General features: G+C 38.7%; 2 protein-coding genes across 2 annotated transcripts; both read right to left on the bottom strand.

Moving 5' to 3' along the window:
• Window positions 1–33,627: 33,627 nt before the first annotated feature.
• On the bottom strand, window positions 33,628–46,199 carry LOC139697236 (glutamate--cysteine ligase regulatory subunit-like). The gene is made up of 4 exons (XM_071595908.1): window positions 46,179–46,199; window positions 36,950–37,143; window positions 34,490–34,601; window positions 33,628–33,857 (listed from the first exon to the last, which is right to left on the bottom strand). Exons 2-4 carry the CDS (start codon window positions 37,052–37,054, stop codon window positions 33,700–33,702), a joined length of 375 nt encoding a protein of 124 aa, XP_071452009.1. The 5' UTR covers window positions 37,055–37,143; window positions 46,179–46,199; the 3' UTR covers window positions 33,628–33,699.
• Window positions 46,200–53,562: 7,363 nt separating this feature from the next.
• LOC139697233 (glutamate--cysteine ligase regulatory subunit-like) lies at window positions 53,563–62,001 on the bottom strand. The gene is made up of 5 exons (XM_071595904.1): window positions 61,953–62,001; window positions 59,416–59,606; window positions 56,691–56,802; window positions 53,928–54,059; window positions 53,563–53,675 (listed from the first exon to the last, which is right to left on the bottom strand). The coding sequence occupies exons 1-5, from the start codon at window positions 61,999–62,001 to the stop codon at window positions 53,563–53,565; spliced, it is 597 nt and encodes a 198-aa protein (XP_071452005.1).
• Window positions 62,002–72,089: the final 10,088 nt, after the last annotated feature.

Below are 72,089 nucleotides of genomic sequence, written 5' to 3'. Positions count from 1 at the left end.
AGCTTTCTTTTGACGGGGTGATGATGGGGTGTGCCACTCCGCACTTTGTCTCTTCGACTCCGGGTCGTACTCAAAGATCCACGTCTCGTCACCCGAAACAACGTTCTCTAAAAAATGTGGATCATTTTTGCAGTGATCCGCAAGTTGTGTCGCGATTTCCAAACGATTGAGTCTTTGATCATCACTGAGCACTTTCGGCACCAACTTTGCACAAATTTTTCGCATCTGTAATTGCTCCCTAATAATCTCGTGCACTATTGTTTTTGGCACATTACACTGCTCTGCTATCATCCGAACACTAAGACGACGATCAGAGTTCAGTACATCGCGAACTTTTCGCACATTTTCGTCGGTGAGTGTCGTTGATGGGCGTCCAGGCCGTGGCTCGTCGTCGACCTCTTCTCTGCCCTCCACGAACATCTTGTGCCACCAAAAGATCATGTTTCTGGACATGGCTGACTCCCCGTAAGCCTGGTTAATCATACCGACAGTTTCGGTAGACGATTTCCCAAGCTTTACCGCAAATTTGATGGAATAACGCTGCTCCAAAAACTTCGGCATCGCGTTCCGTGACGTGGGCCGAGCGTGGAGGTTCGCGTTAACAGAGCTCCTCACTACACCACAGCTCAGAGCCGACTGCCTTTTTCAGCATCGCTTGCCAACATACCCCCCTCCAATCGCAGCCCGTCAGAGCGGTGTTGGGCGCGCCTGGAGCGGCGGGAAAAAATCAGTACACTTATTTTCCGGACGAACCCTGTATTAGCTGTCATATACCATCATCTTTCATATGAAGTTGGTTCTGATTAAAAAAATGGAAGTCTTAAAATTTATGCTAGCAGCTAGAAGTGGGGGAGAGGAAAGAGAGTACCATGAATTAAAATTATTATTTCTGATGTTTTTATGCAAAGTAAATGAAAGTTGTACGAAGTGCATTGTGTATATTGAAGTGTTACATTGGCATTATCACACTCATGAAATAAATCTAATATAGTATGAAATAAGCTTCAGAATATAAAACAGGGTAGAAGGTTGAAGAAATACAATATAGAAGCATTAACCAGGATGAGAAAGAAGGCCTACTCGTATGCAGTGAAAAAATTTAGTGTGAGGGCAGGAAGACGAGTGAAGTGGGGTTATATTAAAAAACTAGAGATACTGAAAGTCTATAACAAAGCCATGGGAACTGTGAATGGAAAAGTGACTACGAAACTTGGGGTTACAAGTTAATTCAAAGAACTGTGGGAGATGCTGCAACAGTATATTTTAATGGAGTTATCCCCTAATATGCATTAAAATCCAGAATTTTAAAAGTGTAAAAATCATTTGCCTCGTTTGGAAAGGAGGGTCCCGGTCAAGGTGAATGATTTTTGCAAGTTAAAACTTCTTTATTGGTTACCAATAAGATGATTTGAATGAATAAGAGAAGGAAATGGGAGAATGTTAACACATAATTAGGTACAAGGATATTAGGGATGACTAAGAAACTAATGGAAGCACAGTATTTGATGCAGTGTTAGGTTATGGAGGGTTAACGGGGAATGGATGATGTACGTGTGCTCTGTAGGATGGTGAGAAGGGAAAATCTATACAAATCATCAAAGTTAATGCAGGAAAATTAATTTAACAAGGAAAGAATCAAGATATGTTGAAAGAATACGTAAAAAATTAACATGATTACGATACTTAGATGAATGAGTTCAGGCATAGGGGAATATAACACAGATTAAGATAGCTTAGGCCCAGGATTACTGGATTGTGGGATAAAAGGGGCCTTAATGGAAATGAAATGGAATTAGATCATTAGGATATATAAAATCCTTGTTGTAATCAAGGGTTTGAGAGGAAGACTTTTTAAGGATTATTTCTCAATATTTTTGAGGGAGGAATTTGGCTGGATGATTTCATCAGATTTTATTTTCAATCCCAAAAAAAGGGAATGGCAGCTACCAATATGTGAGGATTATAGAATGCTTGATTTCACAGGCAGCTAAGGTAGTTCTTGGGATCACCAGTAAATGGATGGGGAGGAGGGCAAATGGTTAATTTAAGGATGACAAGTTTAGGTTCAGGAAGGGGTGAGGTTCAGACATAGGGGATTACTGGAAGGAATGTTGGAGGCTGCAATAGAGGAGAGAATGCTAGGCAAATGAGAAAGGGTTTGAAATGAGATAAGGCAATTGGATGGAATTAAAGGAAGGAATTATATCAAATTAATGAGAGGCTAAATGTTGTGCTGGATGGCAAGTTGCGTTTTGTTAGAGAGGGAAAGGAATTATCGTTGTACTGTTGCACAGCCTGTCCATATAAAACCCACCTTAATGAATAGGTTATTTATAATCATATCAATGACAATGCTTAACTCATTCTGGAAAGCATCTGAACAGCGACATTAAATGCCATAGAGTTTATATGCAATGCACAAACATCTCATTGAAATCAATGCTATATTGATGGGGTTTTCAAGAATGTAAGGGCATGATTTCCTACTTATTAGAAATTCCAAAGGCAAATATTGCCTTTTTTAAATTTTCAATTGTTCATTTAATAATAGGCAAATATTGCGTAATGACTAAGGACTGGGACAGTCAACAAATGACCTTGGCAGGTAATTGATGATTTCAGGCATAACTTTAAGGAATTGATTCATATCAGAAATGAAAAAATAGTAACTTTGTGATTCCAAAGAAAATTTATTTCGATACAACCCAGGTTTTCACGTTCAACGTCATCTGCACCTGAAGGTGATGTTGAACGTTGAAACCCAGGTCGTATCAGACTAAATTTTCTGTGGAATCACAAAGTAACTATTATTTCTTTTACAATTGGCAGGTAATAGTTAAGTAATAGTAAAGTTAGCATATGCATACATAATGCCAAGAAAAAACAAATTTTAAAATTAATTAATGCACTTCTTTTTTTTTAAACAAACTGCACACCAACAATAGTATCCATCTTAACTGACTGAAAAGAAGTTTCATTTTGAAACAATTGCATTGCAGGTACTGAAATGAGAAATGAAGGGGTGTATGTATTTCAAGTATAGGAAAATATTTCATGATACAGAGGATTTTGTGAATTTTGAAAAACCATTTCCATCCATGGTAGGATCTTTTAACATTACGAGTCGTAATACTTTCTTGTCTACCATTTACAGTAAGCCTTGAAATGACAGACTTAAAACTCTGATGCTTCTCCACCTCACCAGCCAAGACAATCAGACACCTCACACTATAATATACCTTTCTTAAATTCTGCATATATTCTACCTCCGTTTTGTCCAACCTGCTCATCCATTTTCTCTCCTTGCCTTTCTTGCCAAACATTCTCCCCTCATCGGCTTTCGACATCCTCTCTTCAAACAAAATGCTCTGCATCCCCTTCTTCCAGGACTTTCATTAAATATCCTTTCCATCCATTTTTCTGTTTGTTCCTTTTCCACATCCACATTTCTAAAGCCTTAAAATCTATTCCTATTGCCTTTCTTCAATAACCAAGTTTCATTTGCCATACATTTGTTTTGCCAAATTGCCAAAATTACATTCCAAATGTGAGTTTTCACTATTTTTTCTTAACATGCTAAATCTTCCCGTCAACAACTCCCACCTCCTTGCAAAAACTTATTTGTTTGAAAAATTTCTTTTAAATACCAAGATGGTCAAAGTAGTAGTACTTTGACCATCTTGGTATGTAACAATATCTAAGAGTGTCCATTATCTCACGCCACTCAGATGTAAGTGGTAATATTAATAAGCATCAACCTGGTCAATAGGTGCTCATCATCTGTATTCCTGAGTAGATGATCAACCCCCATGAGATACCATTTTTCCCTATGTAATCCTTACTCCTTAATCACACTCCTCTCTCCCCACATCACAATCATTGGCATTCGACTACCCATCTACCCAATCTTGCCATTCATAATTTTCAATCCAGTCTCTGAATTCCCTGAACACATCTCTTTTAATTTATGTACAACCCTAATAACTCTGTGATTCTTGTTGGGATGAATAAATTCCTAAGTATGTTGTCATGTTATTAAATAAAAATTATAAATGTAAAAGGTTTCAACAGGAAATGAAAAACTTTATTAGTTTTAAGTGCATTTTAATTGTCAGAAAATATTGGCTAATTGTTGAAGCTTCACTGAACCAGCATTAATGTGAACCATAAAAAAAAACCATAAACACAGTAATCAACCCGAAGGTCGGTTTAATAGGTGATGCTAGAGATCACCCAGTAAGCCCTATACGGCGTGTGAAAATTCACACATCTGGCTAGGGGTGCCGGTTATGGTTTCCCAGGAAGATCTGGTGCCCGAAAAGTCACTTTAGGCTGCAGGTGCCCAGAGTGCCTTGCCAGGGAATCGAACCCGAGACCCTCAGGTCAGCAGTCCAACGCTCTACCCACTGGACTACCACGACCCACTAATGTGAACCATTAAGCCCAAAAAATTGATACACGAGCAAATCAGTGCACAAATAACTTACCATTTATTCATTTTCCCTTGAAATTCTTAATAAGATTTACTCAATTTCTTCTGAGTCTTCATTGCCCCTAGTCTTGTCAAAGGTTCTTTACAATTTTAGTGGTTGACTAAATTGCTAACCTCCCAAAATAATTTTAATTAGGTCAAAAATATTTTTTTTTTACGACTTCATTCAAATTTTTTCACATGCATGATTGGGACATGCTATTCAAGGAAATGGAAATTGTAGCCCTCCCTCAGAAGCAATTAATTCTTTTCTCCTATGCTTGTTCATAAATTGGATTCTCATTAGCGTGACCTTGTTAAAACAATGAAGCACTTTCCATTCATACTTTGCTGTTAGCACATAATCCAATCCGTAATATTTCATGAATCTGTTGCTTCAAACCCTCTGTTGACCGCTTTTATGATTATTCTTCCTCACCCAAGTTTCACTTCTTAACAATGTTCGGAACAGTATACTTAAATTAAATATACTACTTAAATTAAATATACTGCCCATTTTGAAACCTAAGAAAACTTAAATTTACCCCATATGTTTTGTGCCGGAAAATTCACAAATAAGTTTTTCAACGCATTTGTGCCAGCATTTATAGAAACACATAACAATTAATATTCATTGATAAATGCGGGGACTGCTAAGCTGTCAGAGAATTCTCAGAGGGTTTACAGAGAAACGTTAGGGCAATGACTTATCAAGAAGGGGAAATAGAGAGGGAAGTATTAACTCCAAAGAAAAATTTAGAGAATATTTGATATCACATTTGTTTGATTGTTTCTTTCTCCCATAGCTTGTAATGTTGACCAAATCACTGAAGTAAGGGCCTTCCTTGAACAATTATTTGGATTGAATATTCTCCACTTTTATCCCTTTCCAAAGACCACTAAATGTTAATGTGCAAGTTCCAAGAACTGGTTGACAGAAGTCATTAAACCTGATGATACCATAACTTTTATATTAATTTCCAATTCATGCAAGATAAAGAAGCGGCACATTGTCAAAAAAAATCAAAAAACAGGCTTGAGCCCACTTGTGCTTTACCAAACATTACTTAACTGCCCATTGAAAATATTTTTACCATTTAGCCAGGTTAAAACAGTTTACCTTAATGGGTGTAAACCTATACCTCAATCCTTATCTTTTTATCTAATAAGTTTTTGTTCTTAAATTCTTATTCCTTCCAAACCACTTTCGCTCCAGATCCTGCTTTAAGATAACCTTACAATGGCAATTCCCATTTTCAGCCCCTTTCAAAGCCCCAGCATTAGTATTTGATCTCAAACAGAAAGATGTCTTGAATGCTTATAAATTCACCTCTTCTTTTTCCATTCATAAATATGAAGACATTTGATCTTAAGCAAGGTTTTCCTAAAAAATAATCCCTTTAAAATTTTCTTATATTCATATATGTATATGGGGCTAGCATTGGTTCAACCTTTTTCTCAGTGGCAAACCTACAGTGTGCGTTCCGAAAGTAATGCAATTGAATTTTCTGCGCTGCTCCCATTGGTCAGAATGGGATCAAACCACTTGGAGTAGGTGGGGAGTGGTGGGAGCTTTGCCCCAAAACCAATCTCAGTGCCCTCAAAGCTTTAGCAGCAGAAGAACGTCAGTTATTGTAAATGTCTGCACGTCGACCGTGTCACAAAAAATCTACGATCTAGCAACGAATCTACAATCGAGCAACATTATGCGATCAATACATTTTGAGCTAAACTAAAAAACTCTTGAGGAGACTAACAAAATCATTCATGTGACTTACGGGAACTCTGCTCTGTCCTACTCACAAGTTTTGAGGTAGTTAAAGGCCTTTAAGGAGGGCCGGGAAGAAGTTCATGGCGAACAACGCTCCGGGTGGCCGTCAACCAGCAAAACCGAAAACAATGTGGCTCATGTTTGACAATTGTTTACCTCTGACAGTGGATTGAGTATCAAGATGGTTGCTAATGAACTGAACTTGTTGTCCACTCTAGCATTTAGCATTATTACTGAAGATTTAGCAATGAGGAAAGTGTGTGCTAAGCTTGTGCCCAAGGTATTGTCAGACGACCAAAAGACCAACCGAGCAGAAATTTCTATAGAACTTTTGCTATGTATTGAAAAGTAAAAAAAGTAAGGAGTACTAGGATACAATGAAAAACTATATGAGCAAGGACAAGGAGAATGGTGCAATAGAAGGAAAAAAGGCATCTCAATAAAATAACTCAAAATCTGAAAACAAACTATTTCAATAGTGAATATACAGAAAGCATAAGGTGATCAGAAGACAAATGAGATAAGAAAGTAGAAGAACTTAAACATAGAATTAGGTGGAAGAAATAACTCACAGTTAAAAAATGAAACAGGTGGGAAAAGAATGGGTCGGAAGTAGCATGGTAAAGCACACAGAGCTAGAATTTGGAGTATACAAATCAGGAAGGAAGATACCAGTTAATTCTATCAACTTAAGTTGAATCCCATATTTACACTACTGGACTTAACATTTTCCTGATATTTACAACAGTTTTATCAAGTCCCATCAAATTTCCTAAAATTCCTGCATACGTGTGTGTGGAATCCCATATTTATACAATTTTAATTTCACGAAAGAAGTCGCATTCTAAAACAGTTACTTTTGGGCATCAGCCTTTATTTTTTAAACTTTTTTTGACTTTTTCACACAAATGCATTTAAAAATCTGAGAGGAAACAGTAATGTGAACATTTTTATGAAAAATTTAAATAGAGCAAGGCGCACTTGCATGCACCATAGTGACTGAAATTTGAATTACTTAAATTCGTAACCTATCGGCAAAAGGAGTTTGCTATGTAATTTATACATTGGAAAAACACTTGCGGGAGACTATTCATTTCTCACGCAAGTGAAAATTCTTCTTAACTCACAATTTACTTTTTTCTGGGGTCCCTGGGAGAGTAAGTAAGGGGTTCTACTGTTAAAATATTAAATAACTCAGGAAAGGCTGGAGAGAGAGAAAGAAGGGATATGGTAAAGGTGCAGACCATTAAATTTAAACAAAGCATTGTATAAGTGAGGATAATTTAGCACTAGGTTTATTTTACAGTGAGATATCAAGGTCATGAGGATAGATAAAATCTACATAGGGCTACTTAAGGGTTTAGAAAAATATATAAGGCAGAATTTTTATGGACTTATCCATAGCATTTATAAAGGAGGAAGATTCACTAGACCAAAAAAGAGACATTTCAGGCATGATACGGTGGAAAATCATAATTTAAAAAAAATTGGCAATATTTTCCACAAAATAAAATTCATTAATGCAACCAGTTTCAATTTATCTACATCATCGTCAGGTAACAATCATCACTCGGTGTCCACTATACAGGGTCGCACCCAAAAGTGGTAGGACTGATTTTCTCTGGCGCGATTTTCTCTGGTGGAGGGGGTCTGCCTGGCAGGGTAAGGTGGAGGGGGCTCTTAGCAACAGACCGACACCAATCTCAGTCGCCTGCGGCCTGTCGTTGAGTGAGGGCACCGTTTTTAGTGAAGCAAGTTTTTTGTCCACGTCGAAAAACAAAATGAATCTGAATTTAGAGCAACGTTATTCCGTGAAGTTTTGTGCGAAACTCGGGAAGACGGCTACTGAGACCCTCGATATGATCAAGCAGGCTTATGGGGACACTGCCTTAAGCCGTTACACAGTATTTGAGTGGCACAAGTTGTTTACTGAGGGTAGGGAGCTCGTTGAAGACGACCATCGTTCCGGACGGCCGTCGACGGCAAGAACCGACACAAATGTGGACAGAGTCAGGACACTGCTGAACACAGACCGATGCTTAACCAGTGAAGAAACTGCAGACCAGTTGGGTCTGTCTGCATCCAACGTCCAACGCATTATTGAACAGGATTTGGCCATGCGCAAGGTGTGCGCCAAGATGGTGCCGAAAATTCTGCCATGGCGCGCTCGTCATCAGACAGCTCCTGGCCAAATACGGCGTTGTCACATTGCCGCACCCGCCCTATTCTCCCAATCTGGCACCACCAGACTTCTTCTTCTTCTCCCTGATGAAAAGACAGCTCAAGGGACGACGTTTTGACTCGATAAAGGCCGTTCAAGAGGCTTCGACGAGGGTCATCAATGGCATCCCCAAAGAAAATTTCCAGCGGGCGTACGGGGAATGGGAGCAACGTTATACTAAGTGTGTAGCAGCTCAAGGAGCATACTTTGAAGATTATTAAGTCGATGTAAGTATATCGTCAAGAAAATTCTTGTAAAAAAATCAGTGCTACCACTTGTGGGTGCGACACTGTATATGCTTAAAAGCAAGTAAGGAGAAGGTAGGGGGAGAGGGGGAAAAATGGATGGCAGCATGGGTGACTACATACGTGAGTGGGGGAAGGGAAAAGGGTGGGGTGGGGAAGATAAAGCAAACAGTTGCGAAGTCCGTTTAAGTCCAGAGAGAACGAGGTAGCTGGATGGAGGTGGATTTCCCATTGGGGGTGTGTCCCACGGAGCGGTGCCAAACTCCTAGGGCCATGGAGAAAACAGGTGAAGTCGGGGGTTTTCTCCCGCGGTGTTGACTGGCCGTTGGCATGGTATCAATGGGCAAAGGAGCACAGCGCACAAGGGTAAAATGGTGATTAAGGGTTGGAATCACTAATCTATTGTGGTTACAAGGGGCAAGCCCAAGTGAAGGTTAGCAGAAGGGTGGAGGAAAGCTATTTCATACTTTTAAATTGCCTATGAAGGGGGCAGTACCGCAACGTAGAACCTTCCCTCCTGGTCCGTGAAGGAGGGAGGGGGGGGTCAAGGCTTCCCACCTAGGGCGGCAAAGCACGGTCTCCATATGCACAGGGGAGGGGGGTGAATTCCTAAAACTAGGGACAAGAGATCATTTATCCCATGAATGTCTTGGGAAGAAGATGGAGAGGAGGGGGAAGGATGAAGATAAAAATTGGACTTCATTGATGAGGTCCAAGTCCTTGCGATGTATGATTTCTAGTTGTTCCATGGCATCTAGCTTCTTTCCTTTATCCAGCTTGTAAAGCACTTTAAAGTCGAAGTCACAGAAATGGTTGGAAAAAAGTGATTCCAATACTTGCAGGGTACTATGAAAAATAATATTTTGCAATAAAAATGTAATTTTCCCTTGCTGTTTCCAATTATATGGAATAGAATACCCACCAAACCTTTTCCAAATCCAGAAGAGAGCTAAAATTATTTAAGAATGCTATGTGATATTTATATTAAAAGTGGCTTGAGTGGATTTGAATTGCTCAGTTAAATTTAGCAGTAAATTATTAGAGTAAACATTAGATGTCAGACATTCTAAAAATAAAATTTCTTTTTAAGAGAAAAATCAATGGCAGAAATTTTTGCTGCATTGTTTGTTAGCCTGAAGAATAATTAGGTATGATAATATACTTCATCTGTATATTCCACTTAACCAATTAAATACAACAGACTTACATTGACTGGGAAGAACATCAGGCCACATCATTGTTAGTTTCCTTGGTATTCACAGGTTTACAGAGACCACCTGCATGCCATAGCTTATGATGTCCCCTTCATCAGAAGTATTCGAAGACTTAAGAGTGGAATTTAGGCACTGAGTTTCCATCCTATATAGAGAAATGATCAGGTATTTATCATCAATGATAAAGTAATGGCAGAGAGGTATTTCTTGATTTAATCATTGAATTGTATCCTTAATATTCAGGACAAATCGTTTTGCCAGTAAAACAAAAATAATATTTACTAATATCAATTTATTGTTCCATTAAAGTATTCATAATCAAAGGGTTAATTTAAGACCATAGACAATTAAATTGTGCAAATCCAAAGTTGCTCAAATGCAAACCATTAAAGAATAATCCAGCGCATTAGGATACACAAATTCCGAGTAAATTTACCACAGTGGACTATTTATGATGAACAAGAAATTTATACAGATAAGCAGTGGGAAATTATCACTTTTGGCAATCATCACCGGCAAATTACACAAGACTAACTAATTTTTATATTGCAACTTTCAACTTTGTTAAACTAAATACTTCGCTGAACACAATGGCAATTCTTGGCAATTACAAGGTGGAAGAGAGATTCACCAGAAGAGAATGGAATATTTTGATATCACCACTAGAGTTCTGCAAATAACCATACAGACTTGATCCGGCGAATATAGTTACACCTTGCATTGGGGCTCGGCAGAGACTCACCCTAACCAAACTTAATTGTAGAAGTGTTTGTGTCAGATGGGGTCACTGATCAGTCGGCTCAGTTAGCATAACAGAATCCACCTGGGTCAGGTCACACTCACACAGCATCCTCGGAATATCTCAGATTCCACCCTGGTTGCATAAACCACTTTCAATGGGAATCAGCTGCTATAGCAGAATGGTTCTCCTAAATTAACATGAATTGGATAAGTGTAATAGTGATGATGGAAAGTAAAGCATATTTGAATGCTTTCAAAGGCATGTTACTACCATACTGTAAGCTTTAGATTTCTAAATCCCAAATATATTACTTAACTAATTAAAATGCCACATACAAGGTCTATTCAAAAAGTATCGCCTATTTTGAATATTTGCAGGTTAAGTATATTTGCCCTCCCATGGACTAAAACCTTGACGTGGTAGAAGGGCTTGTGCGTTCCGATGACCCCTAGAGCTGTGCTGGCAGGAGTAATGATAATTGCTCCTGGTAGGGTCACCCATGCCAGATAGGTCAAAGGTTATGAGCCAGACGAAAGGTAGTCCACGCAGCGCCTGTTCCTCAGTGAGACGGCTGCAACGGCGTCCGACCCCAGAGGGGTGGCCAAAAGGTGATGGTGTCACTTTAAAAACACTATTAAGGAAGGCAATGGGAAACCACCTCAATTGTCATTCCCATGATAAATATGATGGTCAATACAAAGAATATGAATCCTGGCAACTACGGGGCTCAGCGCAATCGGCCATGTGTCGTGCCCGGCAGCAGGGGAGGCAAGGCTTCCGCGGTCGTCATCCCACAAAACCCTTGCGAGGGAAAAACGGCAGCAGCAGGACAGAAGACGCAGGAGAAGAAGACCAAATTAGTTAGAATAGGAACATGGAATGTTAGGACAATAATGAGAACTGGAAAATTGGAGAATATTAAGTGAGAGATGGAAAAGGGAAATATAAATATTTTAGGTCTATGCGAGGTGAGATGGAAGGATAGCGGGGATTACTGGAGTGATAATTATAGAATAATATACAGCCACGGGGACGAAAACCAATAAGGGGTAGACATAATATTAAATAAAGAGGTAGGAAGAAGTGTAGTCAACATAGAACAGGCAACTGATAAAATATAACTAGTAGAGATAAAAGCAGAACCAACTAACTTGGTCATTTTTTCAGCTATACATGCCACCAAGCAACCATAAGGAGGAAGAGGTCAATAGGATATACAAACAATTAGAGGACATAATCGAGTGTGTTGCTGCATGAAAACATTTGTCAGGGATGGGGGATTGGAATGCGACGGTAGACAAAGGGAGAGATGGTGATGAGGTGGACTACTACAGTTTAGGAACAAGGAATGACCACGGGGAGAAAGCAATTGAGTTCTGCAGGAGACAAGGGTTTATTCATCGCCAACACTTGGTTTAGACACCACAAAAGGCGCAGGTATACATGGAAAATGCCAGGTGACTCAGAAAGGTATCAGCTAGATTATATCCTGGTTAGACACAGGTTTAGGAAGGGTGTGATAAATTCACACAGCTTCCCGGGAGGGGATGCAGACTCTGACCACAATTTAGTTGTTATGAAAGGTAAAGTCCATTTCAAAAAGACAAGGCAGGGGCGGAGGGTTAGAAAATGGAATGTAGAAGCATTAAATGGGTTGACAAGGAAGGAGTACCAGCAGGCTGTAGAGAAAATCATGGAGGACAGTAAAGAGCTGATAACTATAGAAGAAAAATGGGAATGTATCAAGAAAGGGATATCGAAAGCCGCAAAAGACACTATAGGAATTGTTAACCGAAAAAGAACCAGGAAACCATGGATCATGGATGAGATTCTTGCAAAGATGGATGAGAGAAGAACATGGAAGAATGTAAACACAGAGTTCAGAAAAATGAAGTACAAAGAACTAAATGTTAAATTGCGACCGGTAAAAAATAAAGCAAAAGGAAGGATGGTGAAAAACGTAGTGTGAGGATATGGAAAGTTTACAGAGGAAGGCGGAAAATGGTGTGCTCTACAACAAGGTTAAATCACTATTGGAAAGTAAGAAGGGAAGATCTATGCTAACAGTTAGAGATAAGGCAGGTAAGATAATAGTTGGCACAGATAAGATCCAAGAGAGATGGAATGAAAGTATGTTCAACGTAAATACGCTCACCATAGCTTTTTTTTTAAAAAAAAGGGGTTTTATTCCAGTAGCAACATACATAGTTATACAACACTGCTATATGTTGATTGAGGGGATACCTGCTCACACTTAAATTCCCATTTTGTCTTCAATCGCCAAAGTTATCCGATATGAGATTTTTAAACAGTTATTTACATAAACTCTCAAGTATCCAATACATACATAATAATACATTTGAAATTACACACTTAACCATTCACAGAATACACAGAACATTAGAATTTAGGCACTTCAAATACAATTAGTATATATTTTCACAATAATCAGCAAAAGTACAGAAACATACAACATAATATATACAGATAAAAATAATTTGTATCGTGAATGTACGATATATTTTGATTTTTCACCTAGTTGTAGAGCACATTAAATAGGAAAATTTACACTGACAGTAAAATGTGTTAGATGTGTCTGCTTACATTGCTTAATTACCACTCATGTGACAAATCAAATAGGAGTTTGCAATTGGTGTTTAAGCAGAATAATACTATTTCGCGCAATTTAATTTTCTTCACCGCCATGTTATGCCATACTTCTAGTCTTGTTTTTTCATAACGGATACATTCTTCAATTCTGTGTTTGGCAGTGTCCTCTGTTAAGCAGATATCACATAGGTTAGTTCTTGATTTTCCAATTTTGTGAAGGTAATTTGAAAAATTTCCATGGCCTGATAGCATTTGGGTACATTTGTGTGAAAGGTTGATTTTTAGTTTTAACCTATAGCAAATAACAATGAAAATGTCCTTTGTGTATGAGCCTTTATCACTGTTATCCCAGTCAGATTGCCACTGAATGATGGACTATTCCTTCAGTCTCTTTTTTAAGACGTTTTTCCTTATATATTGATTTTCATCAAGACCAAGATTGAAGTGTTTAGCACAAAAACCAGATTTTTGGAAGAACAAATATTGGCTTTTGCTTCATGACAACACCTCTGCTCACACATCGTTACTAGTGCATTAATTTTTGGCCAAAACAACACACTAATGATGCCAAAGCCACCATATTCCCCAGATCTGGCCCCCAGTGACTTTTTCTTGTTCCCAAAACTGAAGAGGCCCATGAAAGGACAACGCTATGCTACAATTGACGAGATAAAGACTGCATCGAGGGAGGAGCTTAACTAGATCACATAAAATGACTTCAAGGATTGGAAAAAATGTTGGCACAAGTGTATAATATCTAATGGGGATTACTTTGAAGGGGACAAAATAGATATTCATGAATTAAGAAGTAATTTTTGAAAAAACACAAAAGTCACGATACTTTTTGAACAGACCTCGTATGCAATTCATGGAAAATTACACATTTACCTTTCCCCACACAAAGGATAAGATTTTATATGAAAAATTTTGGAAGAGAGTATTCAAGTTCTAGAAATAGAAAATGGAAAGTTAAGAGCAAACAAGTAAACATTTTTTGCCAGAATGTACACGATCGCCTTAAGACATCATTTAGTAACTACTTCCTTGATTTTTCTTGCCTTTAACAGAGTAATACTTGACATGTTCCCATTTTAACCTTGATAATGACTAGTAGGTGGCAATCACCACGAATTCATCCCCCTTTTTACAAATCATTCATCACACACCAGCCTTGTAGCTACCACGTTAATGGTAAATTAACTCTGATAGCATGTCCTTAAATGCGCAGTTCTGATTTTCCATGGTCTGGTCTAAGCTAGGGATATAGAGTATGTATTTACTTTGAACTGTGCTGAGGGTTACGCAGGGTCCCTTCCCTGTAGAAATGAAAGCTTGCCCCATCTTAATTTCTGCATGCCTCTAATCATCATGTTTAACAAAATTTGTTGTCTCAGGCGTAACTTTGTGGAATTTGCATAACATATTGAAATGTAATGAAATAATTGACTTTGTAATTCCACACACTTTATTTAAAAACACACGACCCAGGTTTCGACGTTGAACGTCATCATCAGGTGGTCCTCATAGAAGCACGCTGGCTATATATACCTTCTGATCATAGGAGGGGGGGGTTGGTCAGAGAGGGAGGTCGGAGGGGTAAAAAGGTTACAATGTAGCTGGGAAGAAAAGAGAATTACATTTTTGATTTAGAAGAGTGGTAGGTCTAGGAGTGGGGAGTGGGAGGGATACAAAATTTCGTTGGCAAGATCATCTTTCCAACGGACACATTTCAAAATTTCTAACTGCTCCAAAGCATCGAGCCTTTGACCTTTTTCTTCAAAATGAATAATTTTTGTCACAAAGTCACTTTTGTGATCACTTTCGATGAGGTGTTTTGCAAAGAGGGATGTTATGTTCTTATTTTTTACACATGTTTGGTGTTCTTTAATCCTTTCTTTAAATTTCCGTCCTGTTTGTCCAATATACTTTGTGCTACAATCCGAGCACTTTAACTCATACACTCCACTCCTCTCGTTTTCGGGGACTTTGTCTTTACTGTGAGAGATCAGGTTCTTAAGGCATGAACGACTGTAAAAGGCACATTTAATTTTTTCTTTAGGTAAACTTTTAATTACTTTTTGAGAAATAGTCCCAAGATATAGTATTCTCCGCCATTTGGCAGTGGGATCTTTTACATGTTCGGGGTTGTAAATGTGGCTTAAGGCTATTTTTGTAAGTTTATTCCGGTAAAGTTTATTTATTAGATCTTCTGAATACCCATTGTTTACTGCTAACGTTTTAATTACATTAAGTTCCTTATTTACATTGAATTTTGACATAGGGATAGCGGTCAAACGGTGGATCATTGCATGAAATGCCGAAAGCTTTTGGGTGAAGCAATGCCTTGAAGAGGAATTAATTAATTGGTCTGTATACATTTCTTTCCTAAAAATGGAATACTGTAACCCATCTTTGTCTTTAGAAATGGATAGGTCGAGGAAATTCAGGGAACCTTTTTCCTCTTTTTCACACGTGAATTGTACATTAGAATTGATAGAATTTAGATGTGCTAGAAACTGATCTAGTTGCCTATCAGAACCTGTCCACACACAGAAGACATCGTCTACATATCTTAACCAACAAAATACATTATTAATGAGAGGGTAGGCTGAGGAGAACAAAACTTTTTCAAAATTGTCCATATACATATCGGCCAGGAGTGGGGACAAGGGCGAGCCCATGGCTAAACCATTGGGTTGTTGGAAATAGGTACCATTAAAAATGAAATAATTTTGGGAAACACACGTCTTAAGTAATGCACAAAGTTCACTTATAACTGGAACTGGGATGGATTTCCGGATGAGGATGTCTTCGGCAAGGTTCACCGCTTCCATGGGTGGCACGTTGGTGAAAAGGTTGCGTACATCAAAGGAAACAAGCATGCACTTTTTCGGGATGACCTTTTTCATAAGTTTGTTCACAAGGTCCAAGGAATTCACTACACCATATTCCGTGGAAAATTTGGAAACCTCCCTGAAGAGTACATTAAGCCTTTTCGCTAGTATGTGGTTGGGAGCTGACATATTTGATACTACAGGCCTGATCGGAATCCCATTTTTATGAACTTTAGGTAGCCCGAAAAACCGTGGTGCTGAGGGATTCATTTGCACTAGTTTCAACATTTCACAACTTTTGAATAACGTGTTACAAGATTTAATCACTTTCTTAATTTCTTGTTGAAACTTGGGGGTTGGGTCTGAACGAAGTACTTCAATGTTATTGTCCCTGATGAAGTCTTCGCATTTCGTGATGTAGGTATTTCGTTCTAATACAACCACTGCGCTGCCTTTGTCTGCTTTCTGGATGATCAAATTTTTCTCTGTCACTGAATGTTTAATGGACTTTAAGGCCTCGTACTCGGTAGAATACTTCATCTTTTTTACTCCAAGTTTTGAGAATTTAAGGAGCTCCTGGGAAACAACTTGTTTAACCGCGATATTTTCTTTCTGAAGGGCAACTTCAAGGTCAACAGCCAGGTTTTTAATGTTTTTAACAGAAATTGGAATTTTAGGTACGTACTTAAGGCCTTTTTCTAGCAAAGAAATCTCACTATTAGAAAAGGAATGTCCGGAAAGGTTAACGATTCGAGGCCCAAACTTATGGTCACACTTAGAACTTGTTGATCTTGAACTGGACTCCTTATTTCTCCGTAGTAAATCAAGCTTACGGTTCATTTTCGCTCTTTTTTGAAAGGAAATCTCACTGCACTTCTGACGGACCTCATTATCAAAGTATAGCCACTCGATCCAATGAAGTTTATGGGACAATTCCACGTATAAAAGTAGTAGATAATGGGATATAGCGTCTCGTTTAACATACCATTCGTGTAACTCCCTTTTAAGCCAGGCTTTCTTGGCTACTCCTATAGCGAACTTTCCTGCCGAGGATTGGGTTTTCTTACACTGAAGGTTGATGTACTTCGGGAAAACTCCAAGGGAGATGCAGCGGCTGTTGAAGAAGATGTTCAATGACGCATTCCGGTATTTTATGGAGAGTCTTCTGTAGAGGCTTGCCATAACTGCGTTACTGGCGCACTTAATAAAATTTGTTGTCTCAGGCGTAACTTTGTGGAATTTGCATAACATATTGAAATGTAATGAAATAATTGACTTTGTAATTCCACACACTTTATTTAAAAACACACGACCCAGGTTTCGACGTTGAACGTCATCATCAGGTGGTCCTCATAGAAGCACGCTGGCTATATATACCTTCTGATCATAGGAGGGGGGGGTTGGTCAGAGAGGGAGGTCGGAGGGGTAAAAAGGTTACAATGTAGCTGGGAAGAAAAGAGAATTACATTTTTGATTTAGAAGAGTGGTAGGTCTAGGAGTGGGGAGTGGGAGGGATACAAAATTTCGTTGGCAAGATCATCTTTCCAACGGACACATTTCAAAATTTCTAACTGCTCCAAAGCATCGAGCCTTTGACCTTTTTCTTCAAAATGAATAATTTTTGTCACAAAGTCACTTTTGTGATCACTTTCGATGAGGTGTTTTGCAAAGAGGGATGTTATGTTCTTATTTTTTACACATGTTTGGTGTTCTTTAATCCTTTCTTTAAATTTCCGTCCTGTTTGTCCAATATACTTTGTGCTACAATCCGAGCACTTTAACTCATACACTCCACTCCTCTCGTTTTCGGGGACTTTGTCTTTACTGTGAGAGATCAGGTTCTTAAGGCATGAACGACTGTAAAAGGCACATTTAATTTTTTCTTTAGGTAAACTTTTAATTACTTTTTGAGAAATAGTCCCAAGATATAGTATTCTCCGCCATTTGGCAGTGGGATCTTTTACATGTTCGGGGTTGTAAATGTGGCTTAAGGCTATTTTTGTAAGTTTATTCCGGTAAAGTTTATTTATTAGATCTTCTGAATACCCATTGTTTACTGCTAACGTTTTAATTACATTAAGTTCCTTATTTACATTGAATTTTGACATAGGGATAGCGGTCAAACGGTGGATCATTGCATGAAATGCCGAAAGCTTTTGGGTGAAGCAATGCCTTGAAGAGGAATTAATTAATTGGTCTGTATACATTTCTTTCCTAAAAATGGAATACTGTAACCCATCTTTGTCTTTAGAAATGGATAGGTCGAGGAAATTCAGAACCTGAAGCCTTAAGAACCTGATCTCTCACACTAAAGACAAAGTCCCCGAAAACGAGAGGAGTGGAGTGTATGAGTTAAAGTGCTCGGATTGTAGCACAAAGTATATTGGACAAACAGGACGGAAATTTAAAGAAAGGATTAAAGAACACCAAACATGTGTAAAAAATAAGAACATAACATCCCTCTTTGCAAAACACCTCATCGAAAGTGATCACAAAAGTGACTTTGTGACAAAAATTATTCATTTTGAAGAAAAAGGTCAAAGGCTCGATGCTTTGGAGCAGTTAGAAATTTTGAAATGTGTCCGTTGGAAAGATGATGACTCATGATGACTGATGATGATGACTCATACACTCCACTCCTCTCGTTTTCGGGGACTTTGTCTTTACTGTGAGAGATCAGGTTCTTAAGGCATGAACGACTGTAAAAGGCACATTTAATTTTTTCTTTAGGTAAACTTTTAATTACTTTTTGAGAAATAGTCCCAAGATATAGTATTCTCCGCCATTTGGCAGTGGGATCTTTTACATGTTCGGGGTTGTAAATGTGGCTTAAGGCTATTTTTGTAAGTTTATTCCGGTAAAGTTTATTTATTAGATCTTCTGAATACCCATTGTTTACTGCTAACGTTTTAATTACATTAAGTTCCTTATTTACATTGAATTTTGACATAGGGATAGCGGTCAAACGGTGGATCATTGCATGAAATGCCGAAAGCTTTTGGGTGAAGCAATGCCTTGAAGAGGAATTAATTAATTGGTCTGTATACATTTCTTTCCTAAAAATGGAATACTGTAACCCATCTTTGTCTTTAGAAATGGATAGGTCGAGGAAATTCAGAACCTGAAGCCTTAAGAACCTGATCTCTCACACTAAAGACAAAGTCCCCGAAAACGAGAGGAGTGGAGTGTATGAGTTAAAGTGCTCGGATTGTAGCACAAAGTATATTGGACAAACAGGACGGAAATTTAAAGAAAGGATTAAAGAACACCAAACATGTGTAAAAAATAAGAACATAACATCCCTCTTTGCAAAACACCTCATCGAAAGTGATCACAAAAGTGACTTTGTGACAAAAATTATTCATTTTGAAGAAAAAGGTCAAAGGCTCGATGCTTTGGAGCAGTTAGAAATTTTGAAATGTGTCCGTTGGAAAGATGATCTTGCCAACGAAATTTTGTATCCCTCCCACTCCCCACTCCTAGACCTACCACTCTTCTAAATCAAAAATGTAATTCTCTTTTCTTCCCAGCTACGTTGTAACCTTTTTACCCCTCCGACCTCCCTCTCTGACCAACCCCCCCCTCCTATGATCAGAAGGTATATATAGCCAGCGTGCTTCTATGAGGACCACCTGATGATGACGTTCAACGTCGAAACCTGGGTCGTGTGTTTTTAAATAAAGTGTGTGGAATTACAAAGTCAATTATTTCATTACATTTCAATATGTTATGCAAATTCCACAAAGTTACGCCTGAGACAACAAATTTTATTAAGTGCGCCAGTAACGCAGTTATGGCAAGCCTCTACAGAAGACTCTCCATAAAATACCGGAATGCGTCATTGAACATCTTCTTCAACAGCCGCTGCATCTCCCTTGGAGTTTTCCCGAAGTACATCAACCTTCAGTGTAAGAAAACCCAATCCTCGGCAGGAAAGTTCGCTATAGGAGTAGCCAAGAAAGCCTGGCTTAAAAGGGAGTTACACGAATGGTATGTCAAACGAGACGCTATATCCCATTATCTACTACTTTTATACGTGGAATTGTCCCATAAACTTCATTGGATCGAGTGGCTATACTTTGATAATGAGGTCCGTCAGAAGTGCAGTGAGATTTCCTTTCAAAAAAGAGCGAAAATGAACCGTAAGCTTGATTTACTACGGAGAAATAAGGAGTCCAGTTCAAAATCAACAAGTTCTAAGTGTGACCATAAGTTTGGGCCTCGAATCGTTAACCTTTCCGGACATTCCTTTTCTAATAGTGAGATTTCTTTGCTAGAAAAAGGCCTTAAGTACGTACCTAAAATTCCAATTTCTGTTAAAAACATTAAAAACCTGGCTGTTGACCTTGAAGTTGCCCTTCAGAAAGAAAATATCGCGGTTAAACAAGTTGTTTCCCAGGAGCTCCTTAAATTCTCAAAACTTGGAGTAAAAAAGATGAAGTATTCTACCGAGTACGAGGCCTTAAAGTCCATTAAACATTCAGTGACAGAGAAAAATTTGAACATCCAGAAAGCAGACAAAGGCAGCGCAGTGGTTGTATTAGAACGAAATACCTACATCACGAAATGCGAAGACTTCATCAGGGACAATAACATTGAAGTACTTCGTTCAGACCCAACCCCCAAGTTTCAACAAGAAATTAAGAAAGTGATTAAATCTTGTAACACGTTATTCAAAAGTTGTGAAATGTTGAAACTAGTGCAAATGAATCCCTCAGCACCACGGTTTTTCGGGCTACCTAAAGTTCATAAAAATGGGATTCCGATCAGGCCTGTAGTATCAAATATGTCAGCTCCCAACCACATACTAGCGAAAAGGCTTAATGTACTCTTCAGGGAGGTTTCCAAATTTTCCACGGAATATGGTGTAGTGAATTCCTTGGACCTTGTGAACAAACTTATGAAAAAGGTCATCCCGAAAAAGTGCATGCTTGTTTCCTTTGATGTACGCAACCTTTTCACCAACGTGCCACCCATGGAAGCGGTGAACCTTGCCGAAGACATCCTCATCCGGAAATCCATCCCAGTTCCAGTTATAAGTGAACTTTGTGCATTACTTAAGACGTGTGTTTCCCAAAATTATTTCATTTTTAATGGTACCTATTTCCAACAACCCAATGGTTTAGCCATGGGCTCGCCCTTGTCCCCACTCCTGGCCGATATGTATATGGACAATTTTGAAAAAGTTTTGTTCTCCTCAGCCTACCCTCTCATTAATAATGTATTTTGTTGGTTAAGATATGTAGACGATGTCTTCTGTGTGTGGACAGGTTCTGATAGGCAACTAGATCAGTTTCTAGCACATCTAAATTCTATCAATTCTAATGTACAATTCACGTGTGAAAAAGAGGAAAAAGGTTCCCTGAATTTCCTCGACCTATCCATTTTTAAAGACAAAGATGGGTTACAGTATTCCATTTTTAGGAAAGAAATGTATACAGACCAATTAATTAATTCCTCTTCAAGGCATTGCTTCACCCAAAAGCTTTCGGCATTTCATGCAATGATCCACCGTTTGACCGCTATCCCTATGTCAAAATTCAATGTAAATAAGGAACTTAATGTAATTAAAACGTTAGCAGTAAACAATGGGTATTCAGAAGATCTAATAAATAAACTTTACCGGAATAAACTTACAAAAATAGCCTTAAGCCACATTTACAACCCCGAACATGTAAAAGATCCCACTGCCAAATGGCGGAGAATACTATATCTTGGGACTATTTCTCAAAAAGTAATTAAAAGTTTACCTAAAGAAAAAATTAAATGTGCCTTTTACAGTCGTTCATGCCTTAAGAACCTGATCTCTCACACTAAAGACAAAGTCCCCGAAAACGAGAGGAGTGGAGTGTATGAGTTAAAGTGCTCGGATTGTAGCACAAAGTATATTGGACAAACAGGACGGAAATTTAAAGAAAGGATTAAAGAACACCAAACATGTGTAAAAAATAAGAACATAACATCCCTCTTTGCAAAACACCTCATCGAAAGTGATCACAAAAGTGACTTTGTGACAAAAATTATTCATTTTGAAGAAAAAGGTCAAAGGCTCGATGCTTTGGAGCAGTTAGAAATTTTGAAATGTGTCCGTTGGAAAGATGATCTTGCCAACGAAATTTTGTATCCCTCCCACTCCCCACTCCTAGACCTACCACTCTTCTAAATCAAAAATGTAATTCTCTTTTCTTCCCAGCTACATTGTAACCTTTTTACCCCTCCGACCTCCCTCTCTGACCAACCCCCCCCTCCTATGATCAGAAGGTATATATAGCCAGCGTGCTTCTATGAGGACCACCTGATGATGACGTTCAACGTCGAAACCTGGGTCGTGTGTTTTTAAATAAAGTGTGTGGAATTACAAAGTCAATTATTTCATTACATTTCAATATATCATGTTTAACACTGGAATTTTGAACAAATCATTCTTCACAGCAGTCTGAAAGGTGCTCGATTGAACAGAGGTAGCCTTGGAGTGGATTTAGGTTAAATTGGGAGGCCCAGAGCCACCACTCCACTGATCTCAATTTAGCCTCAGGGAAATGTTCCTCAGGGAAAATGTTCATCTAACATTATTGCACCCCACAGCAAATTTGAAGTGTGCATATGTAGCTGGTAATATGAAGAACTATGAGAACTGACAAGCAAATAAGATATGAGAGGACATCAAAACTGTTGCATGCCCCATCAGTGATTGTAAGGCAACAAAGCCCTGCGAAATAATGCATGGGTGATCAACCCAGCTCTACCCAGCCAAGCATCTAACTACATGGCTAATGGAGAGGCTGTTTACTGCAAAGAATGCATTTCCACGAGGGAGTTCTATTCCCTCTTTAAAGCGGTATATTGCCATCAATATACTGTCATGACCACAAAAATTTTTGTATGGCATATTGCCCTTATTTTAGCCGCTATCTATGCCTGCCTACTACAAGGTTACTGTTTCTCTCGATACATATGCCAAAAAGTTTTTGCAATGGTGAAAAACTCACGAATAGCACCCGTGTTTAATGATCATCTTGATCCTACTTTGCTACCCTTGTGAAATTTAGGATACAGGCTTTGAGAGGCCTCCTATCCTTCCAGTAAACTTGTGTTCTACAAAGCTTTGATTGGCTTTGCATTGCTCTGTCAACCAATAAAAACACCTAGATGATAGCCAAATGCAATTTTCTGAGTGAAAATTATTGACAAGAATGACCTCAATTCTGATGCATAAGAAGAGTTCTAAATGCCTCACATGTGTGCAAAAGATATCAGAGAGAATGCCTAAAATATTTCTGGAGATAAAAAGGAAATTGGGATGGGGAAAATTTCATTGAAGATGGGATATAGGTGAAGGTGTGAGCATGCAGGTGGCTCGGCAAGGAATCGCAGGTAGAGAAATTAATAAGGTAGGTACCTCTATCTCGGTTTTGCCATCTGCTTCATCCTTTCATTTTACAAGAGCATTTGTGACCATGCCAACGAAATTTCAACTGATTGAATCTGCCAGGAACAAAAGCTCTTACATGGATGTTACAAATGATGAAGATGACAGTTGGCAAAAATGACGGCCAATAGCATACAGGGCACGGCACTTAAATCCGGACAAATGAAACTTTTGTTTAAAAGTAAATGTATTAAAAAAATATACAAATGAAAACGAAAATACTTTTACATACAAGTAGTGGTATTTGTCAAGAGTAACATTACCCAATGCAACCCCCTTCAGCTGCGATGACCGCCTCCAACCTTGTCCTGAATCGATCACATGCACTCTTTAAAACACCGCTATCCAATTTTGTGAATGCTGCTACAATAGCGATGTGTAGAGATAAGACATTAGGGCGCTTTGTCTTATTGGTAACTCTTTCAACTACACTGCAAATATAATAGATGAGGGGGCTCAAGTCTGGGCTATTCACGGGCCACAACTCCTTTGACCAGAACAGGTCAATGTTATCTGAGACCCAGTTTTGGACTAAATGACTCGCATGAACTGGTGCCCCTTCCTATTGAAAGACATATTGTTTCCCTGAGGCCACAGTTACCATCCATGGCTTCACAACATTCTTCAAAATTTGCAAACTCACAAAAATTTGTGAAATTCCTCTGAAATCAGCGCCTGAGCGTTTCCTCAAATGAGGTTTCCTCGCCTGGTTAGAAAAACCTTCCCCAGACTTCTCCAAAGCATTAAACTTAGCCAGAATATCGTAAACAGTTGATCTGGGGTACACGAAGAATCGAACTATTTCACTGGACGAACGCCCAGCGCGAACACTTTCGATAATAGGGGCTCTTTGATTGTACTCTGCACTTGTACATAGCAGCTCGGACATTTTGAGGCTATGACTGTTTACAAGATGCATATAGCTTTCACGAATGCCAATCAAGACCTCCCATAGAACTTCGATATGGCGGGAAATTCAAAATGAAATTTGTCTGGAGATAACCGCCACACCCTGTATTTCAATTATATTAGTTCTCTAAAAAAAATTCTTAGATTCGATTGGTTAAGTAAAATTACTTTCCAAACTGCCTTGATGAATAGCTTACATCATGTCAGCCTTGATCATTTTTTCAGGATCCTTCAAGTCTTAAAAAGAGATTAAAACTTTCAATTTTGCCCAAAAGACAAACAAAATAATGAAAATTTTGAATATAGAAACAGATTTTGTCATGCATCATAGTGTTTGGCACAAAAAGCTTTTAAGAATTCCAAGAATGTTTAATGTAAAATTCCTCCATCTAGGGGTACATTTACCTACACAGTCTCAGTCACATGATTACTTAGAAGATGCCCACAACTCTTACTTTGCAAGAGGTGTCTGGTATGAAAGTGAGGAATCAATGAGATTCACATGTCATAAATAGTCCATGTAGGTTTAGTAATGAGGAAAATAATGATATTTAAGGAGGCTACTGTCTCTAATCCCCTTCACAATAATTCTCCCCTTCCCACGGCATGATGCCATGGTTTGTACAAAACTTGAATGTGCATCATTTTATTCCCTGCCTGAGATCTTAGCATTGAATAATATGATGAATAATTACTTATTACATTAAGTGTAAGTACACTTCACTCACCACTTTCCAATGCATTCATCTCTTATTCCATTCCTCTGAATAAGTCACCATCCCCATTACTTATGAACCTATTTCCAGCTATTTTCAATTAAAACCTATGAAAAAGAAAGGAGAATGAAAATTGCATTGAGAAAGAATGGAGCTACCTTACATTTTGCTAAAACTTTTTCCCAGACAAATGGAAAGAGAATATCAAACTCTTGAAAGATAAAGACTAGTGAGTACCTAACTGTTCCTTGCTTTCCTAAGTGAAACTTGGCCACTCTCCTCTCATCAACCCATGCCATGATCCAACCTGAGCAAAACAGCAAATGGAATGAGTGCTTCTCTTGCCAATGAGATATAGTGTGGACACCATGGTATATCTTTCAGGTAGGGTAAATGCAGGAATTATTCTCATGCCGTGGGTTGGACTCGCCTATCCTCGTGTTCCAAGGGAGTTAAACGTGATGAGTGCAGGCTTTGGGAAAATTCCGATGCATCCACGCTGGCAACCGAGGCCACTATTCTCAGTCCTAATGATAAGGTGGGTGCACCCTAAAGCATGCTCTGAGCAAGCATGAAAGGGGGCTAACAATGAGAAGGAGAAGAGATGGCTTGAGAGATTTCAAGATGGCAGGGGGAAGACATGAAAATGGGAAAATCCAACGGATGATGATTCATAGTTCTGCATGGAATTCACCAGTAAGCAGATTAAAAATAAATAATGAATAAATTAATTTTTATAATGAGAATGTGATAGTCTAGCGGGTGGAGCATTGGTCTACTGACCCAAGGGCATGGGTTCAATTTCCAAGGACACCTCTGGACACCATTAACCTCACCCTAGCTGCACAAGTTTTCGGACATTAGATCTGCCTAGGAATACACAGGTGGTGCAGGGAAAGAAACTGGTCCCACTACCCTGATGCATGAATAACACACATTTCTGGGCTTACCACTAGATGAGCTGACTTTATTGTTGATAACTGTGAATTAGTGTTTTATTCATATATGAATTAACTCAAAACACTGCATTAAGAAGCTCTTATTCAACCTGCATAAAGAAAACTGTTCAAGTAATAAACCAAAATTACATCAAAGCCTCTACAAGAAAATTTTGGTGAAGCTTTTGGGTACATGATTAGGCTCAGTAAAGTTAGCCTGTAGCAGATTTGTTAAAGTAACTTATAGCTGGAATTACAAGGACCTGGATATTTTACAACTTAGAGAGAGCATCCTGCATGAAAAGATACCATGACATCTGAATGGGGCATTCAAGTCAAAAATTTATTGCTACCCTAAAATTAATGCATTTAGGGGTTTTCTTGGTGTGCTCAATGTTCCTTAGGTCAGAGACCCAAATAAACTCTGAGGGCATAGTTGCCTATCTCCAGTTTACAATGCACAAAGATGGAACCTCCGTGCTATGGAAGCCTCTATATATTTACAATATTATTTGACATTTGACTGCAGTTAGTGGCACAAATATTGAATGACCACCAAAAAAGTCATGCATTTCTTGCTGGAGATTAGTACAATTCTGTTGGGTTTCAATAAAATTTAAACTACTTAACATCATCTGCAAACATAAGGATTCCTGAATTTACAATATGACCAGGCCGATGACTCACAAATAAAAATGAAGAAGATGAAGGAATCCCTGAAGGAACAGCAAGAAACCAAAGTTTTAATTAATTAGGATGATTTGTCGATTTTTCTGAAATGCTGACTTCTATGAAAGACCAGTGGAGATTAATGTCAGCATTTTAGGAGTATCTAGATGATAAGCAGTAGCTCAAGCTTCAGTGGGAGAGGTTTCAGGTTTCTTAGGTATTTAGTTTTCAGTCCTTACCTTGTAATTACAAGATTGGTATGTTTTTGAGTAATACTTATTCTTAACCTGTTACTTTGTTTACAATGAATGATTACAGACTTTCTATTAAAATTATGCTGGTCTTCTCACCTCTGTTGACAGAAAGTAGAATAGATCAAAAACAGCATTCATTATGCACAACTGGCCCTTCTCCAGCCAAAAATAACATTATTCCAAATATTATCAAATGCTCAATAACTCTGTGAAAAATTGGTGCAATTCCTTTAAGATTCATCTTTGACATCATTACAATTAAATTAGAAGGAGGCAAATGGAACTGTGTGATATATCTACTTAGAAATCAGAAAATGTAAAAACATAAAAGCATGGCACAGATCCCAACCAAATGGTGTTGCAAAGTTAGATCCTATACACTTCCTCATAATGGCACATTTGTAATGTAAAGGCATAACTATTTTAGGAGAAGACATACTTTGCAAGTGAACAGTGACTAGATAGTTAAACCTGCTGCTATACTAAGGATTTGGCAAACTGATTCCACTTATCAAAAGACAATTTTAGGTAATAACATAAAAATATATTGAAAGCCTTTCTTGTCCTTTTAAAAATAAAATGTTCACTGGATTACAACAAAATTAAAAATATCAATTTCACATAATTCCTTACACAGACGGGGCAAAAATGTTAAAACTTCCCTTTACCACAAGAAATGACAAGGTTTTGCCATATATTATCACCAACGAGCTACAGAATGAGCATTAACAAGTTATTGCATAATAAATCATGCACCCTTAAACTTGCCACAAGGGACAACCCTAGTTTAAATATTTTACTGATTAGCACATTCTGATTTCTAGGTTACTACAATTATGGGCCAACCAGTCTACTGCCCGGATGAAATTGAACACTGCCAACACGGAGCGCACTTGGCAAATATTTTTTAGTATTATGATTTTGATTATAATAATGGGGCATGATACCCCTATGGCATCAACTTAGCCCTCTTGGCTATGCCCATGCAACCCTCCACTGCCAGTGAACCACAATCCACTATGCTGGTAACACCAAATTTTAAGGTCTGTTGATAAATGAAAAGCATAATGGTGTAGAACATCATTACCAAAGGAATGTCAAATGCTTTCGATCATCAGTGATAATGGCATTAATAAAGCTATACACTGTTGTTTCAACAGAAGCTCTCTTATTGATTCATCATTTAAATACACATACAATACCTTTCTTTCCATGCAATCATATTTCTGGGAAAATGCATCTGAAGGCACCCTCTGTGGTGTTCTCTGCTCAGAAACTAAAATAAATTGCTAGTGTTTCTATTTAAGCTCCTGGATTTTTCAGGTTCTGAATATTAAATCATTCCAATCCCATTCATAAATTATTACTATTGTAATATTGAGAAGAAATACTTACTTGTCATGAGCATTATACCCCATCAAGGAAAGACATCCATTTAAATTGCTATACTTCTTTATAATGCCAACAGGGTCCTTTATATTCTATCTCAATAATTAACAACCATTTACCAGTGACTCAGGGATCTACCATTGAATATTTCCATCTTAAACTTAAGGCTTTAGTGATATTTATTATCAACTGCCTGCCTGTCTAATAGTAACTCTAATCTAATATTTTCTTTATTACTACTCTATACATCACCTTTCTTTTGGGATGAATATTCAATTAATACAACATGTATGCCAAATAAGGTATGCATGGAAAATGCCAGGTAAGTCCAAAAGGAATCAATAAAAATTATACTATGGGTTAGGCAGAGATTTAGGAAGTGTGATCAATTTGCAGTTTCCCCAGAGCAGATGCAGACTCTGATCACAATTAAGTAGTCTTAAGTGTTGCGTCTGATTCAAAAAGATAAGACAGGGGAGGCGGTTTAATATTGATTTTCAATCTTTTTTTATGATAGCTACATTCCAAGCTGTTAGTGGCTTCCAAGAATTCTGCTCATAGATTCAGAGTTGTGTGCCTATTTCTGAATCAGTTCAAACAGCCATTTTATTCAAATTTCCCACATGTCATCATCTTTAAACACCTGCCAAATCTTACTGTTTTACCATAAGAATTACCAAGATTCTGATGAAATTTGGTGCAGAAAACCTGACCAACATGCTCTATCATCTCAAGCAAACTGAAAATCTAACGAACACACAGTATGGCAACTCACGAAGTTACCAGTAGATATTTCTGGAGAAGATCAGGCATGAGCACCAAAGTATCACACTTCATTATGGAAGTAGCACCACCCTACCATCAGTATTTAGTAGAGAAAAATTGAAGGCAGATGGAAAAATTACAATTGAAAATTGGTTGAGTATATGATTTTATGCATAGTGTAGCATCCAACGAATAAAATACAGATTTTAGTATTTCTAAGCAACCCTTTACCTGCCCCAGAGGCTGATATGTATTGAGGAAGAATCCAAGGTTCTTGTCCAAAGCAAAAACAGATCAAGGCTGCCCTGTGAAGGGACATGCAAGGCAGTTGCCATTGACAGCAGCAGGGTTCTTTCCCTCACATGACGTCCAACAGCAAGGGAAACTAGAAAGTTTCATTGAATCCAACTCTGTTCCTCCAACATCACATGCTCTCAAACCCTACAATCGCTTTTCCCAGAAAAGCTGTGGGATAGACATTTTTAAAAAAGGCTCATTATCACAACAAGGAAAAACATTTGCTCATAAAAGGGGAATTATTTTTCCTCATTTTTAAATACAATGTGAGCAGCAATTGACATGGCATAATTCTTTTTTGTAGCAAGTTAACCAAAATGTATCGAAGGCTTTCTAGCTCGCGTGAACCCCAATTAATCTCAGCTGAAAAATTACTTCTAGTTTAAAATTGCAGAATATCCTTAGAAAACAAAAGAAAACAGCTACAAAGATGGAAACAGTGTCAAAGATCTAGGATCTTAATGGTAAGACAAGTTCAATGAACCAGGGGTGATGCCGCGAGAGTAATTTTCACTATATTCATTCGCTGTTCATATATTTCAAAGTGTAAAAATCATTCGCCTTGGCCAGCAGTCGAACCCGGATCCTCGGTGTCCGGGCAAGTGCTATAAGTCAAACACTACAGCATCCATTTTAATTACCGAGGTGGCCTATTACACTCCGAATTTTTAAATCAATTGTTGTTTAATAAATTTAACAAAATAGCATTATACGCTAAAGCTTCTGTTCTTCACCCTAAAATTTATGGCTGAAGAGACATACCAGCCAGTTGTTGGACACGATTCCGTGCCAGAAAGCTAGGTTAACTTTAAAAACAATAATATTTTTATTCACTGACCATACATTTAATGCAGGTAGGGGAGTCGTCGAACACAAAGATGAGTACAAAATACAGGTACATTTCAACACTATAAACTTACTGAAAAATAACAAATAGAAATTACAATGCAATTAAAATAATGAAATACAATTGCTTGTCATCTAAATATTCATTCAATGAATAATAACACTTCATTAGGAGGTTCTTGATTTTCAATTTGACAGAAAATTACAGTTCTTTAAGTTAGCTTTACATGGCTTGAACCTTCTGATGCAATTCAGTATTGTAATCTAATTTCTTTAATGTGTTGTGACAGGAGTGATGCATGCAGAGGAAAATGGATATGAACGGCCAATGATAATAATAAACAAAATAGCACCAAAGATTTCTTTTTTTTATAATTTAATATCAGACTACATTACCTACCACAATATATCCATTACATAAAGATGATTACCATAAAATATGCTGTGCACGAGTAACTGGGTGAACTCCTGCAAATACAGATGATATATAATTTTCAGTGGCCATATTTCTTCGCGCCTGCTGTTTTTCAACTGTAGGAAACATCACTTCAACCAAACATCCCCCGTGTTTAAATCAGTTTTCTTTGGGAAACCCGCTCAAAGAGGACGTTGTTTTCGAATGGAACGACGCCGTAGTTATAGTCTAGGTTGACAGATGGCAGTAGATTTTTTCCTGCGCCATGGCTCTTATTTACTTACACTAAACACTATGTATTTTCTGAAGCCTTCCGCATAGTATTGATCTTATCAATTATAAATATTTTATTACCAAAAGAAGCCTGGTATTTAGGAAATGATTTAGGTGATGCTGGCAGGAAAGAAAAACATCTGCATTGGCATTTATATATTTATAGAACGGAAAATCACGTACAAGTTCAATTCAAACACCACAAATTATTACTTTAAAAACCTATAATTTGAATGCAATTTTCACAAAAAATCTTTACGAAATTAATGTACATTTTTTGTATGTAGCACTAAAATCTTTCAAAGATGATTCCTTACTTTCTAACGGTAACGGGGTCTGCAAGAAAGAAAAAGAATTATATTAGAATAGTGGGATTGTGCGCTTACGAGAAATGTGTATTAATCTGGTCAATTAACAGTTGAAGGATAAGCTTTCTTTCCATTTACTTATGAAACGAATGACTGACTGCAGCAATCACCATGAAAGCAATTTAAGATGATGGCATCAGAAAGAGGTTGTTAAAAAAGTGATTACTCCCGAATATTGCACTACCACCCAAGACATTGTCAGCTTAGTGGCACATCTCTCTTTCTATTCTTTAAAGGAAATAACCGATCAGAAAGATCTCCAGGAGGTATATGAAAAGGCCTCTGATTAATAATTCCATTTGTTTACATAAGGTATTTTTTTATTATACGTATTAAAATTTTAGCGAAAAATCTGTGAAGCTCCTTGCTCACAGGGACCCTATATGTCAGTACTATTGCTGCTATTAATCGGTCGTGTTTAAGTAATAAAATCAATAATAATTGTGATTCCCATTCTGCCATTTTGTTGCCTATCATAAATGGAGTCTATTTATTCTGGTAGGTATATTGGATATATTCATTTTTCGACACAATTTTTGAATTGATAATTTATTTAACTATTTAATATCATCCTTTTTCTAGATAACAATTGCCTTCAATCTAGGAAACACATTTCAAATGATCAGAGGTAGTACCATGAACATATTATGAAGACTTCACGATAAGTCAGCTCGGTCGTTAGTTTATCACACTTCAATGATACAATGATATTGTATTTTAAGATCTATCACTGATAAAAACTATTTGCGATTCCATGCAGAATGTCCCTTTGATAATTATGACATATTCATTTCTATACATTCCACCTTGGAAGTTTTTAATCATATTTAAATAAACCAGCATTTATAAACATATTCCTAACTGTTTCTAAGGGTAGTAACATCCTATGAATTAGGTTACCTTTCTATGGAATTGGATGCAACTCCCTACCCATATTAACCAATAATGCATTCGACTTCCGCATGACTATAGTTATTCTACAACTGAAATAACTTTTGATAATTATTATTGCTAAAAATGATTCCATAATTGACTGGCAACATGTGCGCGTGAGTTCGATAGATATGAATCTTATTACGCAACTTACTATCATCGGAAAGTTGCAATGTTTTCCTCCTCCTGAGTAACAGCTGAACACGTAACATCTTCCAGAAGCTGATGATTATGGAATATTCAACAGGAAAAGGTCTTACTAAACTACTTTTGGAGCTAGCAAGATCGGTTCTTGGATCTAGAAGCGCTACCTGCCCCCCACGAATCTAATCATTTAAGAGGGGAGGAGGTCTGTTGGCGTCTCTTAGTTGGGAGACCCTCTCACAGATGGCTATTAATAAGGCTGAGCAATAGGTGGACCACGACACTGAGCCGATTTCAACCAATGGCATTAATGGAAAGGTGGTCTTTTTTCAAATTTCCATCAGCTTGGTTCGACCAGCAAAAGATAGCTTTGCCCTTCCCTAATATTTCCGTGCCATTTGAAATATCATCGGTCTTTACCGATGTCGTTTGTCGATGCCGGCGGCTTCAACGGAATAACTACCGACATTTTAGGACGCCGTCCGAATAATAACATCGGGCGACTTACGAAACAACCCTCTAGGAGTTAGCTACGTAATTTATTCATTGGAGAACACCTGCGGGAAATAATTTTTTCTCCAATTATTTGAAGTTGCGAGGAATGAAAATGACTTCTGACCCCAACATGATGGTGCAAGGCAAAGCGCAAAACTGACAATTGGCAACTGGGATTATTTACACTGCTTTGGCACAGTAGTTATAACATTGACAGGCTCCCTAATAGAAAGGAGTATTGAAACTTACTTTATCGCATTATCTACGTCCACGGACTCGAATGTTATTTTATTTTCATCAAAGAGTTTTGAATTTGGACAAAAGTTTGCTCTAGTCAAACAAAGAGGTATATTATAATCTTGTGTCCTCAAGTACTCGGGAAAGAAACATTTTGGCCTACTTGATAATGGAATTGTGCGGTGAAAAAAAAGAACATGTTATGTTCAGAGCAAAGTAAAACTAATTGATTCCCATGACTCCCGAAATAAATTTGGTGAAATGTATAAGGTTGTCAGACTGTACATGGAATAAAAGTGACAAAATGCCTGGCAATACATTAATAGCAATGGATCTGTCCAATTATTTTTGGTTAGATTTATTTGGAACTTAGTTATCCTCCAAGTTCAGTGAAAAAACAAGTCATTCACAAAATCAATTTATTATAAAATACATGAATCAATGCAAAAGCACCATGCTTGAACACCAACAATGGCAAACAATTTCAATTGTTAAATACATAAGCTGTCTCAATCTAATAAGCAAATTTTAGATTGCAACCTTTTCTTTTCACTTCTCCATTATTCACTTGAAGCACCTCTATCCTGGACAACCACTGAATGCTGTAGTTCAGACCAAAGGGATGGTTGATATCCATTAGTGTTATGTCCAGAACATAGTGAGGTAATATAGCTGAAATAAGATAACAGTGATGATTTCTTTTTTAGGTTGATTTTCCATTTATAATTATTACATACCTTGATGCATCCATATTTCATGAGATCATTTTCTGCATCTCTTTCTTTAGGAAAAATTAACCGAATTCAGAGGTTTTAATTAAACCCTTAGAAATATTAAGGAATATATTTAAAAATTGTGGTTTATTTAAATATCATTTAAAAAGTTCCATGATGGAATGTATAGAAGTGAATATGGTATAATTAATAATGGGACAGTCTGGATGGAATCACAAATAGTTTTTAACAGTGATAGATCTTAAAAACAATATCATTATATCAATAAAGTGGGATAAACTAACGAACGAGTTGGCTTATCGTGAAGTCTTCTTAACATGTTCAGGGTACTACATCAGATTATTTGAAATGTGTTTCCTAGCATGAAGGTAATTGTTATCAAAAAAAGGACGCTTTCCAACACTAAAATTTATTAGGAATTGAAAAATTTTTTCAAAACAAATATCTAACGTACCGACCAGTAAAAAATGGACTTCATATATGATAGATCACAATGAAAGTATGGAGATAAATATTGTTATTCAATTTATTACTCAAACAGGAATGATTATTTACAGCAATGGTACTAACCTTTAGGGTCCCTGTGAGTTAAGACCTTCACAGAGTTTTCCTTGATGAAATTGTCTAGGGTAGGTGGTAGTACAGTACCTTCACTCCAGAAAACCTGGAGTCCCGGTTTCACCTAATGTGAACAAAAAGAACTATTAATCAAAAGAATAGCAATATAATGTTCAAGAATATCAATATAAAAATTCACCTCAATTATCATGGACCAAAATTTATTTCACTCGTTAAATTCCACCTAACTGCAAGGTGAACACTGATATAATTGTTAAATATATGCATATGAAACAGTATTCTGCCATGCTACCTCTAAACACAGAGAGTATTTAACTAGAACCATTATAACATGACAAAACAGAAGGAAATGTCAATATGTACCAGGTTTTAGGCTTTATCAGTGGACTTATTCCCTACCACCAAAACAATTTTATTTTGAGGGAAGATATTATAGAAATTTTCCTTCCCTAACCCAGTGATTTGTTTGAAGATTATAGAGCCTAATGGAGTCAAGGAAGCCTAATTTTAAATTACTGTTTTCATCAATAACCTACATTTCTGTAAATATTGTATGTTGGATAAAACACCTAATATATTGATGGCAAATCGGTCTATTTCAACAGCAAAGTCTAAGAGATTTAATTTTAGATAGAATATTCCTCACATGCTTATATTAAATAGAGATATATCCCATTCCGTCATTTTTTTTCAAGGAAATTTTTGAGTTCTCTTAGGTACAATTGAACATGCTTCATTTGCCAATTCATCCCACAAACATGTTTTTACACTCACTAGTCAAAAACGCCTTTGCAAAAAAAGTAATGTTGCTGCAAAGTTTGGTGAGAACATACCTGGAGACTTTCAGCTTTAACAATTTAACATTTTTTTAAGTTATTGCCACAGGGAAAATCAGAGATCAGTCTTCAATTTGCCTGGGTCCGATTTTGTTTTATGGTCAAAAACTACATTTCTTTCTCATCCTCTTAGGGAAAAATTATGCTGGATGCGGATATTCAGAGACCTGATCAATGAAAGTGAGTCTTAGATGGGAAGTTGGTCATGCTTTTTATTAAGCCTTCAATCTTATTTTCAGTTGCCATTTCATGTGTCATGTATGAAACCACATCATTGTGCACATGTTTTAAACCCGACAAATCCTAAACTTAATGACATTTGAACAATATTTTTCATATATCAATGCATGCATGATAAAAGTGCATGTTAAAAGAATTGCAAATATTACGGTAGATTCCCTGATAGATTTAAGGTGTTTAACCCAGTTCATTGGACATTTGAAGCTTTCCACATCAAAAACCTGCCAATATCCTTCTGAAACCAAGGAAAATGTAGCTTTACATGAACCATCAAACACATTTAGCATGAGTGCAAGACAAAAGGATCAGCAACTGTTGAAAATTAATTGAAGTTCGGGTAATTTTGAGTAATGAAGATCTTCAATAGAGCACAGATTAGCCAAATAGATACATCAAAGGGGCAATGCTATCTACTGAGTTCAACAGTGATGGCCTCTGAAAGTTAAAAAAACACTGGGAGAAATGTATAACTCTAGATGGCGACTATACAGAGAAGTTTCTAGAATGTCATAAAAATTCAGTTTTTATCCCGATTATTTTTTGGAATAATGACAAGGTTATGCTACCACCTCCTCGGTTAAAGGTTAGCAATATCCTGATAATTATGAAGCCAGGAAACAGAAAAAAATATAATAAAATACACTCTAACCTATCACATCAAACATAAGATTTGAAAGCTGCAATAGTGAAATTCCAGTAGTCCTGATGCATTCATAGGGAGGAAGGAATTAATGACTTGCATTATAAGATTGTTAAGGACAAACTCATTTAAGCATTGATGTGGTGTGTTGTGTTATATGGTGTAGGAACATGGTTGTTGAAACAAGGCAATACACATAGATTGGAGACTTATGAGGTTTGGGTGTGGAGCAGGATGGAAAAGGTAACATGGACATATAGAATAATAAACAGGAAGTGCTATACTTGGTAGGGATTTGTGGAATAAATCTATACGAGGCAGAAAAAACGGATCATTTTGATGGATAATGGTATATTAAAGTGGAGAACTTCAGACAAACAAGGGACAAGTAGAAACAGGATGGCCATGTTGCAATAGATTGGACGGTGGAAGAACAAGGAATTGAAGATATACTTTTTGCACTGTTAAATGGGTTCTGTTTTGTAGATGAGGAATGGAAATGTATTGATCTATCATTGTGTAGGCTGGTTCGATCTATAATCTATCTTAACAGGAAGAATATCAAATAATAAGGTATTAACTTTGGAAATTTGATTCCCTTGTACTCACTCATACTCAAAGACCTGAAATGAAATGTTCAACAATGTGTACTTCATGAGAGTCATTACCTACAAACTGCCTTTGAAAACACTAAATAGATAATTGAATTCCTGCATACAACACCCTAAGACTTACCTTTGCCCAGTTGTACAATCCAATAAAATATTCGTCCATGATTTCACTGAGTATTATATTCCTAATAATACGTTTTTCAACCAATGCCTCCAGCACAATATACATTTCTTGAAGGTCAATAAGTCTTATAGGTATTTCTGGATGCAGTGAAAAAATAACATACTCCAGCACAGGTGTACCCGCTGACTTTAGAGCTGTAAGTAGAAAATAGAACCAAAATAGTGCCACCATGTCCAATTTACTCACATAGAATGAAAAATCTTTATATCTGAGAAATAAAGACATAAAAAAACAGTAATCAACCCGAAGGTCGGTTTAGTAGGTGATGGTAGAGATCACCCAGTACTAAGCCCTATACGGCGTGTTCAAATTCACACATCAGGGTAGGGGGGCCAGTTCCTTTCCCTGTGCTGGTTATGGTTTCCCAGGAACACCTGGTACCCGAAAAATCACTTTAGCTTGGGTGGAGCTGAAGGTGCCCAGAGTGCCTTGCCCGGGAATCGAACCCGGGACCCTCTGGTCAGCAGTCCAACGCTCTACCCCCTGGACTACCACGACCCACTAATAAAGACAAAACCTTGAAGTTGGAAATAACTTTATAAAAGGTTTAAAAACCGTAGAGTACAATTGCATAAGGCTAAATTAAAGGTGCTTCGTAGCATTAAACTCTGTTTCTTCAATCCTTCAAAAAATTCATTTGCACAGTTGATTAACTTAATCACTCCAGGATTTCTTTGACCCCCAACTTTCTTAAACACTCTCTGAAGTTTCTGTAATGACACAGGAATTTGATGACTGCAAATTAAGATGCACTACTTACATTTGAATCTCTATAGGCATGGAAAAAATTATTATAATTAAGATCAATATGAAATTTTAACAATTTTAAAATTAAAAACATGGCATAAATTCTTTGGAATTATAAGTACTCAGAATAGAACAGCAAATATGCTCAATGGATATGATGACTTAAGAGTTCCTATTTTATGAGCAGAAGGACCTGCAGTGTAAGATTAATTAATGAGGGGATACTTTCCTTCATCAAGCATGTGATCATAAGCACCAAAATTGTTTCCTCTTATGGGCTATCAAATGTAAGAAACATTCCCATTCCATAGCATATATTTTTCAAAGTGCATATGTTAAGCACATGAACTTATAAACTTATGTTTATTGGTTCCTTAAAGACATGTATGGAACACATCTCATTGCTTTCAAATACTCCAGACAGACATAAATACAAATGTAATTACAGTTTGAATACAAATGATAGTGACAAATAAAAAAGAAAACAGTAAACAGTAGTAGTAGTAGTTTTGAGAGTTTTAGGGTGCGTCGACAGCTAAGGTCATTTTGCACCACTCATTAAAATTAAAACTAAAATTCCTTTTTAATTAGGAATAAATAAATACGATTAAATATATAAATAAATAAATAATTGTTAAAATCAAAAGGCATTAAAATTATGAGATCAAAAACTATATCTGCCTCATTAAACCAGTTGCCCTTAAAAAATTTAAGACTCGATTTATGAACCCAGAGTCATCCCTAAAATATAACATAAGTCTCCCCTTATATTAAACATGTCTCTGGTCCTTTGGTATGTTCTACATTCTGTCAGGATATGTTTTATTGTCAGGGGTTGGAGACACTCATTGCAGCGGGGCTGTTCTTTTACCTCCGCAAAGAGGTACGAATGAGTGAGGGCAGAGTGCCCTATTCTCAGGTGCGTAATCATGACCTCTTCCCTCCGAGTTTTCCCGATGGAAGAGGACCATGATGAAACGACCGGTTTTATTGCCTTGAGTTTATTATTTTGCAGAGACTGCCAAGCCTCCTTCCACTGATGCAGGACCGAGTTCCGCAAGGCAGCCTTTACGTCCTCCATTGGAACCAAGGTGGAGTCGGTCTCGGGTTTTCGAAGGGCATCCTTCACTGCCTGGTCAGCTTTTTCGTTACCTCTAATGCCAACGTGACCAGGAGTCCATATAAAGGAGACCCTGTTCCCCTTTCTCTGAAGGGACAACAGGGTATAATGGATCTCCTGGACTATCAGGTGCACAGGTGCAAAGACCGATATAAATTTTAGGGCGCTCAAAGAGTCTGTGCAGATGAGGAAAGAGCCATTGCTTTCTTTTATTTCTCCTAGGGCCGTCCTTATGGCCGACAGCTCGGCTGTGAAAATGCTGCAAGAAGTGTGTAGTTTTTTCCTCACGACTCCATGGTAGTGGGACACGACCGCATAGGCGCATGCAGATTCTGACTTTGACCTGTCGGTGTAGACTGGGAAAAAGTCAGAAAGTGAGCCGAGGACGGCACTGAAGAGCTGCTGGTATTTGGAATCCGTCGTCTTGGCTTTGCGGCGTGCATTGGCAATGAATTTAATATCCGGCATTGGCGGTAACCAAGGCGGATACTTAGCATAGGAGATGGGGCATATTTGAGGAAATGTAAAATTTACCTCATTAATAAAATCATTAAAACGAACGGCAAAAGGCCTAGTTGCCCTTCTCCGCCTGTTAAATAAGTCTAAAAACCGTTGGTTAAAAACTATGTTAAAACAAGGGTGGTTTGTCTCTGATAAAATTTTACAGGCATAGTTGCCCATTAAAATCATCCTGCGGGTTTCCAACGGAGGCTCCCCTGCGTCTGCAAGTAAGCTTGGGACTGGGCTTGTTCTAAATGCCCCGGTGGCCAACCGTATCCCAGCATTGTGGACACATGTAACTGGTTTCAAGTAAGACTCTCGTCCTGAGGAATACACTATGGAACCATAGTCCAGTTTGGATCGCACCAAGCCTCTGTACAATAAAAGCATGGTGGTGCGGTCTGCTCCCCATAAGGAGTGAGTTAAAAACTTTAAAACATTGAGGGTTTGGCGACACCTCTCACGTAACACGTGGATATGCTCCCGCCAGTTCAGCTTTTGGTCCAGGATCATGCCGAGAAAGCGGCCAGACTCCACAAATGGGAGAATACTACCCAACAGGGTTAGGGTCGGCGTAACGTGGTAACCGCAAAGACGGTGAAAGTGCACGCATTTCGTTTTCTCCATGGAGAAACGAAATCCGTTCTTTCGCGACCACTCTCCCAGTTTGTTTAGAGTCACCTGGGCTTGCCTGGAAGCGTTTGGCAGTCGTGTCGACCGGCAAAATATGGCTAGGTCATCCACATAGAGCGATGCCATCACCGGGACATTGATGCATTCCACCATGTCGTTGATGGCTATGGCAAATAACGTCACGCTCAGTACTGAACCCTGGGGTAACCCGTTCTCCTGTGTAAAAGATCGGGATAAGTGCTTCCCAGTCCTTACTTTAAAAAGGCGGTTGGTTAAAAAATTTCTGATAAATAGGGCCATGTTGCCTCTAAATCCCCACTTGCGCAACGTGTTGAGGATTCTCCATCGCCACACACACTCATAGGCCTTCTCCAGGTCGAAGAAGACTGCTATGACGTGTTGACGTTGGAGAAAGGCTTCCTGGATGAAGTTCTCAGTGCGCACCAGATGGTCTGTCGTGGACCTGCCACGCCGAAAGCAACACTGAACGTCGGAGAGCAGGTGTCTACTCTCCAAGCACCACATGAGACGGTGGTTTACCATCCGTTCCATCACCTTGCACAGGCAGCTGGTGAGAGATATGGGACGGTAGTTATTTGGGTCATTTTTGTCCTTGCCCTGTTTTGGGATTGGTATCACGATGGACTCTCGCCAGGCATTTGGAAAACTGCCCTCGTTCCAAAGTTGGTTGAGGGTATTTAGGACCTCCCCAATCGCAGTTTCCGGAATGTTCCGGAGAAATGCGTTGTGGATTTCGTCCGCCCCTGGCGAGGTGTTATGGGAGTCTTCGATGGCGGATTTAAGCTCCCAGGGCGTGAAAGGCTCATTGTAATATTCAGATGTAGGACCTGCACCAAAATTGAGAGGGACTCTCTCGCATCGCCTCTTCATGTTCGCAAAGTCCGCGGCATAGCCCTCGTCACTGCTATTGGCCGCGAACTGACTGGCAAATATGTTGCTTATTTCGGCAGGTGAATTAACCACCCGGCCAGCAACAAGCAATGGCGAGATGACAAATGAGCCCTTGGACCCGGAGATTTTCTTAACTTTGTCCAATACCTGACCAAGTGGCGTGCGATGGTTGATGGTAGAGACGAATTCTATCCAGGAAGCCCTCTTGGCCTCCTTGACGGCCCTTCGAGCTCGCGCTCTCAGGCGGCGGTACGATGCCAGATTAGTTGCCGTGGGATATTTTTTAAAAATAGTCAACGCTTTTTTCCTCGCCCGGATCGCCCTGTTGCATTCCCCGTTCCACCAAGGGACAGGAGCTCGATTAAGATTCCCGGACGTACGAGCGATACTTTTGGTAGCTGCCGCCAAGAGCGTTGAACTTAGTTTATCGACGTTGTGCAACGCGTCGAAACTTGCGTCATGTTTATATGTAAACGTACGCTTGAAAAGTGGCCAGTCCGCACGGTTAATACGCCACTTTTCCGGAGGTTTTGAAATGGTGGGCGAAGAGTCTTCTTTAACGAGTAGAAGAGGAAAATGGTCACTCCCACAGAGATCGTTGTGGGTGGACATTTTCAGCTTTGGGGCTAGACTTCTCGAGCATAAACGAAGATCTATTGCTGAGAATTCCCCATTGAAGCTGTTAAAGCGGGTTTTTTCGCCGCTATTTAATAAAAACAGGTTAAAATCCTCAATCAAGTTGGATAAGATTCGACCTCTCCTATTACTTCGGGTTTCTGGCCCTCCCCAGAGAGGATCATGGGCATTAAAATCTCCCATCAAAATGAACGGCTGAGGAAGCTGGCGGACAAGGGCTTCAAGGTTCAGGCGGGTCACCGGTGCACCCTCTGGGAGATACACGTTACATAACGTCATCCTCTCAGGGGTGTGCACCGTGACAGCGACGGCTTGGAATGGAGAGTTCAGTTGGACTCGGGAGGTGTAAAGGGCCTCACAGGCCGCAACTGCTACTCCCCCTTGGGCTCATTGGCCACTTAGGTCATCCATTCTAAAAACAGTGAACCCCTTCAGAATACCCTTATCTTCAGCCTTAAAATGGGTCTCTTGGAGACGAATACAAGAGGGTTTAAAATCTTGGATTAAAATGGCCAGCTCCTCCTTGTGCCGATAAAAACCATTGCAGTTCCACTGCAATATGGAACCCATTTAAAGTTCTAAATTAAAATGAATAAATAAGTTGAATAAAAAGGGAGATGACCAACTCTATTGAGGTTATCGCTTGAAGCGATGTTTCCTCTTCCACTCGCTTGCGAAGACCTCTGTATCAGAGATACTCTGGTCCTCTTCAATTACAGTAAACAGGAGCAGATTCAGTGCATATATGGATAAAATTATTTATCAACAGAGAGAGACATAAATTGATCCACAGCATAGAATTGATGTTTGCACAGTAACTGATAAAGTTTAGATTTAAATTATAACACATTTTCTAATTCCCTTAATTTTCAGGAATTGGACACCGGCATAAGCGTTTCTAGCAAACATAGCAGAGTAGTTATCTTCACGACAATACACCTTCTTGTGCTCTGCTTATGTACATCATTATCAGTTTTCAAATTGAACATGGCTGTGCTTCACTGTAAAATAATTATCGCAATGAAAATATACATACAGGGAATAGTTTACATTTTTAAAGTACAGTCTAAAACTACATGCCCTTTAACGAAGATTCTCAATACCCATTTTGGCAACCTCAAGTGGTGCATGGAATGACATGAGTGCCCGCACATGACAGTTCCATTTTTCAGTTTATTATGAATGACTGCAAAGGGTCGGGGTAGAGCGTTGGACTATTGACTGGAGGAACCGGGTTCGATTCCTGGGCGAGCCTGTCCAGGCACCCTCAGCTCCACCCAAGCTGTGTGATTTCTCAGGTACCAGATCTTCCTGGGAAACCATAGCTGGCACAGGGAAAGGAACTGGCCCCCTTATCCTGATGTGTGAATTTTACATGTCGTCGGGCTTAGTACTGGATGAACAACCATTACCTACCAAAGCAACCTTCGGGTTGATTACTGCGTTTGTTGTTTATGAATGAATGTATAATAAACTGAGAGCTATACCTTCATCAACCGGGTTCACAATTTTCCTCAGGAGTAACAACCTAAAAATTTGTGAGTTAATTATATCAATACGAGTCTCCAGAGATAGTCTCATGTATCCCAAAGAATTTTGTCACAGTGGAAGACTCCGGAGAGGACCCATTAATCCTCAAAATGGGGGAGGCTATAATTTTTCTTTGATCGTATTAAATTGGATAAATGCAGTTTTCTCATTTTTCATAAATACCAAATTACCTTCACACCATTTAATCAAACAGTCAATGTTATTTTGAATTGCATATACGTTCTAGGAGGAGCTTAGGTGAGTTGTATCACCTGCATAAATATAAAACAACCAATTAATAAAATAATTTAGGAGGTTATTTATGTAAAGCAGGTTAAGTATGGGACCCAGATTAGATCCTTGATATGATACTCTCAATCATCACACGATTAGAGATTGCTAATGATTTTTATTCAGCTGAATGCAATTTAACTGTTTGTGATCTTCCTGTCAAAAAAGATTTCATCCATTGGTTAGCAATCCCAGAGATTACATTTTCCACAGTAGTGCTGCATGATGAACTGAACCAAAAGCCTTTTTAAAGTCATAGAAAACATCAAATACATTATTCCTTTAATCAAGTTCAAGTAGAGATATCATGAATGAATTTATACATCAGTTTCGGTTAATTTATTCTACATGAAGCCAAATCGATAGTCATAAAGAATAATTAATACCCAAAGAGTTTACTTAAGAAGTATAACAATCTATTGTACATAACTTGTTCCAGAATCATGGAGAAAACAGTATTGAAATAGGTCTATTATTCTCAATAGTTTCAGCCTCAACTTTGTGGAAGTTCATTTTAATAAATGAAAAAGAAAAACTTTGTTCCAATCCACCACTTTATTTCAGGTACGACTAGTTTCGACGCTACGGCGTCATCCTCAGGTACAAAGTTTAGAGTCACAATCATTGTATATATACCCTCTTCAAGAAAGGGTGGGGGAGTTGTGGGAAGAGGGGGCGGGGAGGGGAGTACGGGGGTAGGTACGAAGGAATGTGGGAGAGAGTAGGAAAAACCAGGAAAAGCGTTAGTGAGCGCCCCTTTCTTAACCCACCTTCCAATCCCCCCCACTCACTAACGCTTTTCCTGGTTTTTCCTACCCTCTCCCACATTCCTTCGTACCTACCCCCATACTCCCCTCCCCGCCCCCTCTTCCCACACCTCCCCCACCCTTTCTTGAAGAGGGTATATATACAATGATTGTGACTTTAAATTTTGTACCTGAGGATGACGCCGTAGCGTCGAAACTAGTCGTACCTGAAATAAAGTGGTGGATTGGAACAAAGTTTTTCTTTTTCATTTATTAGGTCTATTATTATCCATGTTTGGTGGGTTACCTTCTTCGAATACTGGGAATACTTCAGCTACTTATAATCTATTTAAAAAGGTGCCTGAAGACAGATTCATTAACTTAATGTGTTATAACATGGATCATTGACGAATTACCAATGCCTTTGAGTAGAGTTTATGGTATATCACCATTGCAAGCTGAGTGCTTCTCGCTTATTTTCTTAATTACAATCAATTTCTCGGTCATCTTCATGATGAAGGAAGCTAGTTTTCGCATTGAGAAGCATACCCTTTGATAGATCATCAGGCCCTAGTTGATGAATTTTGCTTTTTAGCATTCCAGTTATCAAATTGAGACCATTTTCATTCAGTAGATTGGGAATATCATATTGGTTGGTAACAAGAGCATTATTATGATATAAAGCAGCCCTACTGAACAATTGAAATTTTGAGGTAGCATTATTAATAAGATTCCAAGGAGATTTACAAGGATTTTTGGAGAAATTAATGACGTACATGTTATAGTTCCCTTTAGCCTGCATCACCAAATAATTGTATTCCTTTCTGATGGACTTATTATAAGATCTCAGTGGTGCAGAGTCATTTTATTTCAGATTATTAAAGTTTTTTTTCGATTGGCAGGAGAAGCCACAATTTATTGAGTTATCCATTTGCAGTTTGATTTCTGGGGGACTGGAGTTTTTACAGGCATCAGTGGGAAGTATACATCGACACAATGCCAGAAAATTTCATGGAAGTTGACTTTAGAGATGAATTCTTGGTTCATAAAGACACAATCCCAAAATTAATCTTGGAGTAATATTTGAAAATGAAACTGAGCTGATAATGAGTACAAACGCTTGTGTTGATCCCACCATGAAAAATGCTGAAGCCAGCATTGATAGAAAACTTCAATAACCAAGCTTTATGGTCTGAGAAGTACACATCCAAATTTAGAATCAACATATACAATGTTGGAGAAAATGTTTTCTATGATTGAGGAGGAACTAGTTACTCTTGTAGGTTCATCTAAGGAAGGGGAAAATTTAAAATTCATCTATTAAGTGATAACTTCGAGTAGAAAACGAACCAAACCCAATGTTTACACCACAGATTATGGTTTTCACTGAATTTTTAGCAAAAACATATAGCTCTAGAGAAAAAGGTCAACGAAGACAGAAAATCGCAGAGTTGAATTGTAAACACACACAATAGTAACCCTTTTATCACTAAACGACTAATTCACTCAAGATCAAGCCCCCTGTTCGAGATTTCACAACGTATATTTCGGGGTTTTAGGTCTTTTTTAAAAAAAAATCTGCTAACCACTATTACTACACTAGGGTCTGCGTAAACATGAGATCAAGTTAAAACCATCGACGCTGGCTACTCCAGTTTTGTTCGGGTTCAACCAATGTTCTGAAATACATACAACATTTGCCTGGTGGTCGATTAGGAAAAGTTCAAGTACATTCATTTTGGATCAAATGCATTGAATTTTTATATGTAACACGAAGTCACTATGATTGGAAAGTTTAAAGCTACAACTTCTATCATTAACTAAAGCGACCGAGATATCACTCAGCACATTTTGCGAATCACGATTTCCCATCCCTTAATATAGCCACATAGTACACCCTTGCTCAGTTTTGGGGGTAATAACTTGTTTACGATGACTCCGTAGGGCCATCAGAGTGGAATCACAAGTGTACCATTATCAACATAGTCAATGCCAATCTCAAAGGCACCGTAAACACTTTAACGGCAATTATTTCGCAAAATTCGGAGACTACCTGAATTATCGTTTGGCTTATCTCGACATATGGAGAACTTGCGTTTCTTCCATTTCAAGACTTCTCACCATCATCGGAGCTCGTAGAACTCTCTCGCGAACTCTATGCTCGTCGATATCTTGGTTGGACTGCTTAGACTTTCGAGTGGATTTTAATTAACTCGTCTGGCTGTTCTGGGTCCATCCGCTTGGTATCACTTACCAGGTCAGCTTTAAGCGAGGAGCTGATTAGTTTTTCAGCAAATGTCACTTCCTTCGTTGCGCGTTAAGGTAGCTCAATTGAGGCTTATTATGTCGAACAAATCCGCTTTCTAGAATTCAAGGACAGCCGCCATTTTGTTGGTTCTGGTACCATTTAGGGATCGGCAAGATAAACACCGCCAGAAAACACCAGTAGCATCTTCAATGACTTTCAGGTTGATTTCCTTTGGCCCGATACATTAAGAAAACAACATTCGTATTCGTCACAAGATAGGACTATTTCTGAGATAGAAAGGGATTTTTTACAGGCGAGGCACTAGTCGTTTGTCTAGGAAGGCGCCATTTTTGATCCCATATGCTCTTCTCAGCTGTTCTTCCCAGCTGTTCGTCCCACTCCCAAAATTCTAGGAATTTGACCCAAATAAGATTTGACCTACCTGCTGCCCAGTTCAGAAACTCATATTCTTCCACGTCAATATACCATCTGATACCCTTCTATATTTCTTGAGAAGAGATAAACCTTAAGAAATTTTAGGGTTTTTTATTTGAAGTATCGATAGGAAAGAATGTTGAAAAGTTCTTGAATTTTGCAATTTAAGGAAAAATGTGGAACGAATAACCTAAATGGTTTATTTAAAGTTTGTGAGAAGAAATTAGCTCCCTTTCAGATGGAAAAAAGAACAAATTTAAGAGTTAAATCTAGTAGGACAACTATATAATGAGTTTCAGAGCTGGGGACATCACAAAGGTCATGGCATTAGTGATACTCGAAAAGATAATATTGAATTCAAGCAGGGAGGTGATACCAAAGTGAACTTAATGTAGACATAAAAATGCATGCCAAAGTTGTAAAATAAAAAGAAATTATCCAGTGTTAAATGAAGGTGTTCTTGAAGGAAGGATAAAGAAGTTTAGATTAGCTGAAACACAAGAGGAATTGAAGGACCTAACGAGAAATCAAGCAAGGGAAGTAGTTTCGAGAGAATATGGTGCAAATGTGATTGGGAAAATAGGTATTATGGAATAATTTGAACCAGTAGGGAGGGAATGAACGATGTGTAGCCAGACGCATACCACAGTGCTCTAAACAAATTCCAGCAATTAACTATCTGGATATCTTCAGCCCAGTAATTAGAAGGAATATAGCTCAATTACCAACAGATGATGATTTTAGAAATGTTTGGGATGGAGGGCATCTCTATGTTAATTCTGTATACTTGATCAATGCAGAATGGGAGATAGTGTAAATGGAACAACTTGGTTATTTTGAAGAGGTGAACAGTGGTGGCCATAAATATGAATGCATGTTACACAAAAGCATTTACATATTTCTTTCGTAGGGAATGATGTCATTCGTGAAAGTGAAAATAAATCTTTGTACCTTGGTATCTGTGTAGTTGAATAGGTGAAATTTGGTAGGTGGGAGGAAATTGAAATCATCAAACTGAAAAATGGTCGTTGGAGCTAAAGGAACTTGGTTCAATTGCAAACCTAATATCCAGGTTAACATGAAGGTATTAAGAGACATTATATCAGATATCCTATCCATCCAAGGTTTGGAGTAGTTTTGCATTTTGAAGTGCAAAGGATCATCAATCCCTCTGTTGAAACCTAAAAAAAAAATCAACAGTCCTTGGGAACAAATTTTTTTGAGACCATACACAAAAGAGTGATGATAGGAAGTCTATTATACACATTAAGCCAATGGTTCAAGAACAGATTGGTCTCACCCAATTGGTTATCTGAGCCAGTTCACCAAAGCAGCCACCTACAACCACTGGAAATAGGTCAAACGCTCATTGTTTAGCATGAATCTAGTCATGGACTTGAAGCTTAGCCATAAGAAGTATGCTGAGTTTTTTAATTAAGCCTGATGGCAACTGAACAACATGCCAAACAAAAAGGGTTGCATTATTGAATGACGCTGAGTTAGTTAAAGGATGGATTGTTTAGTTCACTAAAATAAATCGGTGTGGCTAATGTCCAGCAAAGGGAAGTGTTGTTAATTTTTGGAAAATACATAATGGAATCATTTCCGGAAGGTCTAATTAAAACTTAGGAATCTTTGGGCTGGCGACATTGCCCATTATGACATTTAAAGATTGTGAACCTTTACCTTGTTAGTTGCACTATGGCCATGAAAGGCTGATGTGACTTGTGAACACCATCCAAATTAAAGTTGAGATTAATGAAATTAATCCATCAGTACAGAGGGCAATTCGAAAAGCATGGATAACCGACAAAGTATTTTTTTAATAATGGAATACGTACCGGAAAACACTGCTTCCCGAATGGAATTTTTAGTATACCTATGCGCAAAAATTTTCACCGTCACAACACTCTGCTTTCTCTGTTCTTCGGTTTGGAGTTTTATAGACGTAGAACAGTCATCTGAAGGCATGGAACTCTGTAAATCCGAAAGAAACACTTGAAAACCTCCATTCCCTTAGCCAATGGCAATTCATTTCATGCTAGACCGCTACCAAAGTCACCATATGTAATTGAAGGGTGATCAAGGTCAAAATTAAATTCACAAATACCTCCCCGTTGTCACGTTTGCCGTCATCCATCATGCTGGTTAACCTGGGTATTGCAATTTTTAATCCTTCGCAAAGCTGCAAGTGATAATGTTCATACTATCATTAAAACTCTTCATATTCCTGATTGGAGTCTTACTCAAGAATTAATATAATTATGAACCATTTGTTCATCAGGGAAATGACAGGTAACGTGCTGCATACAAAATATTTTACCTGGTCTTGGAAATGTCCTGACGTATTTAATGATATATCGGGTCTCAATAAGTTGCCTGTATCCACGATGAGATGTTTACGACCTACTGGACCCTGATGAGTTAACGGATACCTGTGGCCCATTTCCAGAAAAATTGTTTGAAGGATTTCTTTGAAGTTTTATAAGTACTAAAGCGTGCCGATTGACCTGGGTTCCACCGTTGCCACGAAGCAGAATGGTGGAAGATTGCGAAATAAAGGGTGATGTCATTATTTCACATTGCGTAATAATGCTGGCTGGTGGAGCTGGATGTGAGACTAATGCTATTTATTACCGGAGACTTATGTTACTTAGTGTTTAAGTGTGTCGATTGCATACGTTTTACCACGCCCCGCGCCTTCCGCAAAGTTTTTATGCGATCTCACATTCTGCATTCTCATCGGTAATCTTTCGGTAGATTTATTTAATTGTTACAGGAATGTCAGTGACATCAATTTCCACTTGCATTACCGTTTCAGTAGAGCTCGTCGAACCGAAATAAATTGTTATTAACATTTCTTACTTTTCCTGTTTTATACGATCCTTTGTTAAAAAAATGTACGAGTTCGATAGATGAAAGATGGCTTCTAGCGGGTCTTCGGTAACGATGTACGACTGCGCCGGCGAATGCATAGCTTTTAACCGCGTATCACTCCGTTGGAGGGTATGGTGAATGAGCTTCAGTCAAAGGTTATCGGGCAGATTACTCTTGGGAAAAATCATGTACCGTTACATTGATAACTTTAGCATCAATGGACTCATTTATTCATTAATACAAGTCACCCTGCAAGCTACTGCGAGGATGAGTGGCAGGGGGTGATTACTCCCTAAACTACTTTTTAGGTATAATATTATCCCCATCCAGCATGTTCGGATAATATTATTCTGATCCCTCATAGTGTATGTGAAAAATACAACTGTGTTTCTAAATATAATAACATGATCTGTCCCACCAGAGTATGATTTATTTTCTCCCTGTAGTCATTCCTTTTTCCTGAACTGATTACCCTATCTTCCTTTGCCTACTATAGCATACTTTGCCCTCATCTCTATCAAATGTTTAAAAGTATCAAACACCCACATATATAACCCCTGTTATATTGTATACCCTTGTCTATATCATCATCACTATGATTGCTTGGTGACATGTAAACCTGAAAAATTATTAAGTTCAACCATTCAGATGGTACTTTTACTGATAATATTCCATCACTCACTTGCCCTATGTTTACTACACTTCTTCCTACCTTTTTATTCAATATATATTTCTACTCCACAATGACCCTCCTCGGCTCTGCTGTATTTTACTTTTTGACTATCACCCCAGTGATCCCTGCTATCCTTCCATCTCACTTTAAACCACCCTAATATATTTATGTTTCCTTTCCTTATCTCTTGCTTTATATTTTCTAATGCTCCTACCCTCAACATCATAATTATATTCCAAATCCTTATATTATCAATGTGAATGGGACTGTAAAATAACAATACACTCATAAACAAACAACACCGTCCAAAAACATTCTGGCACTTGGTGGATTATGGACATAATTTATGAAGCTGATAAAAAAACCATGGATGGGTCATTTCTGGTGATATTTTAATCATTAAATAGAAAAACCCACAGACATTTAATTTGCTCAAATCATTTAACAACCAGTAAGGGAGTAAAAGTAAAAATAATATCTGCCACTATAAAACAATGTTTTTGCCATCAAATATAAATATCAGGAATGCAAAAAGTTGAGGGTGAGCATAGCACATTCAAAATGCCTTATAAATCATTTATTTCATGATGTTATATGATTTTCATGATGATGATATTAATCATGTCTCCTATCTTAAGCATGTTTCAAATGAAATCTACCCTAAAGATATGCAGCCTTCTTCATAAACCCAATGTTTTATAATATTCCTTATTCATTTACCCAAACGCTGGGAAAGAGGGGAGGAGAGGTGCAGAGAACAGTCAAAGGGTAATTGGAGAGAGTGGGGGGATTAGGCTGGGTCGGTGGAGGGAAGGAAAAGGTGAAGGAGTGATGGGAGGAAGGCTCGCGAAATGTCATAGGATGGTTTACCAGTTAATGGCATGATAATTAGGTGGAAATCTATGGGAGATTATTAATGGCCTGATGGAGGGTATATTGGTGATGGGCTCGTTGGCTGGTGGATTGTAGAGGGGGGTAAAGGGTTGGTCATTGGGAAATGTAACAAAAGGGAGTGAGAGGGATATAAAAATTCATGGGTTAAAACATTCTTACCCGATTTTGTATGGTGTAGGTTCTCTAGCTGTTCCAGAGCATACAGGCAGCCCTTCCTCTCTGCGTGTTGAATGACTGAGGAGAAATCACTTCTGTGGCCACAATCGATGAGTTGTACGGCAAAGAGGGATGAGGAATTGTTCTTCCTGTGGCACGCCTGGTGTTCTTTTACTTTTGTCTAAGGTTTGAACTTATCTTTGGTATGACAAAGAAGGCTTTTTAGGTTAGACCTTCTTGTAGAAGGCAGGATTCATCTTTTCCTCCAGCAGGATTATTTGCCCTTTTAAGGAAATGTGTCCTAAGAAAGGGAATTTCCTCCACTGGGGGTTATTTTTTCTTTTGTAGAACTGCCATAAATGGCTGGATGCTAGCCTGACAATGTTCTCCTATAGAGATTGCTGATTAAACCTTTGCTATAGCCATTATTCCTGGCAATCATTTTTATTGTATTTAGTTTCTTTAATTTGTTATTTTGAAACATCAGGATAGAAATTACCCTATGAAGCATAGAATGAAAGGCTGATAGCTTTTGGGAGACATGTTGTCTTAAGCTATTGGGAATTACCAAATCTGTGTAGGACTCTTCCATAAACACAGATAAATCAAACTTATCCTTCACCACAAAGATGATTAGATCTAAAATATTGAGGGATCCACTTAATTCTTTTTCTCTGTTAAATTTCAAATTCTTATCCCCGGAATTTAGAACATTAAGAAAATTGTCCAACTACTCAGCTGTTCTGTCCAAACACAGAAAACATTGCCTACATATTTTTACCAATAGAGAATATTCCGTACGAGGGGGTGGTAAGAAGCAAAAATGAGATGCTCAAAATTGTCAACATAAATATCCACTAGTAGGAAGTGGGTGTCCCATGGCTAAACCATCCTGTTGCTGGTATATATTATCATTGAAAACAAAACTATTTTGATCCAAACACACTTTTAAGGAGGAACATATTTCATTTATCGCTAAGGCTGGAATCTAAGCTTAGCAAGGGTAATTTTGGCTAAATTGAAAGATTCTGATAGGGGATACTGGGGAATAAATTATTGACATCAAAAGATACCATTATGCACTTGGGGAGTAGCACTTTTCCTTAGAGTATCTGCACTAGTTCATTTGAGTTTTTGATTCCGTACTTAAGCAAAAACTTTAAATGTATAAATAAAGTGTTTAGCTTTCTAGCCCAAAGGTGGTTTGGGGCTGAAACATTATACTGGCCTAATTGGAAAAAGATCTCTGCAAATTTTTGGTTTGCCAAAAAATTCAGGCACTGATGGATTCATTTGTACGAGGAAATTCTTTTCCCAGGGACTTATTAACACTGCACATGAATAGAAGGAAGCTTTGCACTTTTTCTGAATTTGGGAGATGGGTCTTTTGTAAACCATTGTCTGGTTATGAGAGATAAAATCTTCACATTTCTTGGCATAGTCATTCCTGACAATGGACAACTACCGCATTTCCTTCATCTACCTTGGAAACGATAAGGTCTTTTTTAGATTTTGTTCTTTGATGGATGCGAAGGCTCTGAAATCTTCTGTTTTCCTTAGTAGCACATTTAAAGAATCCAAGTAGACAAAAAGTAATGAATCTCTAAGGGATCCATTCGTTTAGGCCGAAGGTATCCTTCAGAAAGTGTCTTCTTTCATCTTAAAGGATTTCCACCATGTTATGCCTGAAACTGTGTCACAGTTGTTAAGGTTGAAAAGGATTTTTTAAACTGATCAAAAGTTGCTCAAAGACAATCAAAGAAGTGAAAGGTCATCACTCGTGGCTTTTTCTGCCAAAATGCAGGAGGTGAAAGACATGGGTGCTGCCACAAAGGAGATTTCAGAGACTGATCTTAGTTACAGTAGGGTGTTAAAAATTATTCACAAGAACTACACCTGTCAAAGGTGTCAGCATGCCAAGTTCCACAAATATTGACTCCTGTTCAGAAGCAAACATGGCACATGGCAAGTATCTCATTATATTTTAGTGTTTATTCAAAGTTTTAAATATCCCATTGTATGTTCTGTCATCACATCCACATATATCAACAACATGTCAATATATAAAGCATGTAATTTTTATTTAGGTTCAAATGTGTTCATCTCACTAAAATTGGGCAATATCAATAAATTACCTTCTAATGCTAATTTTACTTAAACATGTTCTGCACATGTTCTCTTCTGAATGAAAGCAGAATCAACCTCTATAAACCCAGGAAACTCATTTCTCATAAGTAACCTATCCAGGAAGTTGGCAGACTCTCTACCTAAGAACAAATACATGGCAATACATTTATAGCAATGGACTTCTCCTGCTACCAGATTTTGTGAAGATTTATTTTGAACTTGGTTATCATCTATGTTTAGTGAAAAAACAAGTAATATATAATATCAATATATTATAAAATACATAAATAAATGCAAGAGTACAATACTTGTCTGCTGGAAATAGTAAACAATTTTAATATCATGAAATACTTAAGTTTTCTCAATCTAATAGGTCAATTTTAAAGAATAACCTCTTCTTTTCAGTTCTCCAGAATTTGCATCAGACACGTCTATCCTGGCCACCCACTGTGTTGCATATTCTGAGCCCATTGGATGGTCAATTTCCATCAGTGTTAGGTCCAGAACATTGTGAGGTAATATAACTGAAACAAGAGAACAGAGAGATGATTTCTATTTAAATTTCAAATTAATAACTTGAGTTAAATAATAAATTTAGATGGGCAATAAATAAAGCAAAAGAGACATGGTGAAAGATACAGTGCAAGGATATGGAAAGTTTGCAGAAGAAGGGTGAAATTGGTGTGCTATACAGTAAGGTACTATTAGGAAGTAAGATGGGAAGATCTATGCTAACAGTTAGAAATAAGTCAGGTAAGATAATACTTGGCTCATAATAGATCCAAGAGAGATAGAAGGAATATATAGAAGAGTTGTATGGCAAAGAACTTCGGCCAACAAGGTTAGACATGGAAAGAGAACATGGCGTGGAGGAAGATTGCTTAGGCCCAGGCATACTTAAAGATGAGATAGAAAGGGCATCATGGGAGATGAATTCAAATAAGGCCATGGGGGTACTCAGTGTTCCTGCGGAACTACTTCAAGGTTTAGGAAAATGTGGTAGGAAGAGACTTTATGGACTGACTCATAGTATCTACGAGGAAGGAATCTGACTGAATGACTTTGTGAGATCAGTGTCAGTTCCCATTCCGAAAAAGATGAAGGCTTCATGAGTGAACTACAGAACAAGAAGTTTGCTTTCCCATTAAGCTAAATTGGTTCCCATACAGGTAATTGGTTCTCATGATTATCAACAAAAGGATAGAGAGCAAGTTAAATGATTATTACTAAGGGATGATCAGTTTCAGTTTAGGAAGGGAAGAGGCACCTGCGATGTCATTGCAGTAATGAAATCACTAATCAAGAGAAATATAGAATATAATGAGGAAGTATATGCCTGTTTCATAGATTTCAAAAAGGCATTTGATAGAGTGAATTGTGACAAAGTAATGAGCAGAGTGCAGAAAATAGGAGGAGATAGAGGAGAGCCAGGAGGCTCATCCACAACCTGTACATGTGTCAGACTGCTCAGGTGCAAGTGGGAAATGAAGAGTCCAGATGGGCGGTATTAGGAAGAGGTGTAAGGCAGGGTTGCCCATTATCACCATTGTTGTTCAACGTATATGTGGAGGAAATGATTAAAGAGACATTGGAAGAGCTGGAGGTAGGAATGAGAGTCAGTGGAGAATTCATAAAATCAGTTAGGTTCACTGATGACCAAGCTTTAGTTTGTCAGTCAGCCAAGGGGTTGCAAGCATTGCCGAGTGAATTGGAAACTCAGTGTGACAGATATGGGATGAGAATCAATAAATAAAACAAAGGTTATGCAATTTTCTAGAAAGAAAAAGGCTAAGCTGAACATTAACATAGGAGGAAAAAAACTAGAGAAGGTATGACAGTTTACATATCTTGGAAGTGTTTTGGACCAACACGGCCTAAGTAGTTGGGGCATATGGAAGAGAATTGCACTAGGCAAAGAGGCTTTCACAAGGAGGAGGGAGTTGATGACAGGAACATTACGTAAGAATGTTAAGAAAAGACTCATCAAAACTTTGTTATGGAGTGTAGCTATGTATGGTGCGGAAACATGGTCACTGAAGCAGGAAGATAGATGTAGATCAGAGGCTTTTGAAATATGGGTGTGGAGAAGGATAGAGAAGGTGAAATGGACTGAAACGAAAATAAATGAAGAATCACTAGGTATGTTGGGCGAGGATAGGGGTTTATTGAGAGAAATCCTAAGGAGACAGGAAAATGGATGAATGGCATATTGATCGGCAATGGTATGTTGAAGACTGTAATTGAGGGGATAATGTTGGGCAAATGAGGAAAGGCAGGAATAGGATAGGAATGTTGGATGGGATGATGGGAGGAAGGACATACACAGAGTTGAAAAAGGACTCGATGTAGAGTAGGTTACTGGATTGCATTTTGTTAGGAGTGACAGAATATTTATTTGGTAGTTGTGTCCATCCAAAACCAGCCTTAACCGGTAGATTACTTAATAATAATTAAATTATAATAATAAAATAATAATAATAACAAAACAATAATAATTCATAACTTATTACCTAATATTTGACAACATTCACTCTTTTTATGTAAAAATGAGGTTTATTTTCAAGTGATAATTATTACATAAATGGTTGCATCAGTATTTCATGAGATCATTTTCTGCATCTATTTCTCTAGAATAAAGTAAACTAATCCAGAGAATGAATGCAAATACCCTTAGAAATATTTAGGAATATATTTTTAAAATGGAGGTTTATGTACATATTATTTAAAAAGTTCCATGATGGAATGCTAAGAAGTGAATATGGCATAACTATTAATGGCATAATCTGCATGGAATCGTGAATGGTTTTTTACATTGTTAGATCTTTAAAAATATATGTTAACATCAATAAAGTGTGATAAAATAACCGAGTCAATTTCTTGTGATGTCTTCTTCACATGCTCATGATATTAACTCTATCTGAAATCTGTTTCCTATCATGATAATTGCTTTCTAGAAGAAAGATGCAATCCCTTACTTAAATGAATTATGAATTGAAAAATGATGTCACAATGAACTTAATGTACTAATGTACATGCCAGGATAGTTGGACACCATATTTGAGATAAATGAGATATGAAATGAAGGTATTGGTTTAACAATTATTATTCATTAAATTACTTCAACAGGGCTATTTATCATTGACATAATTACTAACCTCTGGGATCCTTGTGTTTTAGGAGCTGCACTGAATTTTGTTCAATGAAATTCTCTAGGGTGGGTGGGAGCACAAAATCTTTGCCCCAGTAGACCTGGATTCCAGGTTTCACCTAATATGAACAAAAAATTAATATTCATGAATCCAACAATAAAATATTTAAAAGTCTCAAGGCAAAAATTCCCATTTAATGAAGAACAAAATATATTTTTCCACTTTCATTAAATGAACATGGACTTCCACATAGTTGAGCCAGAAACCATTAAATACAAAATTTCTCCTTAATTATCTTCAAAGGTTCATGTGAATTCTCTCTTGTGAGAACTAGGTAATACAATGGTCAAATTTATGGACATAACATATTATTTTGCTATACTATATTAACTCTAAGCACCCATGAGAGTATACATCCATAACCTTAATACCACTGCAAAATGGAAAGAATGACAAAAATGATCAGGTTTTAGCCTTTATCAGTAAACTCACTCACTACTACCAAAATATTTATTTTTAATTTTCATATGACAAGGAATAATATCCACCTAAATATTCATTCAATTTTTCATGAATTCTTCTCTATTTATAAGTGCTTACAATGCAAAAATATTCTGTTATCCATTTTTATTCAAAATACATGCTTTTGTACAGTGTCCCAAGTGATTTACCCTATCATAGGGCTAAGAGAAGACCAAATTAATATAAAGACCTTGTTTGTGGTTGTCCAGGATGGTATAAACAGAGTGACGGAATCAAAGGTCTTTTCTTTGTGATATCAATATTGCTTATCCAAGAGTAGGTATGTGTTTTATGATAAGTATTAATTTGTCAAAATGGAAACCATCCAAAGCTTTGGTCAGTGCTCATTGTATTGCAATTGATCTATAGTTGCCAAAATTACATATTATCATATGTAAATAATGGCATAAAGACACCACACTTATAAAGCTAAGTATAAATTTCAGTCAGTTATATCAAAGAAAATAAATTATTTTTACACCAATAAATTATGGTAATTTTTGAATATTTTGGGTAGAATTTCATCTGGCCCAGTGCTTTTGTATCATTTATGCTTGATGATTTCTAAAATATTTCATCTGTGATGACAATAGGACACCAAATGAAATTTGATGGCCATAGTCAAAGGTAAATAAAGAGTTTGGTTAAGTTGAAGCATAAAGAAGTTTAGATAAATTATTGGAGCACCCTTTGGAGATTTCATGGGCTATATGGCATCATAATGATGCGGTAGCTAGGGTACCAACTTCCCTCCCAGATGGCCTGGGTTCGAATTCTGGTAATATAAGATCTTTTTCAGCAGTATCCCAATTCCTTCTTGAGATGCTATGCGTAGATCTGGTACCTGAAAAATCAAATAGCTCGGGTGGAGCTGCAGGTGCCCAGAGAGGCTTGCTCAGGAATCGAAACTGGGCCCTCCGATCAGTAGTCCAACGCTCTACCCCTGGAAAACCGCAACCCAATAAATATATATATATGGGTAGTAGTAGTATTTAGGGGAGGCGACCAACAGCTGAGGTCATTTTTGCCATAGGGGATGGACAGGAAAGGATGAAGGGTGGAGAGAAACCCGGTGTTGGCATTAGCCTACTCTTTACGAAAGGTGCCAAGGCGTCCGCAGCTTAACGTCCCATCCGACGGACGGCATACTCACTCAAAGTGCCCTCCACAAAGCAGCTCAAGTAGGAATCCCATATAGGTCCATATATATATAAAGGAAGAAGGAAAGGGAATACAGTAGTCAAGGTGGCAAAGCATGAGACAACTGACTGCAGGGCTCAATTGAATCCTGACCATTTCTGTGGTCACCCTCAGCTATAATAAAACTGCGTAATTTTGTAGGAAATAATAGGTGGCACGTAGAAAGGAACTGGCCCCCTATCTTGATTTGCTCATATATCACACCTTTGGGCCAAGTACTAAGCTATTCCTACTCTCATTTGTCAAATCAAAGTTGGGATTGAAAACAGTGATGGTAAAAGAAGAAGAACTGCAGCAGTCCAAAAACTTTCACAAGGAGGAAGGAATTTATGACAGGCATAATAAGATTGTTAAGGACAAACTCATTTAAGCATTGATGTGGTGTGTTGTGTTATATGGTGTAGGAACATGGTTGTTGAAACAAGGCAATAGGCATAGTTTGGAGGCTTTTGTGGTGTGGGTGTGGGGCAGAATGGAAAAGGTAACATGGGCATAAAGAATAATAAACAGGAAGTGCTATACTTGGTGGAGATTTGCTGAAGAAATCTACAGGAGGCAGGAAAGATTGATCATTTTGATTGGTTATGGTATATTAAATACAGTGATAAAGGAAAGAACATCAGACAGCGAGGAACGAGTAAAAACAGGATGGCCATGTTGCAATAGATTGGACGGTGGAAGTACATGGAATTGAAGAGACACATTTTGCACTGTTAGATGGGTTCTGTTTTTGTAAATGAGGCAAGGAAATGTATTGATCTACCACTGCGTAGGCTGGGTTGGTCTACAATCTACCTCAACAGGAGGAATGCCAAATAATAAGGTATTAACTTTAGAAATTGGATTCCCTAGTAGTACAAATATATTTATGGTAGGCATGCCACTCACATTGAAAGACCTGAAATAAATGTTCAACAATATCTACTTCATGAGAGTCATTACCCACAAATTGTCTTGAAAAAAACTCAATGAATCCTTGAATCCCTACACACAACACTATAAGATTTACCTTTGCCCAGTTGTACAAGTCAATAAAGTATTCGTCCATGATTTCGCTTAGTATAATATTCTTAATAATATGTTTGTCCACCAATGCCTCCAACATTATGTACATTTCTTGCAGGCAAATAAGTGTTGTCGGTAATTCTGGCAGTGAGAAAACAACATAGTCCAGGACAGATGCCTTTGTTGATTTCAAAGCTGAAATTAAAAAATAGAACCAGAGTAGTACCACCGTGTCCACTGTACTCACATAGATTGTAAAATCTTCATAGAGACATTAGATTAGATCGGAAACCCTATTCATCCAAGATTTGGCATTTTGAACAACAAAAGACTTTCAATGCCTCTGTATACACATCAAAAATCGTCATCACCAGTCCTTGGAAGCAGAAGTTCAATGAGGCCATATACAAAAGAGTGATAGGAAGTCCATTGTACATAATAAGCAAATGGCTCAAGACCAGATTTGTCACACCAAAATTTATCTGAGGAATTGGATAAATCCACCTGAACTATTATAGGAAGTTGCTAAATGGCATCATACTGGTCATTTAGCCATACTTGAACAAAACAAATATTATTTTAATACGTAATTCCCATAGACAAGAGGGGGCAATGATAAATGCATTTATAAACATTATTTAACATGCATTATATTTGAAAATTAGAACACATACCAGAATGCACAGCTTCCCAAATGAATTTTTTATTATAATAATTCGGAAAAAATTTCACTGTCACAATGCTTTGTTCTTCTGATTCAGGTTTCATAGAAATTAAGCTATCTTCTGGAAGCGTGGAACTCTGTAAATCCGAAATAAACACTTTGAAAGCCACAATAAAATTAGCCAATGACAATTCATTTAACGTTAGACCGCTACCAAAATCACAATATGTAATTAAAAGTCGATCAAGATTAAAATTACAATACCTCCGATTCGTCACGTTTACCATCTTTCTGAGGGCTGATCAACCCGGCAATTGCGATTTTTAATCCTTCGCAGAGCTGCAAGTGAAAATGGTGATACTGCCATTAAAAATCTATTTCCTTGTTTCCAGCCTTACGCAAGGAATAATATGATTTTATGCCAACCAATCAAAAGGGAAATGGCAGGTAACATACGGCGTGCATAATATTTTACCTTATCTAGGTAATGCTCTGCCGTATCTGATGATATTTCTGGCCTCAAAACGTTGCCTGTATCAATTATGATGTGCTTTTGACGTCTTCTAAGGTCCATCTTCAGAAATTTTGATTCTCAAAAACTATTATTAAAATAAGAACTATAATAATTATTATTAAGAATTACAGATTAAACTGGGCAGCACTTTTGACACGGAGCAGGCTCGGCGACAACTTCGAAAAACTAAGTGGTGTAACAATTTCTCACTGCGGAGTGTTAGATGGTTGAGGGAGTGGAGTGTCTACATTGTATGTTACAATGTGGTCGAGAGCGTCGCTCTTATAAGTTACGTCTCGCGAGGCACCGTCCGCATACATTTTATGCAATCTCAAATTTTGTGTTCTCATCGGTAATCTTCAGGGAGATGTATTTATTGGCTAGGCTGGAGAGTGACATCAACTTTCAAAATTTATTTTAGTACACTGCAAGCCACCACTGTAGTGTGTGAGAGGAGGTGAATATCCACCAGACTAATTTTGACGCGAATATTTTTACCCCCACCGCGGTCGGACAATTTTATTCCGATTCCTTATCGTTAGAGGAAAAAATGACATCTTAAATCTATCTGTCCTGCACTTAATCTCTCTAATTTTATCGACATGGCCTCTTCTACCATAGTACGATGATGGTAATAATACACTTTCAGCATCACTGCTTTTTTTCTTTTCGATGTGCAAATCGTGCTAATTGAATTGATGTCTGTCTATATGTATGTGTGTGTACATATGAATGTAACTATAAGTTTAATGCCTAATATAATGTGTATACGACGATGGGTTAAATGGAAGAAGGGACCATTAGGTCTCAATTTCGCCCAAATAAAGACATCTATCTATCTAGCAAAAGAGACATCCTTTCAATTTTTGCAAAATATTTAATCTATAATTTAACCTTCGTTCCGAGAGTGATTCCCTAAGTAGATCCTCTAATATTTTGGATAAGATACTAAACTTATCATAGCAGAGTTATACAAATCTAGCTCTACGCTACACGCGATCCAATTCGGTTATTAGGGCGTCTCTTTAGCAGTGATGTTAAAAATGTATTGTTACGCCTATCGTACTAGGGTAGCCGAGATCATGTTAGTAAATTGAGAGATTAGGTGTAGAATAGAAAGATTTAAGATATCATTTTTTCCGCAAATGATAAGGGATCATAACATTGTCCGACCGCGGTATGGTCATGATCGGGGAAAATTATTCTGGTGTGTATTCACCCCTGCCACTCACCCTAGCGGTGGCTTGCAGGGTAAATAAATAGCCTCTTTGACGAACGCTTTGGCAAACTCATCGAACGATATCGTCAGCGATATTTGAACCAGGGCCGTCTGGATGGGAAGCCAGTACGTTAGCCACCAAACCATCCTGAACCCCCATACAGAATCTCTTCAGATCCACGGTCCGCGGCATCGTTGACCCCAACACGAGCCTGACGCACTTCGTGCCCGTAGCCGCCTCTCAAACCGCCTTCAGCACCTGGAGAACGCCGCCACCGTGAATGCTCGGCAGGTGCTGGCTCGCACCCTCATGGTCTGCCCTCTCCCGCTATGGGACCATTACATGTCTGACGTTACTGCTGCCTATCACTGGAATCCACCCCTTCCCACTCTGACGGTTCCCTCTGGGTAGGGCGCTCTCAGGGGTGAAGGTAGGGACTGCAGACTGCGCTATCCTCTGATAGCACCTAATACCTCTTGGAGACGGGTATGAGGCATGCCTCAGCATCTCCCATCCCTCGCTACTTTGCACTCGCATAAACTTCTAAGCACAGATCGTTGAGCCTAAGGCAATTATTATTTATTGAATGTACAACTTTTCCTCTTTTAAACTAGCCTTTGTTTAAAAAAATGTTTAGGATAGCCTCTACTGAGTCTTCTGTTACGATGCACGCCACTGTGTCCATGAATACGTGACAAAAGGCCCGTATCGCTGCGTTGTATGAGTATCGTGTCTGAGCTTCGATCGAACTTTGAAGGGAAGGTTTGGGAAAATTATGTACCGTTACATTGATGGAATTTTATCAATGGATTCATTTATTCATTATTATATAGTACCCAGTAAGCAACCGCTAGGATGTGTGGTAGAGGGTGATTGCACACGAGGATACTTTTAACTCCTTACATTATCCCCATTAAAGGCGGTTGGATAACAATATTCTGATCCTTTATAATGTGAGAGAAAAATGCCAACTGCATGTTTCTTAACTTCTTTATATAATCGTAACATAGAGCTAATAAGCATTTTCAACTTGAGAATCCCATATACTAGCAGCATATCTGAAATGAAGTCTAACCAGCGAAATATAGACCTGATATTTAATCATTCCGTCACATTTCCCCTATTATATGCTAATTTTTTATCTTGTCCGCATGTTGCCCATGTATTTCACCCAGGAGAGGTAGTAAGTAAGGGTAGAGCCAAATAATGTTATCGTGTGTACACTTTCTATTTCGTTACAGGTATTACTGACCCAGGAGGCGTTCGGGAGGGAACTGCTCTTATTCCGAAAATCCTTCACTACTTACCTTTTCAACTTTAATGCTAATGGCCAAATGTCACACCAATATTATTTAGCGTTAAGATCATAATAAAAATCTACTTCATTCTCGGGACTACACATGTAAATCACCGAATCGTCGGCAAATAAGCGTGTCTTAATATTGACCCGATGACCCTACCCTGGTATTCTGTCGGAGGGCATGGCTCTGGGAGGAATCGCGAAAACCCACCGCGCCAATGGGACTGTATAGGATCGCCCGAATGCAACAAGCGGCAGATTGATCAAAAGGCCATGCCATGGGTTCAGTGTCTTGATGAGAGAGAGGGACCAGTACGTAATCGGAGTATTGGAAGGTTGTCTCGCGCAGCAGCGGTGGGAAGTAAACCCTGCGGCGAAGGATGGGAGATGCAGAAGCAAACCGCATCCCCGTCTCCAACAGATATCAGGTGCTACCAGAGGATAGCCCCACGATACTACCACCGCTGCCTCCGCTCTTATGAGAGAACAACCCAGAAGGACACGCCGGAGTGGGATGGGGGGATTCTAGTGATAGGCAGTGTTAATGTCGGGGTGTGATGGCCTCTTGAGGAAAAGGGCAGACCATGATGGTGTGAGCCAGCGCCTGACGTGAATTCCGAGCGGCGGCGATACCCAGATGAGTAAGGAAGTTGGAGCGGCGACTCGGAGCACGAAGTGGCTGTGGGTCATGGCTCATAATGGCGACAACGATGCTTTGAACGGCGAAGAGATTCTACATTCCTTCATGGAATTGAACTCCGAAATGAAGCGGGTGGGTGTCGTCGAGGGGATTGATTTGACGCTCGCAATTTGCAGCCTAGTCCCTAGGATTAATTTCGATAAGCGTTCAGTGAATTCAAAATTAAATGATTGGCTGAAAATTCTATAGAGTACCCAAAAGCTGGAAAATTAGCGAGGGAATGATAAAATGTATGCGCTGCTCATGAAGGCGAAAGCACTGTCCGGGAGTAAGTTGGGAAAACCCGTGCAAACAATAGATAAATAATTGGGGAACTTGTTATTTGAATCAGAAAAGTTTCAAGAGAAATGGAAAGTGTTGATGAGTATAGGAATTACATGGTAAATACCATATACCAGCAAGCTTATACTTAAAGAGAGAATATGTCATAGGTGAGGGTAGCATAAGTCCAGGCATACCTATCTAAATGATTAAGTGGAAATATATTCAATAAAGCAGGTGGAACAGTTTACCTGTCATGGAAGTTTTAGAGACAAAATTTGTTCAAATCCCTGGGGTAGAATGAGGGGATCGAGATGGTGCAGTGGCTATCGTACTGGCTTCCCACCCAAGCTAAAGCTGACGCCGGGTTTCTCTCCACCCTTCATCCTCTCCTGTCCATCCCAAATTGCGCAAATAACCTCAGCTGTCGGTCGCCTCCCCTAAATACTACTACTACTACTTGGAGTAGAATAAAATGACTTTCTTTGGGCAAAAAAGCTTTCCCAAAGAGGAGTAAATTAACGACATGGGCTTTGAGTAAAAATCTAAGGAACAGACTTGATAAAGCCTTTGAAGTGAATTGAAATCTAAAGAAAAGACTTGATAAAACCTAGCCATTGAATGCGATTTTGTGCGCCGCGGAAATATGGTCGTTTAAGCGAAGCGATAAGCGAAGATTGGATTATTTTGAAATGTGGGCGTAAGTAAGAATGGAAAAGGTTAAATAGACTAAAGGAAAACAATTGAGGAAGTTCTAGTCATATTTATTTGACGAATTTATTGGGGCGAGTCTCTCCTTCCACCTGATCCCTATGCATTGCAACAAAGACTAATACAAACATTCATTCCCTAGATGGAGAAAAATTCCCCTGGGCGGGAATGGAACCCGCGACCTGTTAGCTTGCAGACGATGGCACCTCCATCACTATGGCCTGAAGGGAGGAGTATGTTGGGGAGGAGTGGGGAATAGGGAGGAAGGAGAGGAATTGTTGGAAGAGATCTTGGGAGAGAGAGCATTCAAAGGATGCAGGAGAGATGAAAGAGGAGCATTTTGATTGGCGATGGGATGTTGAAGACGAGATCGCGTTAGTCAAGCAAAGAAGGTAAAGGACAGGAATATGGGATGGAATGAATGGAGAAAGGAAGTGTAAGCCATCGAAAAGGGGCTTATTTTAGTGTCGGATGTCAAGTGGTGGTTTACTAAAAGAGTTAAAGAAATAACTTTTTTTAGCGTTGTGTAGTTTCCCTGAATCTAAAATTACCTTAAACGGTAGAATTCCATTTCATTTACATCCGAGGGGTTAAGTTTCAATATCTATGCATGCTTATTCGTAAATTGAACTTCCGAATTAGAATTATATTTTTGGTGGTGTGTTTTTCAAATTAAAAAAAGAAGTTTTTGGAAAATTTTTGGTCGTATTTTTTATCGTACATGTATTAGTATGTAAAAGGAACATAAACTGACGAGTAATTGCTCGTTTTAATTTAAATATAACGCAAAGTTTAATTATGATCCCTCAAATATTTACGAAATGATTTGCTCAAAGGTATAAGAAATTTAGCGTTTAAACATGTGCAGCTTTGTTTATGTTTATTTTAAAAACATTTTTGGATAAAATTTATTTCTTACCGTATAAAATTATCGAGGTTTTGGTCTTCCATTTAAGAATTTTAAGAATGTTCATCTTTTTGGTAGTGATTCATTGACTCCGAATTTGGAGAATACCTTGTTTCCAGTTTTTTGCTTTGAGTTCCGTTCCCATGAAAAGGAGTTGTACATAAATCGTCGAAAAAAGGAAAAATGGTTAAATACTTCTTTGAAAAAAAATGTCGCATATTTTCCATGAAAAATTAAGCAATGCCACCCCGTTAGGAAGACACTCAATGCTAGTAGTGTCAGGTTCCAATGATTTAATTATATTGCGTGTCGATGAGTCCCTGTTGACTCCAAATGCACCCAAAATAACCTGCGTAAAGCCTCAGACGCATAAACCATCAACTTTTTCATTGTGAACATATATCCACTGGTCATTCGTTCTCCTCCTTCAGTCCTTCTCTGCGCGCTAGGGCGACGCTGAAATTCTTCGATTTTAATTCGAGAGCGGTTTAAGGATGCAGCAGTTCAAGAATCGGTCAAACTAATATAATTGTAATAACTTAGAGATAGAGAATGAACAGTTAAAAGGGGATGGGAGGTTTTTATATCATGGGTCAGACTTAAATGTCATTTGTCCAGATGTCAGGAAGTTCCTCAAAAATATTTGAACTCCTTAATTCCTCCTCTCTTACTTCTATTTCTAACCCTTACATCACTGTCCATGCAGACAAATGGAAAATGAAAAAAAATTGGAAAATGAAAAAAAAATGAAAGATCAAAATTAGAAATAGTTATTTAGAGGTTTAATTCTCTTGTTTTGGGCCGAAGGTTTCTTGAAACCATTCTCCCTTGGGAATGGGAAGTTGGTAAGAGTTCTTACGAGAAATTCCTCCTCTCTTGGCGAAGTTCTTCCTTTGCTCGGGCAAAAGAGTGTCGTCAGAGAAAATCATTGAGTGTGTTATTCCGTAATGGCCCCAAACAAGACCCAAAATTAAAACACACAAAACAGTTATTCACTTAGACCCTTCCGTTCACAGCAGCCTCAAACCTTCCATACTTCCTTCTCAAACCATCCCCCCTCACCCAGCACCTAATTACGCAAACCTATCAGAACCAGATAAATCCTCGCCTTCAAATCCATTTCAAAAACATCCCCCAAAAAAAGTATCACCCTTTTCCCTTCCTTGAATATACCTCCGATATGGTCCGATAGCATCCATACCCACACATTTCCCTGGGATCGGAATGGTGGGGTGGCTAACTGGCTTCCCACCGAGTGAGCCAGGGTTCAAATCCTGGAGACTAAAAATATTTTTCAGTAGTATACCGATCCCCACTTGATGTGCTTTGTGGAGAGTACTTTGAGTGAGTTCGACGTCCGCTGGATGGGACGTTAAACTATTGGTGCCCTTGGTGCCTTCCGACAAGTGTAGGCTAATACCGACGCCGTGTTTCTCTCATAACTTCCTTTACCATCCATCCCTAATGGCGCTACTACTACACTTGTCCCTTCTACCGAATTTTTTTCCCTTCCTTAATCACCCCAGGTGGCGGTAGCTTCTCTCGCTAGCGTCCGGCACGGCCACCTTCCTGGGATTGGTCCCCCATCACTCATGAGGCCGTTACCAGACCAAAAACAAATGCAAAGTACGCATTGCTTAAGAGGAGCCAAAATTAAGGCAAAACTGAAGAGGATTGGCAACAGGGATAACAAAATTTCCCGGGCACAGAGAGATAGAGAAAGAGTTCTCGCCGGATCGCGGCTCTTCGGTGAAGGTGTCGCTAACTGTAACATTATCGATTTGGACGGAAGCACCGGCCGAATATTCTGACACGCCGGACACCAGCCTGCAGTCACCATTAGACCCAGGGTGACTAAGAGCCCAAATATCGGCGATTGAAGCCTCGGCTTCCAAAACAGCTCTGAACACTCTTCTTGCCCTGCTCCCCAAATGTGAACCCGCAATCGAGAATTGTGAAACGGTGACAACACACGTTCCCAAATAGCACTTCCACAAATTAATCCAAAGCAAAACGTGATTAGTGAGAAACTCAGTGCTTCCCACCCTAAGTATGTATCCCTGACGGGCCCCTCTCAGGGCCAAAGCGCCACATGTGGAACCCCAAAAGTGAGTGATGGGCATAACGTGGTGCCCATGGCACAAGAAACCCCTAGTGGTCACCTGCAAATGCCAAAAATTGTAAGGGCCCGTGTCGTGGTGCCCCGACGGCACATACTGTAATTAGTGATAATAGTGAGACGAAAAACCCTCCAGAAGAAGACATACTATATTCATCACTTTGACCTCAAAAAAAAGGAAGATAAACAAATTATTTCTGAAAGAGAGGCCGGAGGAACGCGCCCAAAAATCCGGAAATAAATTCGACGTGCTTTCGCCCGGACCAGAAGAATTGATAACCTGCGACGCCGCACCCGAGACGCCGAAAAGAGACAGGATCCCATTGATTTTTCTCAAGGACCCTACCATCTAGCAAATTAAAAACCGCCTGATTACGTCAAAATGAGAGTTTCCTCCTGTGTACTCGTTCACGGGCACACAAATAAAAGTCTAATGGGCGACAAGCAACGATTTCCGCAACGTGACTGCCCACCTAAGGGAAAAGTCGTGGGAGTTCTTCTCATATCAACTTAAGGAAGATAAAAAGACCTTCCTTGTTGTAAATTATCTTACCATCGATACCAGAATCGACAAAATCCGAGAGAATTTAATGCATAAAGACTTGCAGATTGAAGGCGTTGTTTAGATAAACACGTCGAGTCACACATGGAGACAGCGGAAAGAGCGAGACGATGCCTCAGCGGTTAATCCTGAGAGGAATTCCAGCGTCTCCCACCACGCCCGCTCCCCCTCTTTCAGATAAAGCTGAGGTACGCGGAAGATAAGAAAAAATTCCTGAAGTTTATAAATATGTGTGGCCTCATTGTTAAACTGGTACCCTTTCGACCCTCACCCGCCCCCGCCAACCCCAGTAAAAACGTTACCAATGCTTCGGGCATACATTTAAACCCTGCGGCCTGACCATTCGCTGCGTTAAATATGAAGGTAGCCACCCTGCTAATGTGAGCAGCTCGACCTATCCCTGCGCAACCTGTGGCGGGGCACATCCAGCAAATTATCGTGGATGCCCGAAATACCGGACACACGTGGATAACTCCGTGACGCCGAATCAAGTCTTAATGTGGGCCGTCAATGCCACACCCGCCCCTGGGATAACGGTAGTGAACTTCGTAGAACCACCGGCAGCAACACCCACCCCCAATGCCCACCACGACCCCAGTGAACCCCGAAACTCAGTCTGCCAAACTCATTTAGTTCAAATCAAAAGTTATCGCTTGGCTCACGGGATTAGTTCAAATATTGGTATTTTTTCCTATTTTTAGGACCCTACAAGCTACCACTTGAGGTGTGGGGCAGGGGGTGAATACACACCAGACTAATTTTGACCCGAATATTTTTACCCCTACCGCGGTCAGACAATGTTATTCTGACTCCTTATCGTTTGTGGAAAAAATGACATCTTAAATCTATCGGAAAAGAAAATACTTTGTTCTTCCACATATATGTATTTTTTTATGCACGACCCAAGTTTCGACTAACAAAGTCATCATCAGCGATTTTTAAGTCGAAACCTAGGTCACGTATAATAAAATATATGTGGACGAACTAAGTATTTTCTTTTCCGATATGACTCGCTTCCACATAGTGACACCTCTAACCATTCTAATCTTAAATCTATCTGTTCTACATTTAATCTCTGATTTTACTAACATAATCTCGCTTACCGTAGTACGATGGGCGTAACAATGCATTTTCATCATCACTGCTAAAGAAACATCCTTCCAATTCATGCAAGATATTTAATCTTTAATTTGACCTTCGCTCCATGAGTGGTTCCCAAACTAGATCCTCTAATATTTTGGATACGCTACTAAACTGATCATAGAAACGTTTTACAAATCTTGCTCGTATACGCTGCACGCGATCCGATTCGGCAGTCAATCCAACCACGTGAGGATCCCATATACTTGCAGCATATTCCAAATGGGCGACGAATTCTAAACAGCGAAAGATGACATTTCTCCTTGATCTTTTCATCTCATTTACCCAGCACTTTGCTTATAAATGCTAACTTTTTGTTAGCTTGTCCACAAATTTCCCCTATGGATTTCACCCAGGGGAGGTCGTCAGTGAGGGTAACGCCTAAGTATTTAATCGATTCTAGGATTCCGGAATGACCTTAATACTCAGATGACACAACGACCACTACACAGGCCGCAAACCCGAACTGGGCATCCAGAGATTGCAGGCGCAGCTCGACGCCTTAGACGACTGGATGTCCGAGAGGAAACTGCAGACGAACGGCAGGAAGAGTTACGCCTCGCCCATGTGGCCAATGGCAGCCAAATAAACCCTAAAGAAAATACAAATCTGGAAAAATAAGGTAATCATAAAGTTAGACGGTGCCCTATGGTTCGTCAGGAATCCGGATCACAGAAATAATCTTAAGCCTACCCCCATTTTGGAATTTGCTAAGAATCAAGCCATAGGGACCGAAGCCGAAGCCCGGGTTTCCACCCAAAACACATTACTTAAGGATATATGGAATAACCTGCCCCCCCCCCCCCCGAGGTGGCCACAACACATAGACGATCGAAAGTAGCGGTGACGCCACATGTCCCCATCCCTGAATAGAAAAGAAATTATCATGTGAAACTGACAGAAGAAAGAAGACAATTGGTTGTGGCAGAAGGGAGAAGAAAAACGAGATAAGATATGAACTAAAGAAAGAATATAAATATTAAGGATCCCCCATCATTCATAGAAACTTACTGTAAACAGCCTACGGCTGGAAAAAGCACCAACGGACAGACGTGGACTGAGAAATCCCTTTTCTTCCCTCCTTCCACCGCCCATGCCGTTCATGGTCGCATTCCTGTCGTCATTTTGATCGCGCGTAGGATGGAAGGTGAACCGAAGACAGATTTTTTCATCGCCGTCTAAGAGGATTTTACCCGTAGTTTTTCCGATCAATATCCTGAGGTGTGCCCTGAATGTCTGCTGATTTCCTCCTTGGGGTTTTCCCCATACCTTCGGAGCATGAAGCATTATTCTTGGCCGTAAGTCTGTTTTTGAATCGCGAGTGGTGTTGATCCGTATTCCATTTTCTTTGATTCAGTTATTATCCTTGCTTCTGCAAGTGGTCCTACGCGTGATGCGTCGCTTTAAGTTCTCAATACGAAAGGCTTTAAAAACGCCACGTACACGCTCCTTTGTTTGAGAAAAAAGAAGCGAGTTTTCACATATAAATTTGCGTTATCGGGGATCGGGATGGTACCGTGGCTTACGTACAGGCTTCCCTCCGAGAGGGCCTGTGTTCAAATCCTGGAGACTAAAAATTTGTTTCAGTAGTATCGCGATACCCAAATGAGGTGCTTTGTGGAGAGCACTTTGAGTGAGTACGACGTCCGTCGGATGGGACGTTTAACTGCGGACCCCTTGGTGCCTTTCGACAAGAGCAGGCTAATGCCGACGCCGGGTTTCTCTCCACCCTTCCTTTCACATCCATCCCTAATGACGCAAATGACCTTAGATGTCGGTCGCCTCTCATAAAAACTACTACTACTACTACTTGCGTTATCTTGAGGTTAGGCCATGTTATAATTGGGATTTTTTGTCAGACTTATGAAAGGAACTACTTGTAGAGATATTCGGATAATCTTATAAAGTCCTCCAATTCTTTCAAAATACACAAATCCACTGCCCGAAGGGAGCTGTGTACAATACCCTTAGAACTTGACATGAAATGCCAAAGTGTAGTTATTCTGTAATATTGCAAGGTGAAAAACTGTAGAATTTGTTAAAAGATATTAGCTAATGAACCGAAGCACAAATTGAAACAATCTCAAGAAAGTTTGACTCTGATACGGAGGAAGAAGGATGAATATCTGTCATTAATGAAGACGAGCCATTAGAAGAACCTGATCCTTCCGCCAATCCACTTCCAACGACAGGGTATTTAGTGGAGGCATCTGATTCGAAGAATGGAATCAATGGAGGATTGAAGTGAGATGAAAAGATTAAAAAGTGAATTTTTATGGTAAAGACATTTGGCAGCTTAGACTTCGGGAATATGACGTAGGTGAGGATATTATAGATATAAGAATACTTGGTGGTAAGACAAAATAGGCATTAAGGAGAATGCAATTGTACAAGGCGGTGGGAGCAGGCAACAGCATGTCGCGTAGCTACTTAAAGATAGAAGAACACGGGGAGGTGGTGTTTTTGTGGTCAAGTTTGGTAGTATTTGTGAGGGAGGATGTTAGGCGGAAAATTTTGTCAAATCAGTGTTAGTTCCTATTCCAAAAAAGGGAGAGGCAGCAATTTTTGAGGACTAAAAAA

This window comes from Hetaerina americana, unplaced genomic scaffold, assembly GCF_022747635.1.
Source record: "Hetaerina americana unplaced genomic scaffold, ioHetAmer1.1.p SCAF_70, whole genome shotgun sequence".
NCBI classification, from domain to species: Eukaryota; Metazoa; Arthropoda; class Insecta; order Odonata; family Calopterygidae; genus Hetaerina; species Hetaerina americana.
Note: the sequence above shows the minus strand (reverse complement) of the source record. Positions and strands in the feature narration are given on the sequence as shown.

Bases quoted from the DNA above. Each gene is read 5' to 3' on its own strand.
- LOC139697236 (XM_071595908.1), bottom strand. From the start codon at position 37,054: ATGTATATTGTGCTGGAGGCATTGGTTGAAAAACGTATTATTAGGAAT. The intron at 34,602-36,949 runs GTAAGTCTTAGG...TGTTCACATTAG, and splicing joins GATTGTACAACTGGGCAAAG to GTGAAACCGGGACTCCAGGT. The intron at 33,858-34,489 runs GTTAGTACCATT...ATCTTATTTCAG, and splicing joins AACTCACAGGGACCCTAAAG to CTATATTACCTCACTATGTT.
- LOC139697233 (XM_071595904.1), bottom strand. From the start codon at position 62,001: ATGCCGCGGACCGTGGATCTGAAGAGATTCTGTATGGGGGTTCAGGAT. The intron at 59,607-61,952 runs GTTTGGTGGCTA...TTTTAATTTCAG, and splicing joins CTGTATGGGGGTTCAGGATG to CTTTGAAATCAACAAAGGCA. The intron at 56,803-59,415 runs GTAAATCTTATA...TGTTCATATTAG, and splicing joins ACTTGTACAACTGGGCAAAG to GTGAAACCTGGAATCCAGGT.